Here is a 72,089-nt window from a genome sequence, read left to right as displayed (position 1 = left end):
GTGATGGTTCAGTATATAAAATTATATTAACAAGAGATTTCACAAAAATGAAATGCACTGTCAATTACATGGACAAAAAAACTGAACCAATGACTCGCAGCTCGTGAGCTGTAAAGCCACTTCAAGGCAACAACCGCTTTACAGGCCATTCACACACCTTTCATACCTGATACACAGAAGACCATTCACACCACCAGGCACGAAAGCAACACATCACAACATTCAAATAGAAGAGACACGGTGCACCCTGCTTCAAAAATTAAAAACAAAACAAAAAACAATTACTACACAGCCATCAAGTCCTCAAACACACACACATACTGGTTGGATTTGGCACGAGGGTGAGTGATGGTTCAGTATATACAATTGTATTAGCAAGTGATTTCACAAAAAATTAAATGCACTGTTAATAATTGAAAGGACGAGAAACTGAACAATTGACTCACAGCTCGTGAGCTGTAAAGCCACGACAAGGCACCAACCTCTTTACAGGCCATTCATACACCTTTCATACGTGTAACACATACAAAACATTCACACCGCCAGCCGCGGACCCATCACATTACTACACTTCCACCTGCAGACAGCGCCATTCAAGGGCCCATGACTTTCACACTCCCACATTCCTGACATAGCAACTACACAAACTCATGGATTGCATGGAGTTGCGCTCACTAGCACTGTGTGTAGTGACCAGCATAAAGTCACTTCTCACACACCGCCAGCCGAGCGCCAGTCCACGCACACCGCCATCCAAGCACCAGATCACGCACACCGCCAGCCAAGCACCAGACCACGCACACCGCCAGCCAAGCACCAGTCCACACACACCGCCAACGAAACGCAAGTCCACACACACCGCTAGCAAATTTCAGTCCACGTACACCGCCAGTCAAGCGCCACTCGACGCACACCACCAGTCAACACTACTCCACGCACACCACCAGCCAAGCACCAGTCCAGGCACACCACCAGCCAAGCACCAATCCAAACACACCACCAGGCAAGCGCCACTCCACACACACTGCCAGCAAAGCACCAGTCCAGGCACACCACCAGCGAAGCACCAATCCAAACATCACCAGGCAAGCGCAAGACCACGCACACCGCCAGACAATCGCTACTACACGCAAACCAACATCATATTTTAGAATTTTTTTTATATAAATAAAAAAACAAAAACAAATTACAAATTGATACAAATCTACTAACACAACAACTAAAACTAAATCCACTACTTAAATGCCAACTTTGTTACTGAACAATAAGTATTAAAGAATAGAGGCCAGGGAGTTCACTTTACCACTCACGGATGCTCCCAAAAATTATTTTGCATGTGGTACATTCTAAAACAAGCTGGTACACACAGCCCAGGTTTATAAGGACAGTCGGGGCAGTACATACGAACTTCCTTCCGCAAACCCCTTTGCCAACAGACTCTACATCTCCGACCGGGAAAGTCTTTTGAGGAAGTAAGAGGAATTTGATCAGGAAATTGGCGATCTTTCAATCTGGCAACATCCTCCACCACTCCAACTCTAGGAACACTTGCCTGTTCCACTAAAACAAGGCTGCCTATTACAGACTTCTGAAACTTTACAAAAGTCATCTTTGACTGAGGACAAGATTCCTGGAACACAACAAAAGCATTAAAGGTTGCCAAGTGGAAAAGATGGATAGCCAACTTCTTGTACCAAATGTAGGCCTTATGAAGAGCAGCATACGGTTCCAACCTCTGATCTACTCTGTCAACACCACCCATGTGGCTATTATAGTCTAAAATGCAAACAGGTTTGCGTACTTCTGCAACCTGACCCCAAACAGTCACCTGTTCAGTGCTTTCATCATGTATGGTAGTCAACATGTAGGCATTTCTCCTGTCTGAAAACTTCACAGCTAGAAGCTCCTCGCAACGCAATGCACTGCACTGTCCCCGGGCAAGCTTTTGACAAACAAGTTCTTTTGGGAAACCTTTACGGTTAGAGCGGATTCTGCCACAAGCAACAGTGTCCACTTTGGCCAATTCCCTGAACAACCGCACACCAGTGTAGAAGTTATCTACATATAAATGATGGCCTTTGTTAAATAATCCTCTACCAAGTTCCCACACAATTTTCTCAGTCACTCCAAAAGTGGACGGACAACCGGGGGGGTTAATACTGGATTCTTTACCGGTGTACACCCTGAAATTAAATACATATCCAGTCCGACTGTCACACACCATATACAGCTTAATTCCATAGCGTGCCCTCTTACTAGGAATGTATTACCTAAAAACCAAGCGGCCCTTGAACAACAACAAAGACTCATCCACTGAAATTTCTTTCCCTGGAACATAGATCTTAGAAAACCGATCAACAAAATCATCAATGACAGGCCGAATCTTGAAAAGACGGTCACAATCAGGGTGAACTCGTGGCAAAGCTAAACTATTATCGACAAAATACATCATCCGAAGCAGAAGCAAATACCCATCACGACTCATGACTGCCAGAAATATAGCAGTTGCCATCAAGGGACTAGTAGACCAATATGAAACCATTGATGGCTTCCTAAGCAAGTCCATCAAAAAGGTTAAACCCAAGAACTTCTTCATCTCTTCCAGATTTGTGGGAGTCCACCGGGCAGCTCTAGCGTGGGGCTTAAGGCTGGCACTGTTCTCCCTCAAAAACTGTTCTGCATACAAATTAGTCTGCTCTACAATCTCAGCCAAAAACACATCATCCATAAACAACTGAAAAAAATCAATCGGCAAAAAGTTTTCAGTGTTTACCCTACACCCAGGAACACCAGTAAATTCAGGCAATGCTGGCTGCACCATGCATGGGGCAACCCAGAGGTCAGAACTTTCAACGGGAAGACTTGCAGCCCCCTGCTGCCGCCCAGCTGCCTCTTGTCTCACTATACCAACAGGAAGTCTTGCAGTCCCAGGCTGCAGCCCTAATGCCTCTTGTCTCACTACACCAATGGGAAGTCTAGCAGCCCCAGGCTGCAGCCCAGATGCCTCTTGCTGCACTATTGGCACAGCAATGTCCTCCTCAAACACAGGCACTTCATCCACACCAAAAGTAGCTTCATCAGCACTCAGAGTATCTTCATCATCAGATGGTGCCATGTTGAGAGAAAATTCACTACCTGAATCTTCACCTCCCACCTCTGCCTCAGAATCAGAGTCATTCTCGGGACCATGGTCAGAGGAAGAATCAAAAAGCATTCCAACAACTTGCTGAGCAGTAATCCGGCGGCTAGCCATTATCCTTACTAAAAAAGGAGACTGCACAAACAACTCAACAACCAACACTGTGCAAAGTAAGTAAAAAAATGTAAGCCTTTATCACAAAGATCTATATACTGAAAAAATATACAATTCACTTACAAGAGACAGCTACACTCACCAGCACCTACTCTGCAAAGACACAGCAAATAGTCAACGATATCCCACTAGAAAGAAGAAAAAAAACTTACATCTACAGAAAGCAAAATACACATCAAGCACAAATGCAAAACATGTTTTACAATCACAAAAAACAGAAACCAAACATACTCGTATTATTACACACTTTGCAAAAAACCATGTATAAAAAAGGTCTCTTAAAAAACACATGCAACTACACAAACAGCAGAACCACCAGTAACGAAACCGCACACTGCAACAGTCTAAAGAGAAAATAAAACATTACACTTTACAAGTAAAAAATAAATAAACATTACAACAGGCTATGTCACAGGGTATGTCCCAAATGGGGTGTCTGTCCCCATGGGGGGCAGAATATAAATCTTTTTAAATTTGGGCGCCCTGGAAGCAACCCTTGCCCAAGGGGTCGCTTCCATTTTAAAAAAAAAGATTTCCCTGGTGTCTAGTGGGGTTTTCTGCCCCCCCCCCTGAGGGCAGAAAGCCAAATTAAGACACTGACCTGCCCCCAGAGGGGGCAGAACATATTTCTTAACAAATATTGCCCAAGGGGTCACTTCCATTTTAAAGAGCAACAAAATCCCTGGCTCCAGTGGGCTTCTCTACCCCCCCCCCCGGGTCCAGAATCAACCAAAAAAACGGTCGATCTGCCCACAGGGGGGGGGGGAGAAAAGTCTTAAATAATGATTTGCCCACAGGAAGCGACCCTTGCCCAAGGGGTCGTTTCCTTTACACAAGAAAAAACAATCCCTGGTGTCTAGTGGGCTTTTCTACCCCCCCTGGGTCCAGAATCGGCCCAAAAAACTACTGATCTGCCCCCCCCCCTTCCGGGTCCAGAATCGGAATAAAAACGGCAGGGGGGGCAGAAAAGTCTAAAATATTTAAATTGCCCCATAGAAGCGACCCTTGTCCAAGGGGTCGCTTCCTTTACAACAAAAAAAACAATTCCTGGTTTCTAGTGGACTTTTCTACCACCCCCTGGGTCAAGAATCAGAAAAAAACGGCCGATCTGCCCCCGAGGGGGGGGGGCAGAAAAGTCTAAAATATTTAAATTGCCCCATAGAAGCGACCCTTTTCCAAGGGGTCGCTTCCTTTGCAAAAAAAAAAACCAATCCCTGGTGTCTAGTGGGCTTTTCTACCCCCTCCCGGGTCCAGAATCGGGCCAAAAAACGGCCGATCTGCCCCCGTGGGGGGGGGGGGGGCGCAGAAAAGTCTAAAATAATTAAAATGCCCCCTGGAAGCGACCCTTGTCCAAGGGGTCGCTTCCTTTACAAAAAAAACCAATCCCGGGTGTCTAGTGGGGGCATTCCTGGTGCAGGATCGCGACGCTGTGCGCGATCCTGCACCAGGAATGCCCTGCATTGGGACATCAGGGGAGAGGAAACACTGTTTCCTCCCCCCCGATGCCTCAAGGCACCAAGAAACGGACCCCCGCCCCACCGGAGAGCCAAAACCTACCTGCTCTCTCTGGACGCGCTGGAAACAAATGGCTTCCAGCGCGTCCTGCGCTTCCTGATGACGTCGGCGCGTGCTGTGCGCGCGATGTCATCAGGAAGCGTGGGGGGGCCCGGGGGTGGCAACGGAAACTCTTCCGCTGCCACCCCTGCTTGAAAGTCCACGATCGATGCCCCAGGGGAGGAGCACCAGCGCTCCCCCCGGGGGCTGTGCCGATGACGGAGCGGTTCCGTCATCAGCACAGCCCAACCGATGCTGATGACGGAACCGCTCCGTCATCAGCATCGAAGGGGTTAAGCTGTTTACAGAGTCTGAGTGCACCGTGGTGTCTTCTGATGACTCGTCTGCTGAGGGTAGCTCCGCACCTCAGAGCGCCGCCGCTGTCTGGATTGCCGCTCACCGACCCTCTAGTACCTGCTCTTGTGACGGTGTCTTGTCCCCTCTTTTCTGGGGTGTCTTTGCCGTCGCCTTTTTCCATTTGTAATCCGTTGCAATCCAGAGGGGATATTCTGACTGCGTCTCCCTGGGGGTCCAGTCCGGGAAGGTTTCTTCTATACAAGTCAACAATAAAACAACAATGGGTCTTGGCTCCAATCAGTTTTGCTGAGCCCATAAATCCAAACCAAACAGCGATGCCAAAACTGATATTCACTTAATTATTATTCTAGTCATACCATAGAAATGGATCTATGACAACCTGAGATAATAGTTTGAACTCTCTATTGAACCTTAAACAGGAGCGAGGGCCTCTAGCCTTAGCTAGGGCCAATTTGGACTCAAATACCCGTCTTAACAGTACCCAGAACTCGTTAATGTTCAGAATGGTAGGGTTTATCCAGGCTCTGGCAATGCATAGAGGGGCACATACAATGATAATAGAGGCAAATGACCTCTCTTGGCAGGTAGCCTCCTGTTTAAACCCGAAAAGGATTTCCTTATCTGTAAGCTGAAATTCACGGCCCAAGTGCCCTGTAAGCATAGAAAATAAATCCTTCCAGAATGGCTTTAACAATGGACAGTCAACAAACATATGTTTTAAGTTTGCCACAAAAAGCTTACATTTTGGGGCAGTATGACTTAAATTCAAGATCTTACCCACTTAGAAATAAGCTCTGGCGAATATTACAACATAAAGATTGTCCTATGCTGCTGCAATTTCAAACTAACAGAGGCTACTGATCGTTCTAAAGTATTCAAGGCCTCCTGTATATCTTTTGCTGTTATATCTGATACAAGAAGCTGGTTTAATTTAGCAGATATCAGCATACTGTCGTCGTGAGCTAATGAGATGAGTTTCTGACACAATGTACTAATTGAAATTTCAACAGAATTCCTATATATACCCGACAATATTTCTGAAGTGTATGGTATAGCTAGCAGTTTCTGTCAGTGTAGGAAGTAATCCCTTACGTGCAGATATTTATAAAGAGTTTTTAATGAGATAAATTTGCGAAACCTCTGGCTGTCATACAGCTGGCCTAGGTTATTGACACCCATTGGTCAAATTTTTAAATGTGTATATGGAAAGTCAAACCACTTTTGTCTATTATATTTTGATGGGAGATTTTAATATTCATTTGTGTCACCTAAATTGTCAGTTTGTTGACGAGGATGGCCCTCCTAACTCATCCCCCCAACACTTTGAACATTCTGCAAAAGGGGAAGCACTGGAGGACTGCCTGTCAACTATGGATTTGTATGAACCTGGCTTTTTTAATAGGAATGACCGGGTGGTGACATATAGAGCTAGGGAGAGCAAATCTATAATAGACTACATATTTATATCTCCTGGCCTTTTAGGTTATGTAACTTTCTATAATGCCATCCCCTCCACGTACAGTGACCACAACCCTGTGATACTGGAATTGGATCATACTTTCCCTCTTTTTAATAAACAGACTGCTACTACGGCAGTATTGGAGGCTAAACATAAGGATCAAAGGAGGAGACTAAAGTGGGATAAAGTAATTCCTGATGAATTTTTTAATACCATCAGCTCGAAAGTTGGAGATGATTTGAACGTTTGCTCGGACCCCTTAAGTCAGGGAGGGGATGTTATTGCCTCCTTTGAGACAATTTGTGCCCAAGTGGCCAAAGATCCCACTGTGAAAACCCGGCCCAAAAATACATCAGGCACGGGATGGTTTGATCAAAACTGCTCCAGAGCACATAATCTGCTTATTAGGGCCTTGAAAAAGTCTCCACTGGATAAACTGCAAGTTATGCAGCTGAGGAAAGCATATAAATTCACAGTCCAGGCTCGTAAAAATGAAATAGAAAGGGATGCCTGGGCTGCACTAATGGATAAGGCTACCATAAGGGACAGCTCGAAATTTTGGGCAATAGTTAACAACCCGTTATTTTCTGGCGCTGAGAACGGCGCTCTGGATATAAATATCTCTGAAGGAGATTGGTTAAACCACTTTGAGGCAATCTACGGGAGTAACCTGGAGATTGAAAGCTTTGAGGTCCCTTTGACTAACTTGACCGGGCCATCATTGTCATTCACTAATGAGGAGGTAGAGAAGGCGATAAAGGGTACTGCGGGCCATAAGGCACCTGGCCCAGATGGTGTGCCCTCCGATCTATATAAGACCAACCCTAAATGCTGGGCCAAAATTCTTACAAATGTTTTTAACACCTCAGTTGTTGCAAGGCGCCCAGCTACTTGGTCTTGTTCAACCATAATTCCAGTGTTTAAAAAGGGCCAAAAGGGAGATCCCAAATGTTACAGGCCAATATCCCTATTGGATTCCTCCGTTAAAATCTTGGGGAAGGTGATATTGGCAAAAATAACGGACTGGGCTGCAGAAAATAGCATCTTATCAAATGCCCAGTATGGGTTTCGAGCTGGCAGAGGCACGGAAGACCAGTGCCTCAATTTGCATTTAATTATAAATAAATATACGGTGGCAGCCAAAGGTTCAATCTACTTGGGTTTCATGGACCTGTCCACAGCCTTCGACCTAGTTAATAGGTCAAGGCTGTGGACCTTACTACTGGACCTGGGGTTGGACCGTGCTTTGGTGTACTTCCTGGCTGAACTTCACAGGGACCTGTATGCATCCATAAGAATGACACAGGAGGGGAAGTGCACGGCTAGGTTTAGGTCTGGTAGAGGAGTGCGCCAAGGGTGCATTTTGGCCCCTATGCTCTTCACTTTATATTTTAATTCACTGGAAGATTCATTGGCAAAGGCATCTCTTGACATTCCCCGTATGGAAGGAACGACCATCCCTGTACTCCTATACGCGGACGACGTCGTTCTGCTAGCACGGACCCCACTTGGCCTTCAAAGATTGTTAAATTCCTTCGGTGAATTTATGAAATCTCTGGACCTGGTCATTAATACCGGCAAATCAAATGTTATGACACTGGGTTCTAATAAATATAGCTCCAAAACTTCTTTCTGTAATGAATGTGCGATATCCAGGGTGAAAGTTTTTACGTACTTGGGGGTCGTGTTTGACGACAGAGGTACTTGGGGCCCCCAACTTACCTCCAAAGTAAATGCGGTAAAAAGATCCTCTGCCGCCATCCTAGGTTTTGCTAAACGGTTAGGGGGGAAACCATGCGAAGCAATTTTATCCATTTATAAAGCCAAGTCTATTGCTATTGCAAGATACGGGGCTGGCATTTGGGGGTATAAACAACATAAGCCTATCCAGACGGAGGAAAATAAATTCCTCCGTGCCCTCCTAGCTCTCCCCCAAGCAACAGCTAAATTTTTGGTCCATCAAGAGCTAGGGATGGGCTACATTACAGACATCATAAGCTTAGCCCCCATTTTATTATGGATAAAAACATGGTTGATAAAAACTCACCCTGAACCATGAGATTTTAAGAGATTGCATGAAACTGGAGAAATCAATGGAAATCCAGTGGCTATCTTTTATTAAGAAAACCGCTATGGAATTGGGACGCCCTGAAATTTTTACTAACCCAGATGGGCTGGTAAAGGGTGACTTCAACTGGGTTAAGTCTAATTTCAAGAAACTTAGAGACCAGGAGCGGGAATATGTGCAATTAAACAAACCTACCGTTAGGGCCCACTTCCTACTAATTGTGTCTCTATCTATCCAACCATATCTCCGTACTATAACGGTCCCATTCCATCGCTGGTTGATCACAAAGTTTTGTTATAATCAAATCCATTTCTTCCTGTCTGACCCCATGGGTTGGTGTAGGCCAGAGGAAGCAGTACCATGCAAATGTGATGGCCATTCACCTCAAGATATAATGCACTTTTTATTTTTCTGCTCCTTTTACAGTAGTGGCAGGAAAAAGTTTATTCTCCCACTTTTAAAAGATAAAGGTTACATACAAATTAAGCCAGCACTGTTCCATCTACAACTAATGGAATCCCCAGTGATTATGTTTGGTGTTGCTAATTTTTTCGTAGCATCCATTAGAAGCAGGAAGATTAGACTGGCGAAAATAATATTATGATGCCATAAGAACGTGTTTTTTAGAAATAATAATGAATTGATGTTTTTATGCAAAATTGTTTTTAATTTGTTCTTATTGTATTGATGTAACTCTGGCACTATTTATTTGTATAGTATACTTTTATGATTTTTATTAATCGAATAAAGTGTGTTTTGACTTGACTTGACACCCATACGTTGCCAGGCTGTCCCGATATAGGCCTGAAATATTTCAGGGAATATTGGATTAGCCCATAAAACAGTAAAGTACTGTATAGAAGGCAGAGATTATTTCTTACAGATTTCCTGCCATTTCCTGGTGTTGTCCCTGACTACCTTAAATCTGACCCGTTTGTAATAATTAGGATCTATAGTCTTGTAAAGAATAAACCCAATCGAAGGCCTACAGGCTAATTGGTAAGCCAGTGTAAATAAACCGGCTTCAAGCCTGTTTAACAGGTTCTGGATCCGCCCGGCAAATGCAGCCCAGTAGTACAACTTAAAATCTGGGATCCTAAAGCCCCCTTGGTTTGTAAGTCAATTTAATAAAGCTGACAGCCCTTTTAGCACGCCTATACCCCCAAATAAAACTGCCAATAGCACTTTCTAGACCCTTGAAAAAAGATCCTGGGACCCGGTGAGGGATTGAGTGGAACAAATATAAAAATGTAAGCAATATATTCATTTTAATTACATTGCACCTCCCAATAATACAGAGGGAAAGGCGAGGCCAGCAACGTAGCTTAGCCTAAACCAATTTAAGAAGTGACTCGTAATTAAGAGTAATTATATCCTCCACCTGACCTAGATATGTGGCGGTATCTGTGACCCCTAAAGATGTCGATGAGGTATCTGGTTGATAATTAAGGACTGTCTGAGTTTTAGTCAAGTTTAGTTTGTACCCAGAGAAGGAGCCAAAAAGCTCTGCCTTGTCGGTAATACAAGCTATGGCATCTACTGGATTGACAGAGAAGATGGCGACGTCATCCGCATATGCAGTAAGCTTGAGTTCTATACAATTTAAGCTTACTGGGAGGATCCCCACATCCGCAAATGGTGTCTTATAAAAGGCTCAATGTGTAAGGCAAATAATAACAGGGAAAGTGGGCAATCCTGTCATGTGACCCTTCGGACTGGGAAATATGTTGATGAAATGTCGTTCAGCTTGACTTTAGCTACCAGGTTCTTATATAATTTCTGTACCAGGGAGATAAATTAGCTACCAAGTCCAAACGCTGACATAGTAGGCCAAAGTGCATCCCATGCTACTCTATCGAAGGCCTTCTCTGCATCCAGCATGATCATGCCAATATGTTCTTTTAATTTACCAGATACGTCAAAGGCTACAATAGCAGTATTAACATGGGCTGAAGTATCTCTGCCAGGAACAAACCCATATTTTTTTATCAGAAACTAAACCATGAATCAGAGGGGCCAAGCGTTTTGCCATTGTTTTAAAGAGAATTGTAGCATCAGAATTGATCAATGAGATTGGACGGTACAAACTTCTCTCTTCAAGCGGTTCTTTTTGGGAAACACCACTATGTTAGTCGTACCCCAGGATAAATGGTCTCCCCCCTTTTGTAATATACGCGATTAAGTCAATAAACTTGGGTGCCAAAATGTCCCTAAAAGTTTTATAAAACTCAAGTGGGAGAGTATCCTCACCTTGCCAGAGGGCAGGGCCTTGTGTCCTCAACCTCGGCTACCCCTATATCCCCTTGAAGCAATGCCATCTCCTGGGCATCAAGCCGGGGTAAGTAGCTCTCTTGCAAATATTCCCGGAAGCTAAGATCAGTAGGGGATACTAACTCACTATATATGTTTGCATAGAATTCTCCAAACTGCTCGACGATAGCCTGTGGCTGTGAGTAGAGCAACCCGCCCTCTCCTTTAATGTATTTGATATTTGATCTAGCCTTATTATCGAAGATTTGAGTAGCCAAGAGCCGACCAACTCTCTTGCCATATTCATACTGCAGCATTCTATGCTTATGATAGCTGGCGGCTACTTTCTCCGTTAACCTTCTGTTTAACATAAGCCATTTTGCTAGGAGCCTCAGATATATCGACTGCTCGGCAGGGTCTCTCAACTTGGATGTACGACATTACAACGCATGCTTTTACATCGCATGCTTTTACAACGCGAGTTTTACAACGCATACCATTACAACGCATTGTGCTTTGGGGCGCTGGATAGTGAATTATTTAATTTACTATTCCAACTCCAGTCCCCGTGGATAGTAGGGAAGGTGTTGGATAGTAAATTAAATATATTCCCTATCCTAGAGCGCCCCCAGCGCAATGCGTTGTAATGGTTTGCGTTGTAAAAGCTGCGATGTAAAAGCATTGCGTGGTAAAAGTTGCGTTGTAAGTGATGTTTCCCCTCAACTTTGATCACCTGTGCATGCTGACGTTTTAGTTCTAAATAATCAAGAAGACACAGTTCTGCTTCTTGATATGTACTCCTATTCTGGCGCAGGATGAACTGAAGAGTCGCCCCAGGGAGCTCTTTCAATCTGTGGCGTTCCTGTTCGAATGTGGATGGCTACCACAGGACGAGGAAATGTCAGGATAATTTGGTTTAGCCCAGCAGCAGTCTTGCTGTGCGTCCGCCATCTTTGGAGGTTAGCCACGTCCCCCCTACAAGCCTATTGTTTAACACCGCATTTGACCATGGGCGAAAGTCCTATGACTTTGATGTTTGAGATAGCAATGATAACCAAGTTACCTCAATGGACTAAGCAACGAGAAAGTAGTGAAAGTACCACTCGCATAAAAGACTTGTTTAACAAGCAAAAAAATAAAGTCTATGCAGATAAGAGGCAACAGGGAAAGAAACTCCTGTTCCAAGAAGGAGATCTTGTGATCACGCAGCAGATGCGACGAAGGAAGTCTGATGCTCCCTATGATGTTGAACCCTTCACTGTGGTATCAACCAAAGGACACATGGTGACTGCCCAGCGTCTTGGGAAGTCTGCAACCAGAGACTCTTCTCACTTTAGGCATTTTACTCATCAGTCTTTAGATCGAAGTGGTGAACGAAAGACTGCATTTGAAAAACCAATGGCTGTTGTTGTTTCTTCATCATATTTGAAGATCCCTGACACTGAAGACAACAGCTCCCAGCTTCCACTAACCAGATCAGGTCATATGATTAAAGTGGCAAAAAGACTAATTGACGAGATGCAAATGTATGTGTATATATGCTAATCTGTAAAGAAAAAAACGGTACGTTTTTATTTAACAGATGGGGAGAGGTAGTGTCTTGCGAGTTTTTATGACGTAACCCTTTTGGTTCCTCCCAGACTCCGTAGAGCTGTGACGTAAGTGTTATAGTGGAATTTAAGGAAAGCTTGGTTTAGAATGTTGAGTTTCCAGTTACACGTAGACTAAAAAGACGTGTAATACTAAGCTGCGTGTGCGTGGTGTAGTCATTGGCGGGTACTCAGGCTGGGGTGGACGCTACATATGCCAAAAAACAAATTAGAAAAAATAGTGAAATCTTGTATTTTCTCCATTTTGAAATATAAACCTATACTAACACATGAGGCAATCATGTAAAAGTATTTGAAAGCTGTCAAAATTATTATGTGATTATTAAAGGAAACACTAGCCACCCACCTCACTTACAACCACTTTCTTGATTCCACTCAATCCAGATTCAGGCCCACCACAGTAAAAAGACCCGCCCCCCCATTGCCCCCATGGACAACATATGGATGATCATGGACAGAGGTGACACAGCAGCCCTAATTCTACTGCATCTTTATGCAGCCTTTGACAACGTCTCCCACTCGGTCACCATTGATGCTTTCAACCACATATGTGGAGATCCACAAGGATCGACACTAAGCCCCACTTTGTTCAACAACTACATGCCACACTTGCCAGAATCATCTGCGCCCACGAAATCAACATCATATCCTATGCTGACAGCACCCAGCTCATTCTCTCCCTCTCTGAAAAGACGCCAAACACCCTGACCAAATTTTATGCCTGCATTCCTGAAGTTGCTAGATTGATTTAAAAAACTGCCTGAAGCTCAATACAGACTAGACGGAAGTATTAATCTTCAACAAAGACACCTTGCTCTGGAACTCCATCTGGTGGTCTGCTGGACTCTGACCCACACCCCTGCTGGCAGCCTATACAAAGAACCTCAGAATCGGAATCAACAATCAACTCACCATGCCTGGCCAAGTGAAGACAGTGTAAGTCTACTGCTCTCACACACTCAAGATGCTCAAGAAGGTCTTCATATAGCTTCACCCAAATACTCGCAGAACCATAACCTAAGCCCTCATCACTCACAAGCTGGACCATGGCAAAGCACTCTATGCAGGAATCAACACTGATCTGACCAGAAGACTTCAGGTCATACAAAACTCAGCAGCCAGGCTCTCCCACAACTTTCCACCATGTACTAACATCACCCTACAACTCAAAGAGCTACACTCGCTCCCAATCCACAAACAAGGAGCACTCTTCAAACTCCTCACGCACACATGCAAAGCCTTACACAACACTGTTCCCACGTACCTCAACAACTGCATAAACTTCCACTCAGCCGGTCTCTCACTCGCACACAACCCCGCATACGCAGAACCAGATAAAATGGACGTACTTACTCGTGCCACACTCCTAAAGCCTAGAACGACCTGCTCCTGCACTTTAAAGCCTCTTTCTCAGTTCTTGAATTCTACAAGAAACTTAAAATCTGACTCTTCACCTTGCCCTGACTGTGACTCAAGCCAATACAGCATCTGCTTCAGCGGCAGGACACCCTCTCACGTGCGTTATGTGCTATACAAACACACATAAGAGGAAACAGAGCAATAACTGCCATGTTATTAAAGAATACTGAGAATTTTAGACGTTAATTTTCACATATAAGTTCCTGGAACGGCCGAAAGTTCAAAAGGTAAATAATTGGGAAGTTTTATTTTTCCTGAGAAAGGTGGCAACCCTAGACTGTTCAATTATATTCCTCATCCTGCAGCATTTGGTGAAAGGTTGGTACTAATCCATGGGCACTGTTTGCAGGACATGCACAAATAAAACAAAGGACTGCTCAGATCGGCTTATTATATAGGCTATCAACCAAGGTTGAAGTGGGCGGGAACTACTGGGAATCAGTATTACCATACTTCTTTTCCACAAAAGCAAATCTATTGATATATTTTGTGAGAAAGAAAAAGCTTTCCCGAATGGCAATAGGCACCTATAGGTGCAGCCTGTGATTTACCTGCTAAGCCTGTACTCAGACAGGAAAGGGAGTGTCATCACAGATGAAGATGTTTTTTCCGGCCCCCCATGCTTATCCTGCGACATTATCACAGACAACCTAGAGTGGACAGGAGTGGGTACTTATGACTGGGTCCAGTTCCTGGGGGCTTTCTTTGTGTAGGGCAATATAGTTTGTTAGCAGGCCTCTTTGTTCTAGATGAAAGTAAATGTTCGACCCTCAGTATTTTTAATGCACACACCAGCACTTGAAAAACCATCTCTGTCATCTCTTGTACTACTCTGGATCATCTGTGGGTCCAAGTATGTGATCTTTCTATATGAAAAAACGGTCACTGCTTGTTTCACATACAAAGGTGCAGGAACCCCCTTGTCGTGTGTGACGCATTAATCTAGGTCTGGTTTTTTTGCTAACAGAATGCATTCTATAACTTGTAGCTTTTGCTTTTTATGGTATACCCATTTGTCAGTCAATATTAAATTAGGCTCATTGCTCCTTGTAGCCATGCCACATATGCTGACCCTACCCCCTTTGTCATAACCATCCCCCACCCCCAAGGCTGGTCTTCCTATGTAACAGTTTCCATAATTTTTCCCACAAAAGAAGCAATTAAAGAGCTTAACAGCGCAAGGTTCTCTTTAAGGTGAGCTATAACTAAATATTTTGTAAAGTTAATAAACAAATGTAAGAAGCAATCAAACAAAATCGAGAAGGCAGTTCTTTAATTTTCGTAATTTTTGTGAAGAACAAATGTTTATGTGTAACATATGGGTAGTTTATTTAGAATTGTACAATCGTATAACAGCCCATACAACCTTTTATATTGTTGTGTGCAAATTCTTTATGTCATTTGTCCAAAACAAAGTTATTGCTTCTGTCCGATTTATTTCTGATTACAATTGAGTGCAAGATAGGAGGTCAAACTAATATTCAATATTTGGGTCAGTCTTCACCGAGATATGGACCTCCTCAAGAATACTCGAGTGTTACATCTAGATTTATCATGTTCCTTTTTTAACTCTTCCAGTTTTGTAACTTTGTTCACATAATTACAAAACTATAAGAAACACGATCAAACACGATGAGTACTATATAACCTTGGGGAACAACTGGACCAATAAACTATAATGGCTTTAGTTCTTTTGATAGCTTTATTTACAATTTTATAGTGTGATAAGTTATTATGGTTTTTTTTCTTTTACAGCCTAGAAAAAACGTCAGGCATAGTGAAACAAGTGTTGCCTGTATTGTGGTTAGTAACTACCAATATAGTATTCACTGTACTTATAAATACTTTGAATGTTCTAATTGTTTTTATTACTTGTGTAAATTACATTGTAATCTGAAAAACTGAATAGAAATAATGACTTGTTCTATGAAAGTGAGGAAAAGAATTTGCACTCAATATAAAAGGTTATGTGCTCTAATATTCAACTGTACAAGTCTAAATTAACTATAGTGGGTTGTACATAAATATTTAATCCTTACAACAAATTTAGTTCGAAAAATAAGGAACTTTAGGTGCTAAAAGATCTTCAATATTATAATAAAATAAGTTTTAATGTATAAGATTATAAACAGAGAAAAACCAAAGGTGGTGATGGACGGAGCGTTGACAATACAAACACTCACCCCCAGTCAACTGATCTGGGTTTAATCCATCACCGTTCTTTAGCTCACTCCGCCACCCCAGTTGAGACATGGCCATATGCAAATCAGATTATAACCAGCACAGCAACAGCACTGAACAGCTCCAAGACACCAGTGCAACCGAATGCCCAGGAGTTTACCATCCTACAATGATGATCCAATGGAATTGGAATCCTAAGTAAATAATAACACTGGTACAGGAAAGTATTATGCAAAATGTAACATATCTCCCTTATATAATGAACAAAACAGAACACAGTACAAAAAAAAACAATTGTACATAAGTTGACTATCTAACATAATCCAGCATCTTGACAGGTAATGATCTGGAACGTGTAGCGTCTTTAACTCTATTGGCTACAGAATCAAAATGAACATTCGTGGTCTTTAAATCAGTTGATTGAAGGTAATTGTTGTTGCCAATAATACTATTTTTATAGGTTTCAGGACACCGAGACACATGCCTAACATTCCAGACTTTACCATCTTGTGTTATAATGGAATTCTTAGACACTCTTGTGATTTTAATGGGTTTGTAAAATTTGCTCATACATTGGCTAATTAAACTAGGTTTCTTCATTCTTACCCACTCTCCTATCCTGAAATTGTGTTGCTTGGTATCCCATTTTTTGTCATACCAGCCCTTATATCTTTCTTGTTTTTCTCTCACTCGTAACCCAATATCATCTTTACTGCATTCATTCTTAATGTTATCACCAGTCTTTTCTTTAAGCCACCATGGACAAATGTTAGAAACCGGATCTCTGCCTCTTAACAAGCGAAATGGACTGATTTCTGTTATGGAATGAGGTGTAATTCTGTACATCCACAATCTTTCAGTCAATACATTTTTCCAATCCCCTCCTACCTTCACGACCTCAGTAATATACCCTTTCAACACCCTATTGAAGCGTTCCACTTAGCCATTCTCATGTAGTGCATACAATGATGTTGTGATATGTTTTATACTATGGGCCTTGAGATACTCCTCCATATCATTGGAGGTCAGTTGAACACCATTATCTGTGACGATAACTGAAGGAGAACCCTCCCTAGAAAAGACCTCCTTGAAAAACTCCAAAACCTTATTGGTGGTAGCCATGGAAACCATTTTAATCTCCGGCCACTTAGAATGATAGTCTACTAAGACTAAAGCGTAACGTGAATCTAATGGTAAATTCAGGAAAGGGCCAGAAATATCAAACGCCAACTTCTTCCACGGTTCTTGTGGTCAATCAACAGTCTTAAGAGGTGGAACATTCACTTTCAACATTTTATCACTGGAAGTGCAAATCAATCAGTCTCTAACAACACGATCTACCATGCGGTCCATACCCGGCCACCAGACGTTGTTCCTAATCAGACGTTTCATTGCTGACATACCAGGATGAGAATCATGAGCTAATTTAAGAATAATCTCCCTCACTCCCAATGGTGGCACACATTTTTCATCCTTGTAAATAACTTCTTCATCGAATTTCAATTCATCTGAAACTTTAAATAAAGGCATAAGTTCTTCAGGTATATTATGCTTATTTGGCCAACCATTTACCAAATAACTCTTCCCCAATTGACACAACGAATCCTTTTCTTCACTCAATTTCCAGGTTTCCTCTGATATATTAGAAAATGCACCAATTACCACATCCTGAATAGTGGTTACAATATCTACATCATCATCTTTTTCTTTACAGTCTGACTCACATGGATGACGTGCCATAAAGTCAGCCGTGAAATTTTTCTTTCCAGGAACAAATTCTGTTTTAAAACAATATTCTTGTAACCTAAAGGTCAATCTGGCAATCCTCGCGGTGGAATTCCAACCACCCCCAGGAGACAGAATATTCACCAACGGCTTGTGATCCGTTATCAGTATAAATTTTGTGCCCCAAATATAATTTCTGTAATGTTCTAAAATAGCTACTCCGTAAATGGGCCCGTAGCATTTGCACTTGATCCCCTTCTAACCGAAAGCAATTCTAATGTGTCTACTGCCTTGGAGGTTTCTCGGTTAGCTGAATCAAATGATAGCCCTTTGTTCACAGTTGTAAAACACCTATGTGATCTGGTGTTAAGTATGCAATCTAAAATTGATCAACTGACTACTGTAATTGATAACATGAGGGTGGACTCTGGTCAAGGCTTATGTGGCTCTACGCTAACTAAACCCTCGGGGACAAATCTCCTAAGTGCAGCGGGTCGCACTGGGAATGCCCACTCCCCACTGACCCCTCCGGGTGCCACTCCAGTTACTAGCTCCTCGTTTAGCGAGGTGTTTATGGCAGGGAGGGGAGTAACTCAAGTTAAACCTAAATCCCAAAGTTGTGGTACGGCGACCGCAATTCCACTAACCAGTGCACCAGAGAATCCGGGGAGCAAATGCACCTCCAGAGAAAGACAGGCTGAACAGAAAGTTGTTGGTAGCCGACAGGCAAAAGGACCTGTTCTAACAAGCACTAATGTCCCATTACACAACTCCAATCCAAGTAAATCCCCACCAGTATACCTGATTAATATACCTAAGTTGCCTATTGGAAGAGACCATGAAACATCTGAAGCCCTGACCAAGAAAGCAATCCATTGGATTAGGTATGTAAGAGGATGTAGGTCAGTCATTAGGGAGGATATTCTCCGTGAAGTTAGGCTTACTTCTCAAGGAGATGCATATGATTGTATCAAATTAATTTTTAAAAACCCTATGATAGCTGGAGAGTTACTAAACTTAGAATTCAGCTCTTGTTCTCTGGATCATTCCAGGATCCAGATGAGATCAACCCCCCCCCCCCGAGTTGGCTAACTGACAGTAGAAACTACGATAAGGGCACCCATATGGCAAGCTCAAGCCTGGATTGTAACGACTGACTACAGTCGCAAGTCCCTATAGTAGTACATAGCGAGCAATCTAATGGTGAAACCACTGGGCAGGATTTAATTAGTGTTTTGGATGATTCCCTTAAAATCCTTCCCATGTTGGCTCACGTGTCACCCACGTCTATCATCCCAGTCACTATTGTAGAGGAAGCTCATAATTATGGTACTGTGCCTACTACTGGCAAACCCGGATCGGTTCTCTCATGGAACATAGCTGGTTTGAAATCCAAAATAGAATCACCGGAGTGGGCAACTTTCATTAGCCAGTATGAAATATGTTTATTCCAGGAAACCTGGTTATTAGAGCCACTGCACTTTCCTGGCTATTTGAATTATAGTATCTTAGCAGAGAAGGGTGGGAGAGGCCGCCCATCTGGTGGTCTGACGATATGGGTCAGACAGGATCTTGCCATAAAAATCAAAGCTGTATCTACTAATCATAGGGATTTGTAGGTTCTAAGACTTGAGTTTTTAAATAAAGAGCCCATCCATATTTTCAACGTATATGCCCGCAGCACTGGGGGGAAGAAATCTGAAGTCCTGGCCCTTTTGGAAGATATGCTTCAATCTCACTCTGCCCATTCCAATTTAATTGTAGGGGGAGATTGTAATGTAACTTTTGAACCTCTTTTAAATGATAACTGGAACATATCGGACGAAGAAGACAGTGAGTGGGGGGTACCCAAACTTGATCTCGAACCAATCCAAAGATGGACAGAAATAGTGATTCAAATTAATTCAATTTGTCTTAACATAGGAGTAAGATCAACCAATGGAAGGACTGTTGGTGACAAGGCCGGGAAAAATACTTTTGAGAGTAGAATCGACTACATCTTGGTTAGTTTGGGTCTATAGAGACATCTCCAAGATATGCTAATTATTGAAAGGGTAGAGAGCGATCACAACAACCTGTGTATGACTCTCGTCTATTGGAAATCTCCAGACCAACCCGGGGAGGAGATGGGTGTCACTTCTTCCATTGACACTGTCGTATCAAATGACATGCGTCACGTCTGATGGTCCAAAGTTTTAATAAATCAAGAGAGTGTTGACTCTATATCTAGCAAGCTAATTCAAGCAACATGTGACCTAGAGGCACTATTCAAAGAGGATACATTGCCCTCATCAATAAAGGAGACAACTAGGATTCATGAGGCCTTTTTTAGTGATTTAAAAAGTTATTTTGTTAGGCCTTGCAAGCAAAATGGTTCCCGTATACCCCAACCACCAAGATGGTATTCAGGGGAATGTAGGCAGGCCCGCTGAGATCTGGGTAGAGAAATTAAAACCGGGTCAAGCGAAAATATTTGACTGGCTAGGGCAACGTACAAAAATGCCGTCTCAAAAGCCAAACGCAAATGGGACGAGCAAAGGTGGAATGATTTAAAGGAGGCAGGATCCCATAAAGATTCATGAAGGTTCTGGAATGTCTATAAGTGGGGTGTGGATGGCAACCCGTACAAGCCACAGAACTGGGTTCCTCAGGACAAATGGGTATCATACTTTAAGCCACAATACGCGAAGGGTGATGCCCCAAACTTATTTATTGAGGTACCTTCCGCACCTTTCAATGAAGATGCATTTACACTGAAGGATGTGGAATGTGCCTTAGACCTAGTGGTCCCTGGTAGAGTGCCAGGTATTGATGGCATTCCCGCGGACCTATTCTTGCAGGACAGAGATTCTTGGGGCCCCTATATACTCCTTTTGTCAAACAATGGTAGCCAAGGGTGCTCCTATACCGCATTCATGGAATGGGGCTGAAATCTTACCTGTCTTTAAAAAAGGGGACAAATCTTTGGCCGGAAACTACTGTCCGATCACCCTGATTGACACCTCCCCAAAAAAATTTGGCAGGCTGATCCTTAATAAAATACTGGTATGGGAACGGGATCATAATATCTTGTCCAACCTGCAAGCAGGTTTCAGAACCTCCATTAGCACAGTCGACCAGGTACTGCATTTTGCTATGCTGTACTGGAAAACTGTGATAATAGGACGTGGCAGCTTATACGCTGCGTTTATAGATTTAAGAGCAGCATTTGACTTGGTCCCTCGCCCTATCCTGTGGAATGTTACTAAAGACATGGGTTTACCTGGGCCCCTCCTCTCACTAGTAATAAAACTACACGAGCGGGGCGTGGCCAAGATGGCGTCGGAGTAGGACGCTTCTTCGAGCCTCTCCGACGCCGGACCAACAAAGCACCGGATAGCGGGGTACCGGGGGCGCTGCCCGGAGTTTCATCGACGGCGGAGACCGCAGATATCTAGCGGAGTGCTCCGGTGCCGTCAGCGGAGAGTTCCGAAGTCTGTGGCGGCCGTTACAGAGGAGCCGAGTCGCGGCCTGTGCAGCCGCGGAATTGCGTAGCTGCGGAGCCGGACCGGGACGGGGCGGCCTCCGGCCCCGGAGGATATCGCGAGTGCCTGGGTCCGGGCACTGCGCCCAGCGGAAGCAGAGGGCAGGCTTCGTCGGCACTGACGGGAGTGCTCAGGAGGAGCCATCAGCAGCACAGGTCAGGGGAAATTGGGAGCCCCCGGAATCGATCGGAGTGGAGCTGGGCAGGGCCTTAGCAGCGGACACCCTGCAGGTTTGGAGCCGGGTCCGGACTAGAGGACGACCGGCCGACGAGGGGTGACGACTGGAGCATCTGACCTGCGGGAGAACAGACCGGCCGAGACTGCTGGGGGTACCGGAGCACACGCGGACCGGGCCTGGCGGGGCCATATTGACTGGGAGCCAGTGGGGGCTCAGTTCCAGAGCTGCCGGTCGCAGAGTGAGCCAGAACGGTAGGGGAGAGAGCGGACCCTGCAGTGGCGGTGGAGTGGGCCGCTGCCTGTGCTGGCCTGTCCTGGGGGCGGGCCTGCCCTTGAGTTTGCTGCCGAACTGGCCTGCGCCCCCCGGGGGACTTTGTGGGCTGCCCTGCCTCTCTGGATCCGGACATTGGCGCCTGTGTGGCGGCGGATTGGCTCGGGGAGGTACAGAGGCTGGGTTGACTGAGCTGGGCACGGCCACTACCGGAGAGAGGGGCACAACCACCGGTTGCGTCTGTGGCGCCATTTTATTGGAGGGGACTTCTTCGTGGAGCTCGGCGGTCCGACCCTGCTTATTCCTGGGGTTGGCTGCTGGCGGTGGCCCTGGCCTGAAGCCTCGAGCACATCCTGCGAGCTGGACACTGCCTTTGTGGGGGTAACCTGCCGGCCCTTCGGTGCACCTGGGTGGAGTGCGGTCCTTGGGACCTCGCTGCGCAGACCGGCCCCTGGCCGCAGTGGACGGATGAGGCCGAGTTGCTGAACGGACCAAAAGGAAAGCAGTCTCGCTATCCCTGGTGGATCGACTCCCGGCGGGGTCCCTTCGGAACCGTGGACCCGGGTGCGGTGCGTCTAGGGGTTGAGCACAGCCGCCATGTCCTCTTCGCAGCGTAGAAAGGTGTTGAAAGATGGCGCCACCAAATCGTCACAGCAGCCGGCCTCACCGGGTGCCGGTGGATCCTCGAGGCATTCGGACGACGAAGCACCCGCCACTAAAGCGTTCATGGTGGAGCTCTTTGCCTCCATTAAAGATGACATCGCCGAACTCCGCACGCAGTTAGCATCTGATCTACGGGAGGTGAGGAGGGACGTGGATGGGATTGATGAAAGGGTGGCGACGTTGGAGGACCACGACCTAAGCATGGCGGCTGACATGCACCAGCTTCAACAGGACGTTATCCGCCTAACTGAGCAGAACTTGGATCTACAAACCCACGCGGAGGATTTGGAGAACCGTTCTAAGAGAAATAACATTCGTATCAAAGCGGTGCCCGGGGACGGTGAGGCGGGGGACCTGCGGGAATACGTCCAGGCCCTGTTTCTGCAGATTCTGGAGGATGAAGAGGTGCGTGACATTCAGATGGACAGAGTGCACAGAGTGGGGTTGCCCAGACGAGGGGGGGGTCCGCCTCCTGATATCCTCGTTTGTGTGCATGATTTTCAGCTGAAGGAGAGGATATTGAGAAAGGCCAGAACCATCTCTTCCCTGCAGTTTAGAGGACACCGCCCGCAGCTGTATCAGGACCTGGCAGCGACGACATTGCAGAAGCGGAGGGATTTCCGACCTGTGACCGCCTTCCTCCGAGAGCACGGGGTCTCCTACTCGTGGGGCCATCCCTTCCGGATTTTATTTCGCTGGGAGAATAGGCTGAGGCAGATCAATTCCCTTCAGGCGGCGAAAGTTCTCCTGGGCATCGAGGAAACTGAACCTTCACAGGAGGCACGTGGCTCGCCATTCCGGAGGCGGCGGCGCTCTTCCTCCTGGCACAGGGTGGGCCCATCCCCGGAGCGGCGACGACCAGATCCTACGGCTAGTGAACAGGAGAGAGGAGCTGCTGTGGCTTCAGTGGCCTCCACCACCATGGCGGATTCCCTGGCGAGTTCTGGAGCAGCGCGACCCCGGCCTCATTGAATGGCGTCGGAGGGGCTCTGGGCCTGAGGTCCCCGGGGTACGATGGTACTTTTGGAGAAGACACCCCGGACCTTGGACCTGGGGGTCACCAGGTTGACACCCCTGCCCCGTTCCAGTCCAGTGGGGGACTTCCGAACCATGACCTGCTGGAACTGATGACTGCGAGGTTCAGGTTCAGTGCCTTGAGTTGCATTTTGTTGTTTCTTGTTTTTGGGTGGGGTGGGGGGGAGAGTGGGGACGGGGGGGAACGTTGGGGGGGGTGGGACATGGGGGGGGTGGGGGGGCCAGTGGTGGCGGCTATGTGTGGTATGTGTGGATTGCAGCGGGTGGGGGGGATGTGTGTTCTACAACTCATTCTTGATTTTCAGATTTTGGGAGTCATATTTGGCTTGCATTTCGCGATGGAGGACGGGCTGGCGGGGGGGAGAGGGGTATGCTGGGTGGTTGGGTACGGGCAGGGAGTTGGTAGCGGGGTGGGGAAGTGTGATGGAATCTCCCTCCAAAGTAGGTCACATGGCGCATGGGTGTTACTTGATTGGTTATGACTATTAGTATAGGCACATGGAACGTGAAGGGACTCAACTCACCGCAGAAGCGGCAGAAGGTGTGGAAGTACCTAATAGACCACCACCTAGATGTGGTTGGTCTTCAAGAAACTCACTTAGCCAGGAAGGACGAGCACAGGCTTCGCCATCGGCTCTTTCCACTTATATACAGGGCATCTGCATCCACTAAGCATAGGGGGGTGGCCCTAATGTTTCGAGCGTCCCTCCACTTCCAACCGGAGAGAGTGAGTGGAGATAAGGAAGGGAGGTGGCTGATGGTGAAGGGGGTGTTGTATGGACGTATGTGCACATTTGTAGTGGTGTATGGGCCTAATGCTTCACAGAATGGCTTTTTGCAGACTCTGTTGGATAAAGTGGGGGATTTCGTGGACGGCCAGCTGTTCCTGATGGGAGACTTCAACATGGTCTGGGATAAAATCCTGGATAGCTCAGGCACACAGAGGTCCGGGGCGGGGGTCTTTACCGCTGAGACGCAACGGCAGGTGGGGGACCTAGGATTGGTTGATGGTTGGCGTTTCCTTTATCCCCAATCTAGGGATTACACCTATTTTTCCCATGTGCATTTGTCTTATTCACGAATTGACCACATCTTCGTAAGTCAAGCATTAAGGGGGGACCTCCAGGTATCCAGCATCTTCCCATTCTCAGTGTCGGACCACAGCTTGGTTGTGCTTGGGTTGCGGTGGCCAATGGGGGGGGGACGGATGGAAGAAATGGTACTTCCCCGAAGCATTGTCCCGTGATGATGTTGCCTGTAAGGAGCTGAGGAGGGCCATTCGGGATTTCTTGGAACTCAACCCGCCTTCGGACACCTCAGTGTATACCACTTGGGATGCCTGTAAGGCCTCACTGCGGGGTACCTGCCTTAGTCTCAATGCAAATCTCAATAAGCAAAGGAGGATGGAACGTGAGGCTCTTGAATCTGAATTGGCGGCACTGGAACAGGCACATAAAGCCAATCCATCTCGAATGACCCTGCGGCCATTGACTGCGGTCCGGGGGAAGCTCCGGGCCCACTATAATAACAGAGCGGAATTTACACTTCTGCGGCTGCGGAGGACTTCCTATTCAATGGGGAACAAGGTGGGGAGGCACCTGGCGAGGCAGCTTCGAGATAAACGGTAGCGGGAATATGTAGGTGGGATTAAAGATGAGGCAGGACGGGACCAGCACAGGGACGGGGACAAGGCTGCTATCTTTAGCCGTTTTTATGCGGCTCTATATGGTGGGGAGGACCTGGATCGGGCAGCTCAATCCGCCTTCCTAGCTAGCCTCCCTATTCCCCAAGTCTCCGGGGAGTGGAATGAGCTTCTCTCGGCCCCTATCTCAGGGGAAGAAGTGATGGATGCTATAAAAGCTCTTAAGCTCCACAAGGCCCCTGGTCCTGACGGGTACACGGCCACGTTTTACAAGACATTCGCGGGAGAACTATGCGACTTTTTAGTTACCCTCTTCAACTCCATGGCGACGGAGGGGCGGACCTCGGGATCGATGGCCGAGGCTTTAGTCACCATTCTCCCCAAACCAGGGAAAGACCCCACCCACTGCACCTCCTACCGATAGCGCTCCTTAACCTGGACGCCAAACTGTATTCCTCGATTCTTGCAAGACGGCTCCAGGATCTAATGCCGGCCATTATCCATCCGGACCAGTCTGGATTCATCAAGGGGAGACAAACCCATGACAATTTGCGTCGGGTGGCGCATTTGATCGAGAAGGCCGACCGATTTCGCTTACCTGCAGTGTTAGTGGGTCTGAATGCGGAGAAGGCATTTGACCGTATTGATTGGGGGTTTTTGAACTTAACGCTGGAAGCCTTTGGATTCTCCCCCCACTTTGTCCGAATGGTTCAGGCTAATTATGACCGACCAGTATCTAGGGTATTGGTTAACGGACATCGGTCGGCTTGCTTCCCCCATTCCCGCGGTACGCGGCAGGGGTGCCCACTTTCCCCGCTCCTCTTCGCACTCAGCATAGAGCCTCTGGCGCTTGCGATTAGGGAAAAGGAGCAGATTATCGGCATTCCATTTACTGGCGAACAACATAAGATCTCTCTGTTCGCGGATGATGTTCTTTTATCGCTAGGAGAGCCGGCCAACTCGCTGCCTCATGTACATGAGGTCCTTTCTGAGTTTGAGAAGGTTGCCGGCTTTAAAGTTAACATGGATAAATCGTACATTTTGAATCTAACGCTGCCCCCTGATGAGGTAGACCGTGTGCGAATGCTTACACCTCTCTCGTGGTCGTCCTCCTCCTTGCTCTATCTGGGTATTAAGTTAACCCCCACCCTGGGGGGGTTATATGCAGCTAACATCTCTCCTGCGTTAGCGGCGATCCGTGGGGAGCTAGAGAAGTGGAAGCCGAAGTTTATTTCTTGGCTCGGTCGCATTCATGCGATCAAGATGGTGCTGTTGCCCAAATTCCTGTACCTTTTCCAGGCTCTTCCCATACCTGTGGAATTGGATTTCTTCCGGCGCTTGAAGACCTTGATGTTGAAATTTGTGTGGCAGGGGGGGCCGGGCGCGGCTTTCCTATGCAGTACTCTGTCGATCGCGGGGGGAGGGGGGGTGGGGTTCCCCGACATGCAATTATACTATAAGGCTGCGCAGTTGAGGGTGTTGGTGGAATGGTCGCAACTCCTTTCGGAGAAGCACTGGCTACATATGGAGCGTAGTGTGGCTGGGAGATCCGTCTGGGATCTGGCCTGGAAACCTAAGGTGGACCGACCCAAGAATGCCTATATATGCACTCCTACTAGTACTGTCCTGAAAGTATGGGACACGGTCACTGGGGATGATCGTTGGACCACCTTTCCGTCCCCGTTTACCCCTATCCATAGGAATCCGTCCTTTCCGCCGGCAGAGCGCGATGGGCCGTTCACGCTGTGGAGTGAGGGGGGCTGCAGGGCGCTTACTCACCTGTTCCATGGGCCGAACCCCCTTTCCTTTCACAACTGCATGAGGGACTACGGGGTCCCTCCCACTGAACGGTTTCATCATACTCAACTCCTGCACTGGGCTACTGCTCCGGAGGTGCGAGATGCGGCCACGAGACAACTGACGCCCTTCGAGGCGTTTATCAACCGTACTTCCGGTATGAAGGGGACGATCTCATTCATATATAAACTACTACTTGACACAGTACTATTCCCAAGACCTCGATATATGGAGCACTGGGAGACTTGTCTGGGGAGGGACATCTCGAGAGCCGAGTGGGAAGGGTTATGGAGAGATATCAAGGCCCATAACCATTCGATTGGACTTAGGGAGGCACATTTGAAAGTTATGTATGACTGGTACCTCTACCCGTCCAAGCTGCACCGCATTTTTCCATCGACCTCTGACAGGTGCTGGAGGGGATGTGGCTTATTGGGAGATTTCCGCCATATATGGTGGGATTGCCCAACTATCAAGCCTTTCTGGTCAGAGATATTTGCGCACATTAAGGAGGTGGTTGGATACCCGATCCCGGAATCCATGGACTTTGTCCTGTTGGGGCTTCGGGATCCGATGCTGGCACACCAGACTAGAGCCGACAAACGGATGGTTTGGCTGTGCTTGGGTGCGGCTAAATTGACACTGGCGGCGGCGTGGAAGAAGCCGACGGCCCCGGCATCCTCACTGTGGCATGCGCGGCTGTGGCGATTACTGAGTCTGGAGAGGATGTCCGATATATTTCTGGGCAACTTTAAGAATTTCATATTTACATGGGGTCCATTAGTCAGGTTTCTCTCCCGAGGTCTTCCGTCAGCAGTATGTCCGACAGCATTGCGTGCACTTCACCTGTTTCAGATCTGAGTGAAGGGATGTATGCATCAGGTATGAATGTGAGATGAGTCGCCACCACGGGGGGGGGTGGGGGGGGTTTTGGGTTGGGGTCTGTTGACTTTATTGGTTTACGCGACTTCCAGCGATTGGAATGGACTATAGAGGACTCCGGAGCTGAGGCTTACCTGGATGGTGGCTTGGACTATTGATTGATGCACCCGATGGAGTTCTGATGTATGCCACTGTAGCGATTGAACACTGGCTTTGTAGTCACTGGGCAACTTAGCCCTTTCGCATTACTGTGCTCTGTTGGGTGGGCGTTCCCGGAGTCCCCCCTTGTGGGAATTACTGCTTTGTCGCTATGTTTGATTGTTTTTTCCTCTGTCTTTGGAATCAATAAAAATTACTTTGAAAAAAAAAAAACTACACAAGCAAAATTGTGCCCAGATTAGGTGGGGAAGCCCCGGCAATGTTACAACCCAGTTTCCAGTTGAAACTGGAGTGCGACAGGGCTGTGTCCTGGCCCCAACTTTATTTTCCTTATATATCAATGATGTGGCCAGAATATTAATTGATTCCAACCTTAACGCACCTGTCCTTGCAGGAGCAAAAGTCCCTATTTTAATGTTTGCAGACGATTGTCTCATAGTAGCAAAAACCCCTAGCGGGTTGCAGAAGGCGTTGGTGCTTTTTGATGAATTCTGCTCCGCTCGAGGTTTAGAAGTTAATGTACTTAAATCTAAGTTTATGTCTTTTAATGCTCCAAAAGTTTTTAAGGGTACTGTCACTATGAATAAGCGTCCTCTGGAGAGGGTCCAGGCTTTTAGTTATCTGGGTGTGTGTATTCAGAACGATTTATGCTGTAAGCAGAAGACTGAGCTGGCTACTTTGAAACACCGGTAGCTCTCAGGAGCCCTGAATCTAGAACACTCGAGGTCCCTTACTAAGCCGATAGCCCCCGTACTAACGGTTTATAAAGGCAAAGTGGTTAGCTCCGCCCTATATGGAGTGGAAATCTGGGGTTATGAGAATCTCAGGGGGATGGCAGTCTCAGAAAATTCGTTTCTGAGGAATCTAATAAAATTACCCCAGAGTACCCCTCTAAATCCCCTTTTCCATGACCTTGGGTTGTCTCCGATAGCTCTCATCGCATCCCTACGCCCAGTTTTATACTGGAGACGGATTTGGACCACGCCGGAATTGGCAACTTATACCAGGGGATTGTTGGATATAATTAGTAGCGGCTATTCCCATAAAATTAAGTGGCTGGTGCACATCTGTGGTGTTCTGCGTGAACTAGGCCTTTGGGAATTGTGGGAGGACCCAGCGAATGCCAGGTTTCCTCCCAAGAAGGCTCTTAAGGACCTGTATTGGAAGTCTGTGGCCTCTAAACTCTTTAGGAATACTGATCCCTGTACCTTGACTGGTATGTTTATGGACATTAAAGAGGGTCCAAACTTGGAAGCTTTCTGGGATGTCATCGCAAAACCCCTGGACCGTAAACTTTACTTCCAATTGAGAATTGGGAGTCTGCCTGTAAGGGCGTCTACTAACAGATGGTCTGGGGGGGCTAAAGCTTCTTGTCCAGGCTGCCCGGCACCTTCGGAATCTATTGGTCACCTATTGTTTGAATGCCCAGCGTATGCGCCCCCCCCCCGTCGGTTCTGGCTGCGTCCAATGTTTAGGTCATTGGGCACGAGCAGTGGATTGGCTGCAGTTAGAATAATTTGTGCTTGTACAAATATGACTGTGTATATAGCTGTGGGAACATTTTTGGGGTGGGCATGGACCGTTAGAAGTAAACTGCTATCAGATTAATTTTATATCATGAATGTCAAAAAGTCCCTGTTTAAATAACGTGCAATAGTACCTTTTAAGAGTATATCTGTAATGTTTTTATTAATTCTATTTTATCCAATTTTAAGAATATTTATTCATTTTATACTCATTTATATGTACTGTATGCTTTTATGACAATCGTCGAATAAAGCTTGCTTGACTTACCTTGACTTGTAATGTTCTAAAGCCCACACGCATACAAGCAGTTCCCTCTCTATAACCGCATACCTTCTTTCAGTTTCATTCAAAGTTCTCGAGGCAAAACATACATTCCATTCCTCATTCCCACTTTTTTGTGACAACACCCCACATATTCCATATAAACTAGTATCCACCGTTATGATACACTGTTTCTTCATGCAAAAAGGTCTGAGAGTGGGTGCATTGACAAAGTCTTTTTTGATCTCATTGAAAGCATTTTCTTGTAGATCTGACCATTCGAATGGGGAATTATGTCTCAACAACCTCCTCAACGGCTCCATTTTAGTTGCAAAATTTGTCACAAATTTGGAGTAATACTCACACATTCCCGCGAAGGATAGCAACTGATCTTTGTTTTTAGGTGATGGAGCATTCATTATACCTTCCACGTTTGATTTTTTAGGAATTACACCATCAGACAAGTGTTTCAAATGATGTTGATCATTCCCAGAAAAAAATTAAGATATCATCCTGAAAACATTTGACGAAATCATCTATATCTCTAAAGATGTTAAACATGATCCTCTGAAACACTGATGTCGCTGAGGCCAAGCCAAATGGCATTTGTGTGTATTGGTATAACCCTTGTGGTGTTATGAACGCTGTCAGCATTTTTGACTCCTCTGTTAATGGTACTTGATGATACGCCGATCTCAAGTCCGATGTAGAAAACACTTTGGCACCCTCTAGCATAGACACCACCTCATTAATGTTTGGTAATGGGTGGCAATCCACTACAATTTCTGAATTTAATGCCCTCAATTGTGTATCCTGTTTCCGGACCAAAACAATAGGCGAAACCCATTCTGATGAATGAATAGGCTCTATAATACCTTCAGTTACTAGCTCAGACAACATATCTTTGAGTTCTTCCCTTACATTAATTGCCACCGGTCTTATCTTTTGTCTGACAGGCTTAACATTAGCTTTGAGTTTGATCTGATGGGAATAGTCCTTGAGTCTATCCAAAGTATCTGAGAAAACATCTTTAAAAGAGACTTTAACAAATTCTATGGCAGGACCGGAGGCTTCTGATTATGCTTTCTCATTTCTTTACTGCACAAAACAGCAGCCAATGAAAATGAAAACTACAAATGTAAAAACAACATTTCCCATGAGGCTTTGAACCACGCCTCTCATACAACAACCAATCACAGTGGCAATTAACATATATAGTATCGAGACACTAATCTGGCCTCCTCTTTCTTTGCTGCTCCGCAGCCCAGATAAGTGCTCTCTACATTATATGCTTTTTCTCTGCTTATATACAGCCTTTCTGTTGTCATTTGCGCTCAGGGCGTTTATTTTGATTGTTGCCTTCTGATATTGACGCCCAGGGCGTCTGCTTACTGAGCGTTGCCTTTCTTGTGTCTTCGACATTGTTAACGTTGTTTGCAGGTTTTCCCTGTCTGGCAAGCCGATCGGCTTCTTTCTCCCTCCCGACCTCGGAGCGGTGCTTCCTGGCCCGCTCCGCGTCCGTAGTTTCTCCGAGCGCGTGTTGCGCTGGTAGGCCCCCCTCTCCCCCGCCTGCTGCTTCTGCCGCGGCCGCGTCTCGCGGCCCGCGGCTCTGAGGGACTTGGCCCCCCGGGAAACGAAGCGCACGTCGGAGCTCTCCTGACGCCCGGCGTGCGCAGGTGGTGACTCGTGCGCGTCTACGTGCGCGCGCATCCCGTGACAAGTGCATGACGCTCTGCCCCCGGCTGAAGTGGGGTCCACGCAGTTGGCCAGGAGCCGAGGGCCCGTTCTAGCAGCATATTTACAGCATTTAAGCAGCGTTTTGCCTCGCAACTTCGATCGGAGCTTGTCAGCATTAACCCCTTGCTTCCTGGGAATCTGGAAGTGGGACTTTTTTTGGCAACCCTTTTTCCTGACTAGATAAGGGTTGTTCTTCCCTCCATTAGTCCTAAGATTGGACTTTTAGACTGAGTTCTTTATTCCTGGTATCTCCGGCTCCTGCGCCTAGCACTTCCCCTGATTGACGCCCTTGCCTGGGCTGGCAATTTGCTTCCCTCTGGGGACTCTGAGTGGAAACTTCGTTTTCCTTATGAATATGGCAGATTCTGAATACTGCGATGAGGAGGGTACTGCGGGTGAATACCATGGCCAAGATGATTACTACGAGGAAGAGTCCATGGAAGATTTGATTGATAAAAAGTTGGACGCGAAACTTGATAAGGCTCTTTCCTCAGCCCTATTAATATCAAAAGGGAGGAGTCTTGGGCTATTACTGCTCTTGTCGGAGCAGAAGGTCCACGCACGACGTGCCCAGATTACATAGAATACAAAAGATTGTCGAGGTGTTCCTACTGAGAGGGAAGGAGTTAGTGCAGTCTGTAATGCAAGCGGATTAGAACAGGGTAACCTGGTGGTCACCCTGGGAATCCATTTGGTTGGATTTAATGCCCTCACACACCCTTTCAGGTGTCATGCTTCATCATCTGGGCTTGCTCCTCGTTGGGTCGGCGGTGCAATACCCAACGGGCAACACCTCATAGAGGGGCACTTTGGCGGAGATCTTTTTCCAACTGCCGTATAGATGAAGTGCGGGTATGGGGCCAGGATTCAGGGTAGATGTAACTATGTGAAGTAAAATAAAGCTAGTGGTATCAGAGACAATTTTATTCAGGAGGGCCACTGCTTTAATTAAAACCAATATCCTAGAGGAGAGTAGTGGAAAATGATGTTTCCCACTCTCTTCTGGAGTGTGTTAAAGTCCGGTCAACATGTTTCTCGCTACTTTACAATTTACTGAGCGATTCTTCAGGACCAGGGGGACTAGTTAGAAGGCATCTAAAGGTATCTGTAACTATCTACACTATTGCTATTTGGATTGGTGTATGTAAGCTAGTTTAACTACCATCCTAGCGGTTGAATTGGCGAATATTACTATATTACCCTTCTTCAAGTTGCGATTGTTAATACCTAAAGTTAAAAACAATCAAACAACAACAGTATCCAGCGGGTAAAGCTTCAGGAGATCTTCCACCACAATGTTGATGTTAGCCTGAGCTTCGTTCATAAGCACCTACCCCTCGCCGCTGGAACCGGGTGGAGGGTGTGTGAGGGCATTAAATCCAACAAAATGGATTCCCAGGGTGACCACCAGGTTACCCTGTTCTAATCCGCTTGCATTACAGACTGCACTAACTCCTTCCCTCTTTCCTCAGACCACCTTCCTTTAGCCAAAGAACTGGAGCTTTTGGTCCCGGATAAGCCTATTCCTCTGCCCAAGCATGACCCGTCCCGCCCCCGTGTCCCTAAAAAAGTTGCTGGTGACTCGGCATGGCCCCACGCCCAGTAATTTGGTAAACTGTCAGATTCTGAATACTGCGATGAGGAGGGTACTGCGGGTGAATACCATGGCCAAGATGATTACTACGAGGAAGAGTCCATGGAAGATTTGATTGATAAAAAGTTGGACGCGAAACTTGATAAGGCTCTTTCCTCAGCCCACCTTCCTTTAGCCAAAAAACTGGAGCTTTTGGTCCCGGATAAGCCTATTCCTCTGCCCAAGCATGACCCGTCCCGCCCCCGTGTCCCTAAAAAAGTTGCTGGTGACTCGGCATGGCCCCACACCCAGTCCTATGGTAAACTGTGTAAAGCGAAGGAATCCCCTACTGGCGACAAACCTTTGCCATCTCGTCCACCTCCTTCTCCCCCCCGACACTACCACCACTGGCACGGACACCGATACTGACTCCTCTGACGCTGCCCCGCGCAAACGCACTAAGAAACGGAAGCATGCGTCCTCTCCTGTTACACCTACCCCCTTTTCTTTTGACCCTTCTTACATTGTACACCCCAGGTCCTCCGACTGGGTTCCCCCCGCTGTAGCAGCATACATGGAAACTCATCTCTGCAAGGGATTTGATAAGGAGGTCAGGGCCCGCCTAAAATCCGAATGCCCCGCCCCGACTTAGCCCACAAGGTGGCCATCACTCCGGACATTGACACTTCCATGACTACCTTTCTTAAGAAATACAAGAAGGACCCTAAAAAGGGTATTGATCGCGCGCTCAGAGCGTGCCAAGATAAGGTCCTCGACCTTTCCGGACCTCTAGCAAAAATCTTGGAACTGGCCCTTCAGGCGCAAGAAACAGGGGATGCCATTCACCCTGAGGTCCTGGCGGGTTGGACGCAACGTGCCATTAGCATGCTCGGCAACGCCAACTGCGCCCTGACTTCAGAACGACGTAAGTCAGTGTTGCTACGGATTGATCCTCAGTTGGTAGAGTTGGCTTCATCAGAGCCGGGTCCTTTGGTGGAGGGACAACTGTTTGGAGACAATTTCATGAAAGACATTGCGAAATTCGTTAATACTTTAGCCTCCCTCGATAAATCTCAGGCCTCCTTGAAGAGGGTGTTACATCAGGTCTCTAATAGGGCCGGGCGTGGTAGAGGACGCTCGACCGGCCGTTATTCAAATCCCGGTCCTCAGCGTGGCTACGCCCCTAGGCGGGGCAGAGGATACACACAGGAACCGGACCAAGCCGGTTTCTATCCGTCAAGATCCCGCAGCTTCAGAGGCCGCTATAACCGAGGAGTCAATAGAGGTTACAAGAACTTTGACAATCAGTCCTCGGGTAAGTCAAGTGTGTTTCACTCCGCTAGGAGGCAGGCTACGTCATTTTGTGGTGAATTGGTCACACCTAACGTCAGATGCATGGGTCCTCCAGACCGCCATGGGTTATCAAATAGAGATGTTAGAATGCCCCCTGCAGGCCTTGTCTCCTCCACCTCTCCTTTTTTCCCTTCTAGAACAGAGTTTTATCGACTCAGAACTAACAGACTTGTTAGCCAAGGAAGCCATTGCTGTAGGACCCTTCCGCCGTACGCGGTACGCCGACAGAGGGCGACGATAGTGTTGGTGACTCCGTTTTGGTCGACTCAGTCGTGGGTTCCCACACTGTTGGAGTTGTCTGTGGATCTCCCCTTCCGGCTCCCTGTCTTCCCGACGCTTCTGCAGGACCCAGTGGGAGCGTGCCATCCCCTAATCCTGCAGAACCAGTTGGCCTTAATGGTATGGACGCTCTCCGGAGACATGAATGCCTTGCAGGCCTTTCACGAGAGGCTTCCGGCTTTATGCAACAAGCGTGGGCTCCTTCCACCCGGAAACGATACTCTGCTTCTTGGAAGAAGTTGGTGGGTTGGTGCCTTTCAAAGCAGGTGGATCCCGTGTGATCAAATGTGACTGAGGTACTGAATTTTCTGTCTGAGCGTGCAGCTTCAGGCCTGGCTTACAGGTCGGTTAACAATTTCAGGTCTGCTATTTCTGCTGGTCACGACCACATTGAGGGTAAACCGGTGGGGATGCATCCCCTGGTTTGTAAGTTGCTTAGAGGTGTACGTGTGGCTAACCCTCCTCGGCCCAGGTATTCCACAATGTGGGATGTTACAAAGGTGCTTAATTTGTTGGAAACCTGGCCCAATAATGGTGATTTGTCTTTGAAACAGCTCTCTGCTAAGCTCACTATGCTTTTGTGCCTCATTTCATGTCGCAGAGTTTCAGATGTTAGAGCTTTGGATTTGGCTGGTAGGATGTTTTCTCCTCAGGGTGTCTCCTTTGTTATCACACGACGTACCAAGACCATGTCACGCTCAGTGGAATATCCCGCCTTTCCTCATAACAGCAAGCTATGTGTGTTGCAGTGTCTCAAATGTTATGAGGAGCGTACTATTACACACAGGGTTGATCCTTTGGGACAATTGCTCATATCGATTCAAAAACCCTTCAAACCTGTCGCTGCGGCTACGTTAGCCAGATGGGTTAGATGGATCATGTCTGAAGCTGGCATTGATATCTCTGCTTATGGTGCGCATTCAGCTAGAGGCGCGATGGCTTCTAAAGCCTATTTATTAGGGTCCCGCTTAGAAGATATCCTCAGGGCGGCTGATTGGTCTTCGGACTCAACGTTTAAGGCGTTTTATTATAAGCCTATTCCTCATGTTTCTGATGCTGTGCTTGATGAGCTTGATTTATGAGCTTTGAACCAGCATAATCAGAAGCCTCCGGTCCTGCCATAGAATACCAAATTTTCTAGCTATCGCGACAAGAATTTTAGATTCTATTAAGGACACGGAGACGAGGATTATCCCACCCGTTGGGACAGTTATATAACTCTAAAGTTGTCTCGAAATGATGTTGTTTAACAACTTTGTACCCACCCTCTGAGAAATAGGATTTGTGGGCTTCTTTTCTCAAACTTCTTTTCTGTTTCAGGAAACGATTCCAACAAGAGTTAACTGCCTCCTGTGGATGGTGCTGCTGTCCCTTCCTGGTGGAGGATGATTCCTTGTGATTCTGGATTTTCTACGTTGGAGATTCCTAAAGCATCTGTTCTCTCCGTTGAGAGTTAAGACTTTTGTTCACTATGACAAGACTGTTCGCGCAAAGAAAGAGGAGGCCAGATTAGTGTCTCGATACTATATATGTTTATTGCCACTGTGATTGGTTGTTGTATGAGAGGCGTGGTTCAAAGCCTCATGGGAAATGTTGTTTTTACATTTGTAGTTTTCATTTTCATTGGCTGCTGTTTTGTGCAGTAAAGAAATGAGAAAGCATAATCCTCGCCTCCGTGTCCTTAATAGAATCTAAAATTCTTGTCGCGATAGCTAGAAAATTTTGTATTCTTCCATGTCAGCTTCCCCTGTGAACGAAATGTAGTTAGAACATGAAGATTCATCAAGAATTACTGGATCCTTGAGCCTGGGATTTAACATTATTCCCAGTGTATATTGATCCCTCCAACCAAGAACATTTAGGGCCCGATGTAGGTAGGCATTTACCGGTCGGTAACGGCCGAATTCGGCCGTTACCGACCGGTAAATGCCTTTTCCAATGTAGGGGGCATGTATTTACAGATTCGGTATTTTTACCGAATCTGTATTTACCGAATCGGTAAAATTACCGAATTGGTAAATACAGACTCAGTAAAAATACTGAATCTGTAAATGCAGATGTAGGTGGCGCTTTAAACAGTGCCACAGGCCCCTCAGAATTCGTTGTTTACCATGTAATACTATTGCATGGTAAATAACGAATTCAGGTGTACATGCACATCTGTGCATGTACACCTATGCCATGTGACACACAGACATGCCCTTAGGGCATGTATGTGTGCCACATGGCACACAAGCCTGACATTGGGGTGCTACAGGGTGTCAAAGTGACACCCCGTTCCCCCTGGCAGGATTCGGTATTTACCGATTCGGTAATTACCGAATCGGTATTTGCCATTGATTTCTATGGGCTTCAAGGCCCATAGGAATCAATGGCAAATACTGATTCGGTATTTACCGAATTGGTAAATACCGAATCATACAGATTCGGTAATTTAAAAAGAAAATTTACCTACATCTGCCTACTTCAAATTTACCTACTCTTAAATACTGAATCGGTATGATTCGGTATTTAAGAGTAGGTAAATCGAAATTACCTACATCGGGCCCCACTTCCTTTAACTGCCACATATAATTTTATACTTGCAACTCTGTTTTTAAAAGTCAGATCTGTGTCAAAATATCCTATCATGTCAATGCGTGAGCCATCATAACTTACTGGGTTAATGTCAGATGGAGAAATATCCCCAATATTAAATGCTTTGTCTAATTTCTCTGTAAAATATTGATTTGAAATTATAGTCCATGGCGATCCTGAACCAGCCATGAGCTTTAATTCCACCTTGGACACTTGAACTAAACACATGGGTGAATTAGTGAGAGGTATGTCACTATGATCTTCTACAATTGCTATGTTATTCCTCAGAGAAACAACAAACCCTGACATAGTCTCTTTTGCAGACGCATTTCCAAATTCTGCAGGACAATCACTCCGTACTGATCCTTCTACAATAGACGAAATTCTTGGCCGAAATTGTGTGGAAACTTTCCTTTGATGTCTGCACATGTTCGCAAAATGTCCTATTCTTCCACAATTCTTGCACTCTCTTCTAATGGCAGGACACCCATTGAATGATGACATACGATTTTCGTTCCCACATCTGCAGCAAAATACATTCTTGCTACTCCTTTCAAACCTTCTATTGCTATTAAAATATTGATTTGACCCTGAACCACATTGAACTTTTGTGTGTCATATCTCATTTCCTCTTCCCTTTTTAGGTCTCGCCTGTCAATGCGCATGCGCATTGAGCAGAGCGAGACTATGGGGGCTTAAACAAAGCTTACCTACACTGGCGATTCACTGGCGATTTGATGAAGTGCATGTGCACTTTTAACTCAATGCGCAAGCGCAATTAGTTAAAATGCGCGTGCACAGCATCAAATCGTCAGCTTAGTGCCGCCAGCAGCTCTTCCCGCTCCGCCCCCTGCTGCATCAAAGGCTTGGCGCTGTGCCTCAGCCCAGCCATTCTCCTCCCCTAATTACCCCCTGCGGCATCAAAGGCTTTTTCACGGCCGGTCGGCCGTGCTTTCAGTTCACGGCCGGCTGGCCGTGTCTCCTTTTCTTTTTTTTTTTTTCATTAATTGAATGTCTTCCAGCAAGCTCTCCTCATCCGTAGCTTTAGGTGTGATGACAGCATTTCCTTATAAGATTACTGCTCTCTTGGGAATATATGAGGGCAGGAAGCCTTCTGAATTCGGCTGATCATTATCAGAGAGTGTTTTGGTGAAAATACGGGACTTTTCTTATGCGTGCTGCTACAAAAAGAGCTCAGCTCTCCTTAGCTACGGGAAAGCTGTTTGGCTTACTTCTGCTCGCTCAGCCAGCAATTGTGCCATGTGGTGTGTTTTTAGCTTTACTAGCTCATTGGTGTGTACTGGCTTGCCACTTTGCTGGAATAAAGTACCGGCCATAACGCTGAATACGACTTTCTTTTAATTAGTTCACCAGTTTGCTGCCAAGTGAATTTGAGAGTAATAGTGGCAATCATGTTTGAAACTGCATAACGTGAGCGGAATAAGCTTGCAAGCCGCAATCACCCCACATCCACCACATCCACCACCACATCCACCACCACCTCCACATCCACCACCACCATATCCACCACCACATCCAACACCACATCCACCCTCACCCTCACCCTCACTCACCCTCAACCCCTCACCCTCAACCCCTCACTCACCCTCACTCTCACTCACCCTCACTCACCCTCAACCCCTCACTCACCCTCACCCTCACTCACCCTCAACCCCTCACCCTCACTCACCCTCACTCACCCTCAACCCCTCACCCTCACTCACCCTCACCCTCACTCACCCTCAACCCCTCACCCTCACTCACCCTCAACCTCACCCTCACCCTCACTCACCCTCACCCTCACTCACCCTCACCCTCACCCTCACCCTCACTCACCCTCACTCACCCTCACCCTCACTCACCCTCACCCTCACTCACCCTCACTCACCCTCACCCTCACTCACCCTCACCCTCACTCACCCTCACCCTCACTCACCCTCAACCCCTCACCCTCACTCACCCTCAACCCCTCACCCTCACTCACCCTCACCCACCCTCACCCTCACTCACCCTCAACCCCTCACTCACCCTCAACCCCTCACCCTCACCCCCTCACCCTCAACCCCTCACTCACCCTCACTCTCACTCACCCTCACTCTCACTCACCCTCACCCTCACTCACCCTCACCCTCAACCCCTCACCCTCACTCACCCTCACCCTCACCCTCACTCACCCTCAACCCCTCACCCTCACTCACCCTCACCCTCACTCACCCTCAACCCCTCACCCTCACTCACCCTCAACCCCTCACCCTCACTCACCCTCAACCCCTCACCCTCACTCACCCTCACCCTCACTCACCCTCAACCCCTCACCCTCACTCACCCTCAACCCCTCACCCTCACTCACCCTCAACCCCTCACCCTCACTCACCCTCACCCTCACTCACCCTCACCCTCACTCACCCTCACCCTCACCCTCACTCACCCTCACTCACCCTCACCCTCACCCTCACCCTCACTCACCCTCAACCCCTCACTCACCCTCACCCTCACTCACCCTCACCCTCACTCACCCTCAACCCCTCACCCTCACTCACCCTCAACCCCTCACCCTCACCCTCACTCACCCTCAACCCCTCACCCCCTCACTCACCCTCACTCTCACTCACCCTCACTCACCCTCAACCCCTCACCCTCACTCACCCTCACTCACCCTCAACCCCTCACCCTCACCCTCACTCACCCTCACCCTCACTCTCACCCTCACTCACCCTCAACCCCTCACCCTCACTCACCCTCAACCCCTCACCCTCACCCTCACTCACCCTCACCCTCACCCTCACTCACCCTCACCCTCTCACCCTCACTCACCCTCAACCCCTCACCCTCACTCACCCTCAACCCCTCACCCTCACTCACCCTCAACCCCTCACCCTCACCCTCACTCACCCTCACAACACATATTGTGTTACAATAGGTGTCACATTTGCGAAAGATATAACTATTGGCATTGTAAATAACAAAGCTATTAATTTCGCTATTTTCAAAACAAGCACATAAATAAAAAATGTGTCCTTTACAATACCAATAGCTCAAACTTTCCTAATGCGAGACCTATTGCATTGCTGTGCTTCTCTCCCCTGCTGCACTCTCCTGCTCTCTAGAGATGTGGCCTAACGACCAGAGCTGCCATCTAAGTCACGTAAATACAAAACATGTTGCATTCCAAATGCTATAGGTGTCACATTCGCGAAAGTTATAACTATTGGCATTGTAAATGACAAAGCCATCAATTTAGCAATTTTAAAAACCAACAAATAAATAAAATATGTCATTTACAAGACCAATAACTCCAACTTTTCTAATGCGAGACCTATTGCATTTGCATTGCTTGTTAATACAGCAAACTCATCAGAACTTTCTCCTTTACCAACGATATTCTTGACTGTATGCATCCACTTCTTTGTTTGTTCAAATGCTTTAGCCGTTGCAATAGCTTCTGAGAGCTTGGGATCTCCCATAACTGTTCCTGTGTTTTTTCACACTTCACATGAACCACAATCTGATCCCTAATCATTTTGTCAGAAATGTTTCCGAAATTGCAGTGTAAACTTAAAGTGCGCAATACCGTCAGGAATTCATCAAACGATTCATTCTCTTCCTGTCTCCTGGTGTAAAATTTGAATCTATTTAATGCAATATTGCTTGTGGGCTTGAATTTTTTCTCCATTCTAAGTAACGGCTCATTATAAACATTTGTGGCCTCTGGATTATCTGTAACATTTATCTGGGGAAGAGCTCTAAAAACCATCTGTCCTTCAGATCCAAGACAATGTAATAAAATACTTCTCTTTCTCTCTGCTCCCATTCTCTCTCCAGCTATTGCCTTCATATAATTCACTAATTCCTCTTTCCATATTGACCACGGCAATGGTGGTTCCCCTTTGGATTGCAGGAATTTTGCAGGAGGATCAAACTGCATGTTTCTTAATTAGTGAAGTATGGTATAGTTTATAGAATGTCCATATAAACATCCTTGTATTGAGTCACCATTTTCACGGAGGCACTTACTGACTGACCAGGACTACAGCGGCTCCTTTTTCTTCACCGCCCGGACCCTACATCTCGCCGCACCCGCTCTGCGGGTGCCGCTTCGTTTGGAGAGGCGCAGGGGGCTTTCTAGGAGGACCCATAGCTTCAGGGCGGTCAGAGGCGTGAGGTGCTAGCGGGGCTGCGAGCGTGCAGGGACTCCAGGAACCAGGAGTCCCTGCGAGACCAACCACCAGCTTCCGGTCCGCTCTCCCTGCTGGCCTGCCCCCCGCCCTGCTGAGGCTTAAAGCAACGTTCCTCCCTATCTTCCCTGTGAGTCACCATTTTCACTGAGGCACTTACTGACTGACCAGGACTACAGCGGCTCCTTTTTCTTCACCGCCCGGACCCTACATCTCGCCGCACCCGCTCCGCGGGTGCCGCTTCGTTTGGAGAGGCGCAGGGGGCTTTCTAGGAGGACCCATAGCTTCAGGGCGGTCAGAGGCGTGAGGTGCTAGCGGGGCTGCGAGCGTGCAGGGACTCCAGGAACCAGGAGTCCCTGCGAGACCAACCACCAGCTTCCGGTCCGCTCTCCCTGCTGGCCTGCCCCCCGCCCTGCTGAGGCTTAAAGCAACGTTCCTCCCTATCTTCCCTGTGAGTCACCATTTTCACGGAGGCACTTACTGACTGACCAGGACTATAGCGGCTCCTTTTTCTTCACAGCCCGGACCCTACATCTCGCCGCACCCGCTCCGCGGGTGCCGCTTCGTTTGGAGAGGCGCAGGGGGCTTTCTAGGAGGACCCATAGCTTCAGGGCGGTCAGAGGCGTGAGGTGCTAGCGGGGCTGCGAGCGTGCAGGGACTCCAGGAACCAGGAGTCCCTGCGAGACCAACCACCAGCTTCCGGTCCGCTCTCCCTGCTGGCCTGCCCCCCGTCCTGCTGAGGCTTAAAGCAACGTTCCTCCCTATCTTCCCTGTGAGTCACCATTTTCACGGAGGCACTTACTGACTGACCAGGACTACAGCGGCTCCTTTTTCTTCACCGCCCGGACCCTACATCTCGCCGCACCCGCTCCGCGGGTGCCGCTTCGTTTGGAGAGGCGCAGGGGGCTTTCTAGGAGGACCCATAGCTTCAGGGCGGTCAGAGGCGTGAGGTGCTAGCGGGGCTGCGAGCGTGCAGGGACTCCAGGAACCAGGAGTCCCTGCGAGACCAACCACCAGCTTCCGGTCCGCTCTCCCTGCTGGCCTGCCCCCCGCCCTGCTGAGGCTTAAAGCAACGTTCCTCCCTATCTTCCCTGTGAGTCGCCATTTTCACGGAGGCACTTACTGACTGACCAGGACTACAGCGGCTCCTTTTTCTTCACCGCCCGGACCCTACATCTCGCCGCACCCGCTCCGCGGGTGCCGCTTCGTTTGGAGAGGCGCAGGGGGCTTTCTAGGAGGACCCATAGCTTCAGGGCGGTCAGAGGCGTGAGGTGCTAGCGGGGCTGCGAGCGTGCAGGGACTCCAGGAACCAGGAGTCCCTGCGAGACCAACCACCAGCTTCCGGTCCGCTCTCCCTGCTGGCCTGCCCCCCGCCCTGCTGAGGCTTAAAGCAACGTTCCTCCCTATCTTCCCTGTGAGTCACCATTTTCACGGAGGCACTTACTGACTGACCAGGACTACAGCGGCTCCTTTTTCTTCACCGCCCGGACCCTACATCTCGCCGCACCCGCTCCGCGGGTGCCGCTTCGTTTGGAGAGGCGCAGGGGGCTTTCTAGGAGGACCCATAGCTTCAGGGCAGTCAGAGGCGTGAGGTGCTAGCGGGGCTGCGAGCGTGCAGGGACTCCAGGAACCAGGAGTCCCTGCGAGACCAACCACCAGCTTCCGGTCCGCTCTCCCTGCTGGCCTGCCCCCCGCCCTGCTGAGGCTTAAAGCAACTTTCCTCCCTATCTTCCCTGTGAATCACCATTTTCACGGAGGCACTTACTGACTGACCAGGACTACAGCGGCTCCTTTTTCTTCACCGCCCGGACCCTACATCTCGCCGCACCCGCTCCGCGGGTGCCGCTTCGTTTGGAGAGGCGCAGGGGGCTTTCTAGGAGGACCCATAGCTTCAGGGCGGTCAGAGGCGTGAGGTGCTAGCGGGGCTGCGAGCGTGCAGGGACTCCAGGAACCAGGAGTCCCTGCGAGACCAACCACCAGCTTCCGGTCCGCTCTCCCTGCTGGCCTGCCCCCCGCCCTACACGCCCCTTTATCTTTTAGTAAACCTCCCGCAGCGCGGGACGCAGCTCGGGGCGAAGACCGGGCAAAGAGCGGGCCGTTTGAGGCCGTTCGAGGACTAAGAGGGCTGGGCTGGGCCACCCCCCCTTGTCGGTGCATTATACAGTTTTATTGTTTTTTATATTTATTGGTATTTATATATTCTGTATAATGTGCTCACGGGGTAGTCGGAGTAAAACCCTTATGGCTGCGAGCAACTCTAACCGAACCCTGGATGATTTCCTAATCAAAACCAATTTGCCCATTGACGAGGAAATTAGCAAAATGCAGCACAGGGTCTCCCTGGATCTTGAAGCTGCACGAAGGTTATCAGAGCACTTAGCTAGCACAAAAAAATCCTCCCTGGGGAATATTGCTTCTGCCCGTACCCCTGAGCATACAGTAGGTCCTCGGCCATTGTTAATAACGGCAGCCATCCATCCAGCCCCTTTTATTACTTCTCCAATATCTTCCGTCGACCATCCACCCACTCCATTGGAACTAAATAAGGATCCTGTCCCACTAATTTGCGTGACAGGCACCTCCTATCCTTCCAAAACTAATCCACCCACGAGTTCAAGCAGGGTCAAGAAAGCTGCAATTTATAAAAAGAAATGCATCGCTAGGTCCATACATGCACGGAAAAAAGCAAAAATTGCCAGATCACAGTTTTTTAACAGCAGAAGGGCTTTAGGTTCTCTTGGGATGAAGGACGATAGCTTTAAAACGAATCCCAGCATTTTGGGCGGGGAAGTCGCTCTTGGTCTACACAGCCCTGCGGACGACAACATTTTGGTTGCCTCCCCAGGGTCGAACAGAGCAAATCAATTGGTGGGTCGGTTGAGTGGATCTGAGAATGAAAGGGGGGGTGACGAAGAATTCCTTAAAATAGTTTGGGGCACGTTAAAACAACTACTTACCCCCTTGGAATTAAGGCTTTCTCGCATAGAGAATAATTTGTTAGAAATGGACAGGACTATAGTCACCCTGGCTAGCCTGAGCCTAAAGGAAATGGAAGCTAAGCTTCCACGTGATACCGAACCAACCCTTCAGACTAAGGCACCAGAACCCATACCACCACCCCCTCAAATACCTCAAAATTTTCCTGTGTCCTTATTAATACCCAAACCCATACCAAAGCCACGTACCACTGTTGTAAACAATCCGGCACCCACTCCTAGTTCTATTGCACCAAACTCCCTTCCTTTGCTAAATCCAGCCCACAGGCAGAAACCCAACCCACGAGCAGTACCACACCACGCTATAAGGCCAGACTTTGTGAATAACTCTCAACGGCCGGCTAGTCGTCCCAATTTTCGTGGAGGGTTTATTGACCTTCCACCGGAAGCAGGGCCTTATGTTATCATATTAGCCGGCGTTCCTGAGTTGGACCAGCATTCCCAGGAGAACCATCACTCCCTGAAAAACAAAGTCATTCATTGGCTTTATTCAAACAAACAGCTTCCCGTCCACCAAAGAAGCAGTGTACTAATGGTACGAAGAGTGCCTTGGATAGGCCCCACTCACAAGTCCCTAGCCGGCGACTGTGTTGTGGTATCTTTTGCAGACCCCCACACAGCACAGCACCTTTGTGCATGGCCATCTTACGAAGCCAATTCCACAATAGTTGTGAGACCCCTTACCTTTTTTTATCCTCCAAGACACCAACATGCGAAGGAGGGTTTATGGTCAATTGTCCAGAATGCCAGACGGACAACCAGCAGGTCTGATGGGCATAGCCAGCATAACTGGTGGCAAGGGGCACCCACCTCCAACATGTTTGGTTGCCTGGAGGAGGTTGATTGACTTGGGGGGCCTGGTGATTCAATGCCGACTATGGACTCTCCTCACTCATGGGGGATTAACTCACCTACTATTTTAACATCACCTTCTAACGGCTTAATTCCTCCTGAACATACAGGTATAATCTCAGTCCCTAGTAATATTTTAGTTAATATTGGGACAGGGGAAACGGGCCGTGCACAGTCACCCTATGCCATCGGCACGGATAATCTATTAAGAGTGGCCTCCTGGAATATTGCAGGGTTACGGGGACGCCTGGACAACGACGATTGGGTCAACTTCATTGACTCCTATGACATCGTTGTTTTCCAGGAAACATCGTCAACAGTCCCCTTATTTAGACTGGGTTATCTCAACTTTACCAAACCTGCTATCCAGAGTTCCAAGGGTAGGGCCTCCGGTGGCCTTACCATTTGGATAAAACACAATCTGGGCTTTCATGCTAAGGAAATTTTGGTAGAGAGTGTTGACCTCTTATGTATTATTTTGAGTAAAGCAAACACTAAGGATTTCCTCCTAATTGATGTCTATGCCCGTGGCTGTCAGGGTGGGAGGAAACAAACTGTCCTGAATGACCTCGATCAACTTTTTAAGAACTTTAAAGTCGATCAGACTGTCATAGTTGCGGGTGACATGAACACATCTTTCGAGCCCATACTTACCTTGGCAGAGGATGTGGGATCTGAGGAGGATACCGCCTGGAATATTCCCCCGCTAACCATCACCAAGGGAGTTAGGGGCACTGAGGCAGCCTTACATTGGTTGGGTCTTTGTCTGGAATGGGGCCTTCGGGCTGTTAATGGGCGCACACGCTCTGACAGCTTAGGGACTAAAACCTTCGATAATGGTCTGAGCTCTAGCCGCATCGACTATATATTGATTAACATCGAATCATGGTCTATGGTGAGAGATATGGTGGTAGAGTCCCGACCAGAGAGTGACCATAACCCTCTTTCCCTGGAGATTTTGGTCCCCGGTTTGGGTGCTCCAGTCATTGGAACTAATTGCTTAACGTCTGATGTAGTCTTGTGCGACAACAGACGGCGAGTAAAATGGTCCAGGGTTTTAGTTGATCCAGCGCTTATTTCTAAGATTGAGGAGCAGGTTCTGAATGTGTGGAGTAGGATGTCACCATTATCCTCTTCTGGTGACGTTGATTTTACAATCACCAATCTCCACGAGGAGTGTTTTTTGGGCCTTAAAAACCTTCTTACCAAACCCTCAAAGTCTGTTACTACTAAGGTGCACAAAAAATGGTACACGAAGAGTTGTAGAGATGCTCACAGTAACTTAATAGCCGCTGTTAAGGCTCGGAATACGGATGATATTAGGACAGCTAGGCAGCGCTATAAGTATACTCTCTGGGCAGCCAAGCGGGACTGGGATGATTCTTACTGGCTCGATCTCCTCAGAGCCTGCCAATCTTCTAATTTAACCGAATTTTGGCTTATTGTGAGGCGGGGCAGGGACTCAGTTGCCCAAACCCCCGACAATCACATCTCGGCCCAGTCCTGGGTGGAATTCTTTTCGGCCCAATTTAAAGATCCAAGTGTTGCACCGGATCAAACCACTGTAATTACGTCACTGTGTACCCTACCACAAATAGGAGACAGACTTATATTCTTAGAATCTGATACTGTGCACGCCCTTGAGTCTGTACAGTCTGGTAAAGCTCCTGGCCTAGATGCTATTCCAGCAGACCTCTTTAAACTCAACCTTGACCTTTGGGTTCCCTACATTACGCTACTGGCTAACAACATTGCTGCTGGGGCTGAGATCCCCAAATCTTGGAAAGGGGCGGAAATTCTGCCAGTACACAAAAAAGGTGACCGCTCCATCCCAAATAATTATCGGCCCATTAGTTTGATCGATTCGATCCCAAAAATAGTCTCAAGAATGGTGTTAGCGAGAATTCAGGGTTGGATCGAATCAAACAATATACTCTCCCCTATGCAGGCAGGGTTTAGGTTTGGTACCAGCACCATAGATCAGGTCTTCCGTTTTTCACTGCTTTTTTGGAAAGTGGTCCTTTTGGGTGGCGGTGTTTTATACGCCGCATTTGTCGACCTTAAGTCGGCTTTTGATCTAGTCCCAAGGAAGAAGCTATGGGAGGCTCTTAGATCAATGGGTCTTCCATTAGAGCTATTGAGCTTAGTCCAGCGTTTACATGAGGATAATTTTGCTCAGGTAAGGTGGGGGAGCCAGGGGCAGGTGACCAAAAGCTTCCCTGTTCAACGTGGGGTGCGCCAGGGCTGCGTCTTGGCCCCCACCCTGTTCCTTCTGTTTATTAATCAGGTGGTCCAATATTTTAATAATACGCAGTCTGATGCACCGACCCTGGGCGGTCTTAAATACCCCATGTTAATTTTCGCGGACGATACCCTCCTCCTTTCGAAAACTAGAGGCGGGCTTCAGGTAGCCCTGAACAGATTCTCAGAGTTTTGTAAAACAAATGACTTGATAATAAATGTTGAGAAAACCAAATTTATGGTTTTTTGCAAGAAAACCCCCCCTAATTGCTCAGTCACTTTAAATGGCGTTCTAATTGAGCAGGTCAAGGTAATGACATATCTAGGTGTGACTCTTGATCACCAACTCAATTGGAACCCCCAATTGGAGACATCTAAACTTAAATTTAACCGGCTGGCTGGATGTCTGGTCCACGAACAAAGAAACTCCCAAACAAAGCGCATCACACCAGCCTTAAAGATCTATGACGCCAAGGTTGTCGCTGCAACCCTATATGGAGCTGATGTCTGGGGCCACAAGGATCTATCATGCTTGGCCGTTGCACAGAATAGGTTCCTACGGAACCTGGTAGGTCTCCCGCAGTCTGCACCCACAAAACCTTTGCTACTAGATCTTGGTTGTAGACCTATCAACGAGATGGCACAGTATCGCGTAGTGGCACTATGGCGTCGTCTCTGGACTACCCCAGAGCTTAGTCTTTTTTCTCGTGAATTAGACGAGGTAAAATCAATGTGGGGCGCGCAAAAAATACCATGGCTTAGGGAAGTCAAAAACATCCTGTATATGATGGGCCTTCCTGAGCTATGGTCCAATCCAGGGGGGTCAATCTTTCCATCAAAACCTGAGTTCAAGGCGCTCTTTTGGGCCTGGAAAAAATCTATTTTAGTAAATCAATCCCTGGATGTAAATTTAACTGGTTTATTTTTAATGCATAAGGTTATCCCTTCCCTTGAGCAGTATTGGGACTTGATTTCGAAGGTGTTAGACCGTAAACTATACCATCAGTTCCGTACTGGCACCTTGCCTGTCAACTCCTTTACTGCAAAGTGGGACTCGAAGACAGGAAACAAATGCTTCTGGTGTCCTGACCAGGAGGAAAGTGTTGGCCATCTTTTCTTCGGTTGTCCTGTTTATCGATCGCCTAGAAGCAAATGGCTAAAACCCATATGTACATCCCTGAATTGTAGTGGTCACCGAGATGCACTCACAAAACTACAAGTACTTAGATCAGAAACAGTTGTGGTTTGTGTTGCTAAATTCCTGGGTTGGGCCTGGCTGATCCGAACTAAGAGACTGAATATACCCTTGCATTGATTGTTCTAACCAGATGTATTTTTGTATCACGCTTTTTAGATTAATGTGGATATTAGCAGTATTAATTCACGTGCTTGTTGTATTGTATCTTATTTTTTCCAGGGAAATGTCAGTGGATCTTATATTGTGAATGATTGTATATTGTATTGTCTTTTATGAATTTTTTATTCGAAATAAAGACCAAATGAAACTGAAACTGATTTTAAAAAAAAATTGTTTGTATAATAATAATACCAAACACTCTTACTTTAACTTCCTCTCTTTAAATAACATATATTATTTAGTTAATTGTAATATGACACTTGTTTCAAATTACTTCTACTGTAACCCGCCCAGTAAGCATGACACTTACTTGTTTCTTATTAAACTTTGTAACTGAACCTTATTCTTCCAATCGACCATAAATTGTATCCATACCCAGTTTTGTTTAATTCTTCTTCGAATTGCGTAGCTGCTATGTTCGTCTTTTTAGGTTTCGCCTGTCGAAAGCTGCGCAAGCAGCGTTTCGCGCAGGTGAAATCTAATGACTTACACTTTGTGGCTTTGTCCCGCCCTTTCTTTCCATTGGCTAGCTCCATAAATGGAGGCTAGCCATTGGAAGAGAGATCTGCTCGTCATTCTGCGAGCAGATTCGTGGGCGTTCCTGCGATTTTTAGGCTTTCCGCCACGTCATGCGGCGGTGGGCGGATGTAATTTTTTTTTTCCAGGCCGGCATCCTTCGTCACACCAGCCTGCTCGCTCTCCCTGTGAGGACGCAGACCCGACCCGCTCCCTACTCCGAGCAGGGGTGGGCTGCGCCATTTCACTTTTCTTGCAGGTAAGCGTCATTTTTTTCTTTTTTTTCTTATCTTGTTCCCGCCCCCCCTCCCGCTGTCCGTGTGCCTGTTAACCTGCCCCCTCCCGCTGTCCGTGTGCCCGTTCCCGCCCCCTCCCGCTGTCCGTGTGCCCGTTCCCGCCCCCTCCCCCCGTCCGTGTGCCCGTGCTTCTTGTTTAGTATTTGTTTTCATTTTACTTTTGCAGTTTTACATAGCGCAAACGTGCCCCAAAGGGGTTTGAGCGCTTTACATGAGAGCCAGGCATTACACATTCGTCCCGAATTGCAGAATGTTGAGACGAGGTTGGGACTCGAACCTTGTGCCGCAGTTCTTAGGTCAGCAATGCAGCCATAAGGCGACGTCGCCTTCATTTTCCTTTCCAAATTCCTTTGGCTCCACACTGAGATTAAACACTGGTGATAACTCTTGCGCAAAATGTTCATCGGAGTTCAAACCCCTACCCATCATAGGGTAAACATTCACTGCTTCACTACAGCTACCACTAGGGAGTAAGAAAACCATTGATTCCGGACTCTAACCACTACAAGCAACAGTTTTCGGGTCCCTGGACTGTGATGAGAAACAAAATAACCAGACATCAATAAAACCTAATTTTGATACAAGACTGGAGGAAAATACCTCGTAATTACCCGTTGCAGTAAAAACCTTTTCTGAGGTCCCACCCCGACCTACCTACTCCAATTTCATGGCATGTGGCCTCTAACCCAGAAGTTCCCCTGTGTCTAGTTCCATAGAACTTTATTGCATGTGTTGATGTCTCTGCATCTTACGCTCTTGTAGCAGTTCCCGAAACCCATGGCCCAAGTACAAACTCAGGTCCTGCCAGTCTCACTGTAAGGAGTCTTGCGTACAATAAATACCAAGCAGACAAAATCATCAGGTGAGCGCTCTGCACACAACTGCCGTTTGTTCACCATTCAGTCCTATCCGCTGACAGCGAATGGTTTCTATCTATGAAACCTTGTGTTCAGAGTCAAATCTCTGAACTGGCCCGGCTGTTCTGTATTTAATATCGTTAAGATTAACTTGTTTCCTGGCCGTGAAAGGACAGCACTGTTTCTTACGGTAACATGCTGCTCATGTTACAGGTACAAATGTTTGTGTTCCTTTTCCTATGTACATATGAAAGTGACATAGAACCAGGACTCCCTCCATGCTGCTCTCCACAGTGCCCGTTCCCGCCCCCCCTCCCGCTGTCCGTTCCCGCCCCCACCCCCTCCCGCTGTCCGTTCCCGCCCCCACCTCCCGCTGTCCGTGTCTCCGGCCAAAGAGGGTTTGATTTATGCACCACCCCTCACACATAATTCAAGGCTTTTTTATTATTATTTATTGCTGCCTGCACACGACCAACCTGTGAAGCCCAGCAGTTGCACTGACTCCGCCAGTTCCCTCATGCGCCCCTCGCCCTGTTTCAAGAGGCTCTCTGGTTGCGTGTGCTACTCCCGGTTGAACACTTTACTACCAGCGCTACTCCCGTACTCGGCAACGCCCTGCCTGTGAAATGTACCACCTATGCTACTTTTCAACGTGTGCTGCTCCTCGCTGTGGAGGGGCGGGAGGCAGGGCCAGCGGTCATGAGACGCACATATTTACATAAATACCTCCTCCCAGGCCCACCGACGTGAAAAGTCTTCGACTCTGGCTGGAAAAGTTTGTGGGAGCTGATAAGTGCTAGCTCCCTGTGCTGAGATTTCGCCTTCCCTGGGAAAGTCATGGACGCCTTGAAGTCTGCGGGCAGGGCTATTATCAGAAGCCCCAGCCTGGCCAAGCAGTCCTGGGGAGGCGGCAAGCACAAGAGTAAGTTTTAGAAACGTATTTAAATCTGCAGAACCGCGGTGTTTAATCCCCTCTCCCTTTGTGATACACCGTGTTTACATTCGCAGAGGCTGTTTATGTACCTCGCTTTTTCGAGTAGGTATGTAGTGCCTACCCCGCACGCCAGTCTGAGTTGATTCCATTTGCATTCTGGTACCTGTAGTTAAAAAAATAAAATACCGGTAACAAAGCGGAGAAAATCCTGACGAGACCGAGATTTATAACATAGAAAACAAATTGGCTAACTGCACAAACCTGCCTTCTGACTGCTTAAGAATTACATCACTGCTTTTGTTCTATCATTATTATTTCAATGTCTTGGCGTTTTTAGGGCTCGCCTGCTGATGCGCATGCGCATAGATGGCGAGCTCTATTGTGGCTTAACTAGAGTTTAACCACTGGTGATTTGATGCAGTGCACGTGAGCGCGTGCACAATGCCACCAGCCTTCCTCCCACAAGCTTGCCCCAGGCCGTGTCTGCATTTGTCCTCCCCTAATTATTCGTGCGCGCTCGCCTTTCTGTAGTGCCTCGCTTTCCCCATATGCTTGAAGGCAATCTGCTTCCCTGCACCCCTGGTGTTTATGGCTTTTCTCACTTGTCTATTTGATTAAGCACTCTGTGATAGTGGATATGTTTTCCAGCTGTCTCCTTTGTGTGCTTGTCTTCATCCTGTGCTTCAGGTTGCTCTATGGAACTATGCATGTTTGCTACTTTTTAAGTGAGTTCTTCTTGTTTTTGCGTTTCAAACTTTATGCCTCAAAGACTCGTTTTAACTAGTGTTACCGTACTTTTATTTGAATATAACACACTTTTATCATTTCAGGGGGCTTTCTGTAACTTTACATGGCTGTGAGCATTTGCAGGCGTATTTTCACTCAGCGTCCTACTTTGCCTAATACTTTCTAACTAGTAAGCTTTCTTTCTGCATGCATTTCAAGCATGGTGGCAAGTTGCATACTTTTATCTTGAAACAATGAGTGTGGGAAGCAACCGATGCACCCACCACACAGCTCCACCGAGGCACACAACACACAGCTCCACAGATGCACCCACCACACAGCTCCACAGATGCACCCACCACACACCTCCACAGATGCACCCACCACCCAGCTCCACCGATGCACCCACCACACAGCTCCACTGATGCACCCACCATCCAGCTCCACCGATGCACCCACCACACAGCTCCACCGACACAGCTCCACCGATGCACCCACCACCCAGCTCCACTGATGCAACCACCACACAGCTCCACCGACACAGCTCCACCGATGCACCCACCACACAGCTCCACTGATGCACCCACCACAGAGCTCCACTGATGCACCCACCACAGAGCTCCACCTATGCCCCCACCACACAGCTCCACCGAGGCACCTACCACACAGCTCCACCGATGCACCCACCACACAGCTCCACCTATGCACCCACCACACAGCTCCACCGAGGCACCCACCACACAGCTCCACTGATGCAGCCACCACACAGCTCCACCGATGCACCCACCACACAGCTCCACCGATGCACCCACCATACAGCTCCACCGATGCACCCACCACACAGCTTCACCGATGCACCCACCACACAGCTCCACCGATGCACCCACCACACAGCTCCACCAATGCAGCCACCACACAGCTCCACCGATGCAGCCACCACACAGCTCCACCGATGCAGCCACCACACAGCTCCACCGACACAGCTCCACCGATGCACCCACCACACAACTCCACCGATGCACCCACCACACAGCTCCACCGATGCACCCACCACACAGCTCCGCCGATGCACCCACCACACAGCTCCACCGATACACCCACCACACAGCTCCACCGATGCACCCACCACACAGCTCCACCGAGGCACCCACCACACAGCTCCACCGATGTACCCACCACACAGCTCCACCGATGCACCCACCACACAGCTCCACCGATGCAGCCACCACACAGCTCCACCGACACAGCTCCACCGATGCACCCACCACACAGCTCCACCGATGCACCCACCACACAGCTCCACCGAGGCACCCACCATACAGCTCCACCGAGGCACCCACCATACAGCTCCACCGATGCACCCACCACACAGCTCCACCGATGCACCCACCACACAGCTCCACCGAGGCACCCACCATACAGCTCAACCTACACAGCTCCACCGATTCACCCACCACACAGCTCCACCGATGCACCCACCACACAGCTCCACCGAGGCACCCACCACACAGCTCCACCGATGCACCCACCACACAGCTCCACCGATGCACCCACGTCACAGCTCCACCGATGAAGCCACCACACAGATCCACCGATGCACCCACCACACAGCTCCACCGATGCACCCACCACCCAGCTCCACTGATGCAACCACCACACAGCTCCACCGACACAGCTCCACCGATGCACCCACCACACAGCTCCACCGATGCACCCACCACCCAGCTCCACTGATGCAACCACCACACAGCTCCACCGACACAGCTCCACCGATGCACCCACCACACAGCTCCACCGAGGCACCCACTATACAGCTCCACCGATGCACCCACCACACAGCTTCACCGATGCACCCACCACACAGCTCCACCGATGCACCCACCATACAGCTCCACCGATACACCCACCACACAGCTCCACTGATGCAGCCACCACACAGCTCCACCGATGCACCCACCACACAGCTCCATCGATGCAGCCACCACACAGCTCCACCGACACAGCTCCACCGATGCACCCACCACACAGCTCCACCGATGCACCCACCACACAGCTCCACCGATGCACCCACCACACAGCTCCACCGATGCACCCACCACACAGCTCCACCGATGCAGCCACCACACAGCTCCACCGACACAGCTCCACCGATGCACCCACCACACAGCTCCACTGATGCACCCACCACACAGCTCCACCGAGGCAGCCACAATACAGCTCCACCGAGGCACCCACCATACAGCTCCACCGAGGCACCCACCATACAGCTCCACCGAGGCACCCACCACACAGCTCCACCGATGCACCCACCACACAGCTCCACCGAGGCACCCACCATACAGCTCCACCGATGCACCCACCACACAGCTCCACCGATGCACCCACCACACAGCTCCACCAAGGCACCCACCACACAGCTCCACAGATGCACCCACCACACAGCTCCACAGATGCACCCACCACACAGCTCCACCGATGCACCCACCACACAGCTCCACCGACACAGCTCCACCGATGCACCCACCACACAGGTCCACCGATGCACCCACCACACAGCTCCACCGAGGCACCCACCATACAGCTCCACCGAGGCACCCACCATACAGCTCCACCGATGCACCCACCACACAGCTCCACCGATGCACCCACCACACAGCTCCACCGATGCACCCACCACACAGCTCCACCGATGCACCCACCACACAGCTCCACCGATGCACCCACCACGCAGCTCCACTGAGGCACCCACCACACAGCTCCACCGATGAACCCACCACACAGCTCCACCTACACAGCCCCACCGATGCACCCACCACACAGCTCCACCGATGCACCCACCACACAGCTCCACCGAGCCACCCACCACACAGCTCCACCGATGCACCCACCACACAGCTCCACCGATGCACCCACAACACAGCTCCACCGATGCAGCCACCACACAGCTCCACCGACACAGCTCCACTGATGCACCCACCACCCAGCTCCACCAATGCACCCACCACACAGCTCCGACACAGCTCCACCGACACGGCTCCACCGATGCACCCACCACACAGCTCCACCGAGGCACCCACCATACAGCCCCACCAAGGCACCCACCACACAGCTCCACCGATGCACCCACCACACAGCTCCACCGATGCACCAACCACACAGCTCCACCGATGCACCCACCACACAGCTCCACCGATGCACTCACCACACAGCTCCACCGAGGCACCCACCACACAGCTCCACCGATGCACCAACCACACAGCTCCACCGATGCACCCACCACACAGCTCCACCGATGCACCCACCACACAGCTCCACCGAGGCACCCACCACACAGCTCCACAGATACACCGCCCACACAGCTCCACCGATGCACCCACCACACAGCTCCACCGATGCACCCACCACACAGCTCCACCGACACAGCTCCACCGAGGCACCCACCACCCAGCTCCACCGATGACCATACAGCTCAACCGATGCACCCACCACACAGCTCCACCAATGCACCCACCACACAGCTCCACCGATGCACCCACCATACAGCTCCACCGATGCACCCACCACATAGCTCCTCCGATGCACCCACCACACAGCTCCACCGATGCACCCACCACACAGCTCCACCGAGGCACCCACCACACAGCTCCACCGATGCACCCACCACACAGCTCCACCTACACAGCTCCACCGATGCAACCACCACACAGCTCCACCGATGCACCCACCACACAGCTCCACCGAAGCACCCACCACACAGCTCCACCGATGCACCCACCACACAGCTGCACCGAGGCACCCACCACGCAGCTCCACCGATGCACCCACCACACAGCTCCACCGATGCAGCCACCACACAGCTCCACCGACACAGCTCCACCGATGCACCCAGCACACAGCTCCACCAATGCACCCACAAGCCAGCTCCACTGATGCAACCACCACACAGCTCCACCGACACAGCTCCACCGATGCACCCACCACACAGCTCCACCGATGCACCCACCACACAGCTCCACCGATGCACCCACCACACAGCTCCACCGAGGCACCCACCACACAGCTCCACCGATGCAGCCACCACACAGCTCCACCGATGCAGCCACCACACAGCTCCACCGATGCAGCCACCACACAGCTCCACCGACACAGCTCCACCGATGCACCCACCACACAACTCCACCGATGCACCCACCACACAGCTCCACCGATGCACCCACCACACAGCTCCGCCGATGCACCCACCACACAGCTCCACCGATACACCCACCACACAGCTCCACCGATGCACCCACCACACAGCTCCACCGAGGCACCCACCACACAGCTCCACCGATGCAGCCACCACACAGCTCCACCGATGCAGCCACCACACAGCTCCACCGACACAGCTCCACCGATGCACCCACCACACAACTCCACCGATGCACCCACCACACAGCTCCACCGATGCACCCACCACACAGCTCCGCCGATGCACCCACCACACAGCTCCACCGATACACCCACCACACAGCTCCACCGATGCACCCACCACACAGCTCCACCGAGGCACCCACCACACAGCTCCACCGATGTACCCACCACACAGCTCCACCGATGCACCCACCACACAGCTCCACCGATGCAGCCACCACACAGCTCCACCGACACAGCTCCACCGATGCACCCACCACACAGCTCCACCGATGCACCCACCACACAGCTCCACCGAGGCACCCACCATACAGCTCCACCGAGGCACCCACCATACAGCTCCACCGATGCACCCACCACACAGCTCCACCGATGCACCCACCACACAGCTCCACCGAGGCACCCACCATACAGCTCAACCTACACAGCTCCACCGATTCACCCACCACACAGCTCCACCGATGCACCCACGACACAGCTCCACCGAGGCACCCACCACACAGCTCCACCGATGCACCCACCACACAGCTCCACCGATGCACCCACGTCACAGCTCCACCGATGAAGCCACAACACAGATCCACCGATGCACCCACCACACAGCTCCACCGACACAGCTCCACCGATGCACCCACCACACAGCTCCACCGATGCACCCACCACACAGCTCCACCGAGGCACCCACCATACAGCTCCACCGAGGCACCCACCATACAGCTCCACCGATGCACCCACCACACAGCTCCACCGATGCACCCACCACACAGCTCCACCGAGGCACCCACCATACAGCTCAACCTACACAGCTCCACCGATTCACCCACCACACAGCTCCACCGATGCACCCACCACACAGCTCCACCGAGGCACCCACCACACAGCTCCACCGATGCACCCACCACACAGCTCCACCGATGCACCCACGTCACAGCTCCACCGATGAAGCCACCACACAGATCCACCGATGCACCCACCACACAGCTCCACCGATGCACCCACCACCCAGCTCCACTGATGCAACCACCACACAGCTCCACCGACACAGCTCCACCGATGCACCCACCACACAGCTCCACCGATGCACCCACCACCCAGCTCCACTGATGCAACCACCACACAGCTCCACCGACACAGCTCCACCGATGCACCCACCACACAGCTCCACCGAGGCACCCACTATACAGCTCCACCGATGCACCCACCACACAGCTTCACCGATGCACCCACCACACAGCTCCACCGATGCACCCACCATACAGCTCCACCGATACACCCACCACACAGCTCCACTGATGCAGCCACCACACAGCTCCACCGATGCACCCACCACACAGCTCCATCGATGCAGCCACCACACAGCTCCACCGACACAGCTCCACCGATGCACCCACCACACAGCTCCACCGATGCACCCACCACACAGCTCCACCGATGCACCCACCACACAGCTCCACCGATGCACCCACCACACAGCTCCACCGATGCAGCCACCACACAGCTCCACCGACACAGCTCCACCGATGCACCCACCACACAGCTCCACTGATGCACCCACCACACAGCTCCACCGAGGCAGCCACAATACAGCTCCACCGAGGCACCCACCATACAGCTCCACCGAGGCACCCACCATACAGCTCCACCGAGGCACCCACCACACAGCTCCACCGATGCACCCACCACACAGCTCCACCGAGGCACCCACCATACAGCTCCACCGATGCACCCACCACACAGCTCCACCGATGCACCCACCACACAGCTCCACCAAGGCACCCACCACACAGCTCCACAGATGCACCCACCACACAGCTCCACAGATGCACCCACCACACAGCTCCACCGATGCACCCACCACACAGCTCCACCGACACAGCTCCACCGATGCACCCACCACACAGGTCCACCGATGCACCCACCACACAGCTCCACCGAGGCACCCACCATACAGCTCCACCGAGGCACCCACCATACAGCTCCACCGATGCACCCACCACACAGCTCCACCGATGCACCCACCACACAGCTCCACCGATGCACCCACCACACAGCTCCACCGATGCACCCACCACACAGCTCCACCGATGCACCCACCACGCAGCTCCACTGAGGCACCCACCACACAGCTCCACCGATGAACCCACCACACAGCTCCACCTACACAGCCCCACCGATGCACCCACCACACAGCTCCACCGATGCACCCACCACACAGCTCCACCGAGCCACCCACCACACAGCTCCACCGATGCACCCACCACACAGCTCCACCGATGCACCCACAACACAGCTCCACCGATGCAGCCACCACACAGCTTCACCGACACAGCTCCACTGATGCACCCACCACCCAGCTCCACCAATGCACCCACCACACAGCTCCGACACAGCTCCACCGACACGGCTCCACCGATGCACCCACCACACAGCTCCACCGAGGCACCCACCATACAGCCCCACCAAGGCACCCACCACACAGCTCCACCGATGCACCCACCACACAGCTCCACCGATGCACCAACCACACAGCTCCACCGATGCACCCACCACACAGCTCCACCGATGCACTCACCACACAGCTCCACCGAGGCACCCACCACACAGCTCCACCGATGCACCAACCACACAGCTCCACCGATGCACCCACCACACAGCTCCACCGATGCACCCACCACACAGCTCCACCGAGGCACCCACCACACAGCTCCACAGATACACCGCCCACACAGCTCCACCGATGCACCCACCACACAGCTCCACCGATGCACCCACCACACAGCTCCACCGACACAGCTCCACCGAGGCACCCACCACCCAGCTCCACCGATGACCATACAGCTCAACCGATGCACCCACCACACAGCTCCACCAATGCACCCACCACACAGCTCCACCGATGCACCCACCATACAGCTCCACCGATGCACCCACCACATAGCTCCTCCGATGCACCCACCACACAGCTCCACCGATGCACCCACCACACAGCTCCACCGAGGCACCCACCACACAGCTCCACCGATGCACCCACCACACAGCTCCACCTACACAGCTCCACCGATGCAACCACCACACAGCTCCACCGATGCACCCACCACACAGCTCCACCGAAGCACCCACCACACAGCTCCACCGATGCACCCACCACACAGCTGCACCGAGGCACCCACCACGCAGCTCCACCGATGCACCCACCACACAGCTCCACCGATGCAGCCACCACACAGCTCCACCGACACAGCTCCACCGATGCACCCAGCACACAGCTCCACCAATGCACCCACAAGCCAGCTCCACTGATGCAACCACCACACAGCTCCACCGACACAGCTCCACCGATGCACCCACCACACAGCTCCACCGATGCACCCACCACACAGCTCCACCGATGCACCCACCACACAGCTCCACCGAGGCACCCACCACACAGCTCCACCGATGCAGCCACCACACAGCTCCACCGATGCAGCCACCACACAGCTCCACCGATGCAGCCACCACACAGCTCCACCGACACAGCTCCACCGATGCACCCACCACACAACTCCACCGATGCACCCACCACACAGCTCCACCGATGCACCCACCACACAGCTCCGCCGATGCACCCACCACACAGCTCCACCGATACACCCACCACACAGCTCCACCGATGCACCCACCACACAGCTCCACCGAGGCACCCACCACACAGCTCCACCGATGCAGCCACCACACAGCTCCACCGATGCAGCCACCACACAGCTCCACCGACACAGCTCCACCGATGCACCCACCACACAACTCCACCGATGCACCCACCACACAGCTCCACCGATGCACCCACCACACAGCTCCGCCGATGCACCCACCACACAGCTCCACCGATACACCCACCACACAGCTCCACCGATGCACCCACCACACAGCTCCACCGAGGCACCCACCACACAGCTCCACCGATGTACCCACCACACAGCTCCACCGATGCACCCACCACACAGCTCCACCGATGCAGCCACCACACAGCTCCACCGACACAGCTCCACCGATGCACCCACCACACAGCTCCACCGATGCACCCACCACACAGCTCCACCGAGGCACCCACCATACAGCTCCACCGAGGCACCCACCATACAGCTCCACCGATGCACCCACCACACAGCTCCACCGATGCACCCACCACACAGCTCCACCGAGGCACCCACCATACAGCTCAACCTACACAGCTCCACCGATTCACCCACCACACAGCTCCACCGATGCACCCACGACACAGCTCCACCGAGGCACCCACCACACAGCTCCACCGATGCACCCACCACACAGCTCCACCGATGCACCCACGTCACAGCTCCACCGATGAAGCCACAACACAGATCCACCGATGCACCCACCACACAGCTCCACCGATGCACCCACCACCCAGCTCCACTGATGCAACCACCACACAGCTCCACCGACACAGCTCCACCGATGCACCCACCACACAGCTCCACCGATGCACCCACCACCCAGCTCCACTGATGCAACCACCACACAGCTCCACCGACACAGCTCCACCGATGCACCCACCACACAGCTCCACCGAGGCACCCACTATACAGCTCCACCGATGCACCCACCACACAGCTCCACCGATGCACCCACCATACAGCTCCACCGATACACCCACCACACAGCTCCACTGATGCAGCCACCACACAGCTCCACCGATGCACCCACCACACAGCTCCATCGATGCAGCCACCACACAGCTCCACCGACACAGCTCCACCGATGCACCCACCACACAGCTCCACCGATGCACCCACCACACAGCTCCACCGATGCACCCACCACACAGCTCCACCGATGCACCCACCACACAGCTCCACCGATGCAGCCACCACACAGCTCCACCGACACAGCTCCACCGATGCACCCACCACACAGCTCCACTGATGCACCCACCACACAGCTCCACCGAGGCAGCCACAATACAGCTCCACCGAGGCACCCACCATACAGCTCCACCGAGGCACCCACCATACAGCTCCACCGAGGCACCTACCACACAGCTCCACCGATGCACCCACCACACAGCTCCACCGAGGCACCCACCATACAGCTCCACCGATGCACCCACCACACAGCTCCACCGATGCACCCACCACACAGCTCCACCAAGGCACCCACCACACAGCTCCACAGATGCACCCACCACACAGCTCCACAGATGCACCCACCACACAGCTCCACCGATGCACCCACCACACAGCTCCACCGACACAGCTCCACCGATGCACCCACCACACAGGTCCACCGATGCACCCACCACACAGCTCCACCGAGGCACCCACCATACAGCTCCACCGAGGCACCCACCATACAGCTCCACCGATGCACCCACCACACAGCTCCACCGATGCACCCACCACACAGCTCCACCGATGCACCCACCACACAGCTCCACCGATGCACCCACCACACAGCTCCACCGATGCACCCACCACGCAGCTCCACTGAGGCACCCACCACACAGCTCCACCGATGAACCCACCACACAGCTCCACCTACACAGCCCCACCGATGCACCCACCACACAGCTCCACCGATGCACCCACCACACAGCTCCACCGAGCCACCCACCACACAGCTCCACCGATGCACCCACCACACAGCTCCACCGATGCACCCACAACACAGCTCCACCGATGCAGCCACCACACAGCTCCACCGACACAGCTCCACTGATGCACCCACCACCCAGCTCCACCAATGCACCCACCACACAGCTCCGACACAGCTCCACCGACACGGCTCCACCGATGCACCCACCACACAGCTCCACCGAGGCACCCACCATACAGCCCCACCAAGGCACCCACCACACAGCTCCACCGATGCACCCACCACACAGCTCCACCGATGCACCAACCACACAGCTCCACCGATGCACCCACCACACAGCTCCACCGACACAGCTCCACCGATGCACCCACCACACAGGTCCACCGATGCACCCACCACACAGCTCCACCGAGGCACCCACCATACAGCTCCACCGAGGCACCCACCATACAGCTCCACCGATGCACCCACCACACAGCTCCACCGAGGCACCCACCATACAGCTCCACCGATGCACCCACCACACAGCTCCACCGATGCACCCACCACACAGCTCCACCAAGGCACCCACCACACAGCTCCACAGATGCACCCACCACACAGCTCCACAGATGCACCCACCACACAGCTCCACCGATGCACCCACCACACAGCTCCACCGACACAGCTCCACCGATGCACCCACCACACAGGTCCACCGATGCACCCACCACACAGCTCCACCGAGGCACCCACCATACAGCTCCACTGAGGCACCCACCATACAGCTCCACCGATGCACCCACCACACAGCTCCACCGATGCACCCACCACACAGCTCCACCGATGCACCCACCACACAGCTCCACCGATGCACCCACCACACAGCTCCACCGATGCACCCACCACGCAGCTCCACTGAGGCACCCACCACACAGCTCCACCGATGAACCCACCACACAGCTCCACCTACACAGCCCCACCGATGCACCCACCACACAGCTCCACCGATGCACCCACCACACAGCTCCACCGAGCCACCCACCACACAGCTCCACCGATGCACCCACCACACAGCTCCACCGATGCACCCACAACACAGCTCCACCGATGCAGCCACCACACAGCTCCACCGACACAGCTCCACTGATGCACCCACCACCCAGCTCCACCAATGCACCCACCACACAGCTCCGACACAGCTCCACCGACACGGCTCCACCGATGCACCCACCACACAGCTCCACCGAGGCACCCACCATACAGCCCCACCAAGGCACCCACCACACAGCTCCACCGATGCACCCACCACACAGCTCCACCGATGCACCAACCACACAGCTCCACCGATGCACCCACCACACAGCTCCACCGATGCACTCACCACACAGCTCCACCGAGGCACCCACCACACAGCTCCACCGATGCACCAACCACACAGCTCCACCGATGCACCCACCACACAGCTCCACCGATGCACCCACCACACAGCTCCACCGAGGCACCCACCACACAGCTCCACAGATACACCCACCACACAGCTCCACCGATGCACCCACCACACAGCTCCACCGATGCACCCACCACACAGCTCCACCGACACAGCTCCACCGAGGCACCCACCACCCAGCTCCACCGATGACCATACAGCTCAACCGATGCACCCACCACACAGCTCCACCAATGCACCCACCACACAGCTCCACCGATGCACCCACCATACAGCTCCACCGATGCACCCACCACACAGCTCCTCCGATGCACCCACCACACAGCTCCACCGATGCACCCACCACACAGCTCCACCGAGGCACCCACCACACAGCTCCACCGATGCACCCACCACACAGCTCCACCTACACAGCTCCACCGATGCAACCACCACACAGCTCCACCGATGCACCCACCACACAGCTCCACCGAAGCACCCACCACACAGCTCCACCGATGCACCCACCACACAGCTGCACCGAGGCACCCACCACGCAGCTCCACCGATGCACCCACCACACAGCTCCACCGATGCAGCCACCACACAGCTCCACCGACACAGCTCCACCGATGCACCCACCACACAGCTCCACCGATGCACCCACAAGCCAGCTCCACTGATGCAACCACCACACAGCTCCACCGACACAGCTCCACCGATGCACCCACCACACAGCTCCACCGATGCACCCACCACACAGCTCCACCGATGCACCCACCAGCCAGCTTCACTGATGCAACCACCACACAGCTCCACCGACACAGCTCCACCGATGCACCCACCACACAGATCCACCGATGCACCCACCACACAGCTCCACCGATGCACCCACCATACAGCTCCACCGATGCACCCACCACACAGCTCCACCGATGCACCCACCTCACAGCTCCACCGATGCAGCCACCACACAGCTCCACCGATGCACCCACCACACAGCTCCACCGATGCAGCCACCACACAGCTCCACCGACACAGCTCCACCGATGCACCCACCACACAGCTCCACCGATGCACCCACCACACAGTTCCACCGATGCACCCACCACACAGCTCCACCGATGCACCCACCACACAGCTCCACCGATGCACCCACCACATAGCTCCACCGACACAGCTCCACCGATGCACCCACCACACAGCTCCACCGATGCACCCACCACACAGCTCCACCGATGCACCCACCACACAGCTCCACCGAGGCACCCACCATACAGCTCCACCGAGGCACCCACCACACAGCTCCACTGAGGCACCCACCACACAGCTCCACCGATGCACCCACCACACAGCTCCACCGAGGCACCCACCATACAGCTCCACCGATGCACCCACCACACAGCTCCACCGATGCACCCACCATACAGCTCCACCGATGCACCCACCACACAGCTCCACCGATGCACCCACCACACAGCTCCACCAAGGCACCCACCACACAGCTCCACAGATGCACCCACCACACAGCTCCACAGATGCACCCACCACACAGCTCCACCGATGCACCCACCACACAGCTCCACCGATGCAGCCACCACACAGCTCCACCGACACAGCTCCACCGATGCACCCACCACACAGGTCCACCGATGCACCCACCATACAGCTCCACCGAGGCACCCACCATACAGCTCCACCGAGGCACCCACCATACAGCTCCACCGATGCACCCACCACACAGCTCCACCGATGCACCCACCACACAGCTCCACCGATGCACCCACCACACAGCTCCACCGATGCACCCACCACGCAGCTCCACTGAGGCACCCACCGCACAGCTCCACCGATGAACCCACCACACAGCTCCACCTACACAGCCCCACCGATGCACCCACCACACAGCTCCACCGATGCACCCACCACACAGCTCCACCGAGCCACCCACCACACAGCTCCACCGATGCACCCACCACACAGCTCCACCGATGCACCCACAACACAGCTCCACCGATGCAGCCACCACACAGCTCCACCGACACAGCTCCACTGATGCACCCACCACCCAGCTCCACCAATGCACCCACCACACAGCTCCACCGACACGGCTCCACTGATGCACCCACCACACAGCTCCACCGAGGCACCCACCATACAGCCCCACCAAGGCACCCACCACACAGCTCCACCGATGCACCCACCACACAGCTCCACCGATGCACCAACCACACAGCTCCACCGATGCACCCACCACACAGCTCCACCGATGCACCCACCACACAGCTCCACCGAGGCACCCACCACACAGCTCCACAGATACACCCACCACACAGCTCCACCGATGCACCCACCACACAGCTCCACCGATGCACCCACCACACAGCTCCACCGACACAGCTCCACCGAGGCACCCACCACCCAGCTCCACCGATGACCATACAGCTCAACCGATGCACCCACCACACAGCTCCACCGATGCACCCACCATACAGCTCCACCGATGCACCCACCACACAGCTCCTCCGATGCACCCACCACACAGCTCCACCGATGCACCCACCACACAGCTCCACCGAGGCACCCACCACACAGCTCCACCGATGCACCCACCACACAGCTCCACCTACACAGCTCCACCGATGCAACCACCACACAGCTCCACCGAAGCACCCACCACACAGCTCCACCGAAGCACCCACCACACAGCTCCACCGATGCACCCACCACACAGCTGCACCGAGGCACCCACCACGCAGCTCCACCGATGCACCCACCACACAGCTCCACCGATGCAGCCACCATACAGCTCCACCGACACAGCTCCACCCATGCACCCACCACACAGCTCCACCGATGCACCCACCACCCAGCTCCACTGATGCAACCACCACACAGCTCCACCGACACAGCTCCACCGATGCACCCACCACACAGCTCCACCGATGCACACACTACACAGCTCCACCGATGCACCCACCAGCCAGCTTCACTGATGCAACCACCACACAGCTCCACCGACACAGCTCCACCGATGCACCCACCACACAGATCCACCGATGCACCCACCACACAGCTCCACCGATGCACCCACCATACAGCTCCACCGATGCACCCACCACACAGCTCCACCGATGCACCCACCTCACAGCTCCACCGATGCAGCCACCACACAGCTCCACCGATGCACCCACCACACAGCTCCACCGATGCAGCCACCACACAGCTCCACCGACACAGCTCCACCGATGCACCCACCACACAGCTCCACCGATGCACCCACCACACAGTTCCACCGATGCACCCACCACACAGCTCCACCGATGCACCCACCACACAGCTCCACCGATTCACCCACCACATAGCTCCACCGACACAGCTCCACCGATGCACCCACCACACAGCTCCACCGATGCACCCACCACACAGCTCCACCGATGCACCCACCACACAGCTCCACCGAGGCACCCACCATACAGCTCCACCGAGGCACCCACCACACAGCTCCACTGAGGCACCCACCACACAGCTCCACCGATGCACCCACCACACAGCTCCACCGAGGCACCCACCATACAGCTCCACCGATGCACCCACCACACAGCTCCACCGATGCACCCACCACACAGGTCCACCGAGGCTCCCACCACACAGCTCCACAGAGGCACCCACCACACAGCTCCACAGATGCACCCACCACACAGCTCCACCGATGCACCCACCACACAGCTTCACCGATGCAGCCACCACACAGCTCCACCGACACAGCTCCACCGATGCACCCACCACACAGCTCCACCGATGCACCCACCACACAGCTCCACCGAGGCACCCACCATACAGCTCCACCGAGGCACCCACCATACAGCTCCACCGATGCACCCACCACACAGCTCCACCGAGGCACCCACCATACAGCTCCACCGATGCACCCACCACACAGCTCCACCGATGCACCCACCACACAGCTCCACCGAGGCACCCACCACACAGCTCCACCGATGCACCCACCACACAGCTCCACCTACACAGCTCCACTGATGCACCCACCACACAGCTCCACCGATGTACCCACCACACAGCTCCACCGAGGCACCCACCACACAGCTTCACCGATGCACCCACCACACAGCTCCACCGATGCACCCACCACACAGCTCCACCGATGCAGCCACCACACAGCTCCACCGACACAGCTCCACCGATGCACCCACCACCCAGCTCCACCGATGCACCCACCACACAGCTCCACCGACACAGCTCCACCGATGCACCCACCACACAGCTCCACCAATGCACCCACCACACAGCTCCACCGAGGAACCCACCATACAGCTCCACCAAGGCACCCACCACACAGCTCCACCGAGGCTCCCACCACACAGGCCCACAGATGCACCAACCACACAGCTCCACAGATGCACCCACCACACAGCTCCACCGATGCACCCACCACACAGCTCCACCGATGCAGCCACCACACAGCTCCACCGACACAGCTCCACCGATGCACCCACCACACAGCTCCACCGATGCACCCACCACACAGCTCCACCGAGGCACCCACCATACAGCTCCACCGAGGCACCCACCATACAGCTCCACCGATGCACCCACCACACAGCTCCACCGAGGCACCCACCACACAGCTCTACCGATGCACCCACCACACAGCTCCACCGAGGCACCCACCACACAGCTCCACCGATGCACCCACCACACAGCTCCACCTACACAGCTCCACCGATGTACCCACCACACAGCTCCACCGATGCACCCACCACACAGGTCCACCGAGGCACCCACTACACAGCTCCACCGATGCACTCACCACACAGCTCCACCGATGCACCCACCACACAGCTCCACCGATGCACCCAACACACAGCTCCACCGATGCAGCCACCACACAGCTCCACTGACCCAGCTCCACCGATGCACCCACCACCCAGGTCCACCGACACAGCTCCACCGATGCACCCACCACATTGCTCCACCAATTCATCCACCACACAGCTCCACCGAGGCACCCACCATACAGCTCCACCAAGGCACCCACCACACAGCTCCACAGATGCACCCACCACACAGCTCCACCGATGCAGCCACCACACAGCTCCACCAACACAGCTCCGCCGATGCACCCACCACCCAGCTCCACCGATGCACCCACCACGCAGCTCCACCGACACAGCTCCACCAATGCACCCACCACACAGCTCCACGGATGCACCCACCACACAGCTCCACCAAGGCACCCACCATACGGCTCCACCAAGGCACCCTCCACACAGCTCCACCGATGCACCCACCACACAGCTCCACCGAGGCACCCACTACACAGCTCCACAGATGCACCCACCACACAGCTCCACAGATGCACCCACCACACAGCTCCACAGATGCACCCACCACACAGCTCCACCGAAGCACCCACCACACAGCTCAACCGATGCACCCACCACACAGCTCCGCTGATGCACCCACCACACAGCTCCGCCGAGGCACCCACCACACAGCTCCACCGCTGCACCCACCACACAGCTCCACCGATGCTCCAACTAAGCTCCACCAATGCACCCACCACACAGCTCCACCAATGCACCCACTAAGCTCCACCGATGCACACACCACTCAGCGCAACCACAGCATCACTCAGCGCAACCACAGCATCACTCAGCACCACCACAGCATCACTCAACGCAACCACAGCATCACTTAGCGCAACCACAGCATCACTGGTTCAAATATGTTCTTTCAATGTTTCATGCAGTTTTCAAGCTTTCACGCTTTATTACAAATCACAAAAAGATGTTAATATTTCACTTCTGTTTTGGATTTTCGTCACAATAAAAACACTGAACATAATCTTCACAAAAGTTATTTACAAAAATTTAAGCTATTGCCATTACAAATTAAATAAATGATTTAAGTATTAATTATTTAAAAAAATTAAAAGCCATTGTTATTTGTAATATCAATACATCTAAGACACGTAAATACAAAACATGTTGCATTACAAATGCTATAGGTGTCACATTTGCAAAAGTTATAACTATTGGCATTGTAAATAACAAAGTTATTAATTTAGCTATTTAAAAAAATAATACATAAATAAAAAAATGTCATTTATAAGACCAATAGCTCAAACTTTTCTAATGCGAGCCCTATTGCATTTCCAATGCTTGTTGCCTTTCTTTACAGGTCGAAGAGCGTTTTAGAACTCTTGACATTACAGTAATTCAACTATTTCCCACATTTTAACTGTGCTTTGTGATACGCACACTATCAAACGCTAAAGTTTCTATTTTTGCCCCCCCACATACACCTCAAATCCAAATGTAAATTTTTTTTGTTAGGTCTAGCATTTGGGGAAGATTAAGCTATTGACATTGTAAATGACAATGACATTTATTTATCTGTTTTCAAAACCAACACATAAATAAACAATTTGTCATTTGCAATGCCAATAGCTCTAACTTTGTCAAAGGCGAAACTGTTGCATTGTAAATGCTTGTTTTATTTATTTGTCCAACCTTACTCAAAATGGCCGCCACGTTTTGCGGAGTGATGTCATTTCCTCCCAGAATGCCTTGCAAACCTTCCCAGACGACAATGGCGGCTGCAATCGGTTCTTCAAGCATGGAATTTCACCTTTGTCACAGGAGAACGGCGCAGTGCTACAAACAATGCAGCGCTCGTGATCCATGATCGGTAAATATCCCTTTCTTTAAAAGATGCTTTTCCTTTTAACCGTATTCTGTACAAGCCACCACTCACTTCCAAACAAGCTTAACTCTCCAAATTATTATCATACGAGCACCGTACCTGAAATTGGACGCGATTTCCTCACGTTAAACATTTTTAGGTCTTGCCTCTCAATGCGCATGCGCATTGAGCAGAGCGAGACTATAGGGACTTAAACAGACTTTACCCAACTTGGCGATTTGGTGCTGTGCCCGTGCGCTTTTAGGTCAATGCGCAAGCGCATTGACCTAAAATGCGCGTGCACATCATCAAATCGCCATCTGTTCCCCAGCAGCTCTTCCCGCTCCGCCCCACAAGCTTCCCCCAGCGTGCGCTCTGCCTCAGCCGCACTCCTCCCACACCTTTGAAGTGAAGCTTAGCTTCACTTCAAAGGCCCCTGCTGCTTCACACCCTCATGCCGCTCTCCCCGCTCCGCCCCCTCCCCTGCCCGCCGTGTCGCATTTCTCCTCCCTCCTCCCCACAGCATTGCCCTCCATCTTGTTTTAAGAGCCTGGAACTCTCTTCTCGTGCAGTGCAGGCAGGGTCTAGGGATACTCTTCCCAGGGAATACAGTGCATTCCAAGAATCAAGGGGTCCTTCGTAACCAGTAACGGAGTCCGCCTCATCCTACCAGCATTAAGACACACCCACCTCTGTGCAATGACTAAGTGCAGACGACTCATCCGGGAAAAGGCCCTGCTAAGCCAGGTATTATTAAATATATATATATATATCCAGAGACTGGCAGCCATTACAGATACACTTCAGATTACTGTTAACACCAGCACTGGTATACGGAAACGAATAGACGTACATTGCGACTGTAAAGGGACAATGTAGTGCTTTATGCCTGGTCGTGCATTGTTCTCGAATCTCTAGATTGACAGATTTGTTTGTGAGACAAAGATAAAGTGATTGCTCAGGGTCACACGGCGCTAGTGATTGCTCAGGGTAACACGGCGCTAGTGACTGCTCAGGGTCACACGGTGCTAGTGACTGCTCAGGGTCACACGGTGCTAGTGACTGCTCAGGGTCACACGGTGCTAGTGACTGCTCAGGGTCACACGGTGCTAGTGACTGCTCAGGGTCACACGGTGCTAGTGATTGCTCAGGGTCACACGGTGCTAGTGATTGCTCAGGGTCACACGGTGCTGCGAAGTCAAGTGTGAACAAATATTTTCGAACCAAAATCTCCCGCTTCCACTGCCGACAGGCTCGCCTCCACCAACCAGTCCGATCCGTGAAGCACCTCCAGGCGCTGGAACATGAACAGAAATCTCTCCAAAATGAAGGCTACTCGCTCAAAGCCCCAATTAACAAACCTCTCCATATCTCCGACAGACAGTCTCCACAGCCTACAACCAACCTCAAAGTGAATACACCCCAGTATCCCTTCTGTTCACTGCACAGCCCCGTCCCCGTGCTGATAACATTAACAAGCAACCCGCTATTACAATACCCGCTTGTGCATTTACTGTGCTTGTCGCACACACTCGTCTAGGTAAACAACTCCAGGAAGCCGATCCGGTTTACTGCTCACATTTAATGGCAGTGCCGCGTGATCCCAAATCCGGGGCGGTGGGATCGGGCTATAGATTCCAGATGCACCTAGAGTCGATTCG

This window comes from Lissotriton helveticus, chromosome 12, assembly GCF_964261635.1.
Source record: "Lissotriton helveticus chromosome 12, aLisHel1.1, whole genome shotgun sequence".
NCBI classification, from domain to species: Eukaryota; Metazoa; Chordata; class Amphibia; order Caudata; family Salamandridae; genus Lissotriton; species Lissotriton helveticus.
This window is presented reverse-complemented; position numbering follows the sequence as displayed.